Source organism: Thermobia domestica, chromosome 11 (assembly GCF_964235325.1).
Source record: "Thermobia domestica chromosome 11, izTheDome1.hap1.1, whole genome shotgun sequence".
Lineage (NCBI taxonomy): Eukaryota > Metazoa > Arthropoda > Insecta > Zygentoma > Lepismatidae > Thermobia > Thermobia domestica.
In genome coordinates, this window is record NC_137464.1 from 74,101,783 (window position 1) to 74,173,871 (window position 72,089).

Consider the following 72,089-nt stretch of genomic DNA (forward strand, 5'->3'; position numbering starts at 1 on the left):
ACAAATTTTGAAGTCTTTTCTGCAAATGCTCATAGATCCGCTTCGTCTTCTTGGCTGGACGCTCCCCTACAGCAATCTGCAAAAGCAGTGTCGAGACCATGGCTTCATCCTGCTGGATGCATTGGATTAATTCCCAGATTGACGGATGAGAGACTCCAACCAGATGTTTGAACTTGTTATTCCAGGATTCGCACATGTTGTTTGTTCTCGGTTCGCTATTTACTGTGACGTCGTGAACATTCCATACTTCTGGAGGAAAAATAGGGCGCACATTTCTCAGACGGATGTTATCGTCGTTTCTTCCAAAGGCCCGAACACGCCGGTATGTACCGGAAACGTAGGTCTGGTCGAAGTAATCCACAAGCCCTATTGCTTCTTCTGCAGCCTCTTCTCCAAGCAGTTGCATCCCTTGACGTACATCTTGTATTGGAAGAAAAGCAAGGCCGTTCAATTTTCCACAAAATATACAAAATTCCTCATCCTGTTTGTAGAGATTCGTAAGCCCAAGTTATTGAATTTTCCTCCACGTAGACTGAGCTAAGTGGAAGAAACAACCTCGTACACGAATGGAATCACCAAACATTGTCTTGATTGCATTCATTGCTGCTATTTCAAAATCCATAACAACGTTTTCAGGTTCAGGTAAAAAAGACAGTTCGTTGCATCGTTGAATTACGGCTCGAAACAATTCCTCGTACGAAGCTTGAGTCTTTCGTTTCATCAGAGCATACACTGTTGTGATTGACGTTTGTCCTGTCGGCACTCGGTTACATACACTTGGGTGAAGTGTTTAGGAGCCATATAAAAGTTACCGTCCATAAGCCATATTTCACTGCTGGATAATTCTCTTCGACAATTTTCTGTTCCAAAAATGATACGTCTAGATTCAGCTTCCGCTCCATTGTCATTTATGTTTTTGGCTCCGATCCTTTAGTGAGTGTCCATTCCCCTGAAAGAGCAAACAAAGGAAATTAGAATTTTTGGTACACCACCAGGAGATCTAATATAGTTACGTATGAACTTAAAGCAACTTAAAGCAGATATAATTTTCGGTAAATTTCAGAAAACTACTCAAATCAGTCCATTAATTCCAAAGTTATAAGCAAAATAAATTTTACAGAAGAAAAATAAATTTTGTCGCTGACTGTACATTCGTCGCGTTGGAGCAGTTCTAGTTAATAACATGTAAATTTAAATATCTATTACACTATCTATTTAAATATCTATATCTATATATTATTTTCTGTACTTCTATTATAAATGGTGCCAAAATTTCCGTTTGCTTCATTTCTTGGTGCCAAAATTACCGTGTCAAAACTACTGGTGCCAAAATTTCAACCTTTCAGGAACGGGTAGTAGTAGTATAGTAGGAACATGTTAGAAACGTTGCAGGGTTCTGTTCTCTAAATAAAGACTTACCAAAAATTTTCTGTATATTTTATAATCTATGGACCTGTAAAAAAAAAAACTTCCTCTTTCTCTTGTCGATATCTGGAAGTCAGCACTCTTTTTTTGCTGACGATTTCTATGATCATGAGAAATACGTCTTTACCTCGTGTCAGAGCTTCCTATGATAAACATTTCACAAACTAGAAATTCATCTGTAACTTGCTTGTGGAAGATAACGTGCATTTGTGGTTCGACTTTAATTTCTATAGTTCCACACACGAAAATACGCATCTCAGAGGTAAGCGCACACCATGTTTCCATTACTTATACCCTACTCTATTAAAATATTATTAGAAGTTTCTTCTGTAAATTTTATAAATCTATGGATCCTTATAGTAAAACTACACCTCATTTATTACATCTTGACAATTCTTTTATCAGTGCATTTGTTTATATATATATATCAATTAATCTTTGTGTCGGTCTGCCTCCATATTTAATCAATACTTAATAATTGTAATAAACTATTAGGAATCAGGTAATTTCGGTTCGTCCGTGTCTTCTATTTTTCTGACTATCGCGATTTTACACATATTTTTAATCAATTATTGTTTCTCAATCAAGTCTACATAAAACAGTTTCAGTGATTTTATCGACATAGCTCAGAACCTGCGACCGTAATTAGTTTTAGATACATTAAATTAAAAAAGAAAGAAGTCACTTTCGTTGTTTGTCTTCTGCTTATAATAACAATAACCTGTGAAAATTCTGAAAAGGAAGAAGTTCACTTATCAGCTGGATGTTTATCGTCCAGTTGGCTTTGCAAGTCACTGTATTGTAATAAGTATTGTGGTTATCTCCAAGCTCAATTTGGTTGCTTTCTATTATATAATTTTCATAATAATAAGACAGAGGATAAATACTAATCAAAATGGCGTTACGAGTAATGGTTGGCATAAAGAGAGTGATTGATTACGCTGTTAAAGTAGGTATTTATTTAGGAAGTGTGAAGATCAATTATACAAGTGTTGTGTTCTCATCATTTCTTCGTCATTCCTCTAAGTAATATAGTACTGCACTCTATATTCGTTATTTTCTTGGTGCATGGCCAAATAATTGTGATGCAGATTATGAATACCGTAGTCGGTCAAGTTAAAAAACAAATGTGCCTGTTGTACGAAACCACATATTTGAAAAGTTTACATGTTTGGGTCGGGTATGTACTTTTGGGTTTCGGATGGAAGAACGATAAATTTCAAAAAAGTATTTATTGAGGCTTAGCAACAACTCAAAATGTATTACTACAGAAAATTAGGTGGGTAACCCAATAAGGTACGAGGATACTCAATATTTGAATTATATTTTTCTAAAATGCACTTTAGCAGACGGTTCTACTACATAGAAAATGTTTCTGATTTAGTTTTGGCTCACCACACTTCGGAAGATTTACAGGTGAAATTGAATACTTCATATGAAAAGACATGTTTATACGCAACATATTTCTGCAGGCGACATAATTTTATACAAACTACTACAGCTGTACGGTATTTCGGATTTACAAGTGTAGGATTGCTAATGTAAAATCATTACAAGTGCTTTACGATGGATAAAATAAGTAGGTGCATATGAAAGATGACCCTATGAGATGTTATTTTTCACCGGCAGTGTACACAAACTGTATTTTATGTTTACCAATAGAGCGTTACTAGTATGAAACTACGACAAATCCCAGTACATATCACTATACTCGCTTACGCGTATACCCACTATCGCTGACGCACCTGCTCACTTCAGACGCATCACCCTGCGCTGAACCGTGTAGTATTCATGCTTTTTAGTGGCCGCCTAGTACAGGTTGGTTTGCGAAATTTGCACTGTATTTATTCTGCCATACATCCGGATGCCGTGTACTTTTCCAACGATTGCTTCTGTCGATCACCTTGAATTTAATTTATGTTATGTGAGATATTTTCATGTCTCCCAACGTAAATCTTTTAGGAGACTATAAGAAGGAAAAATAAGTGAAAGAAGAATAATTTTTCAATAATTATTTCCAGTCGTGCGCCAGAAGTAAACCTGCAGGTAGAAAATTTATACGTATAGTAAAGTACGATGTAATACACTTTGTCAGGAATTTTGAGTGATAGTGAAGGTATTTTCTTCCCTATCCTGGTTTCTGTGTATACCGTCCGTCGCTAACACGTCTGCTTCCTACCTACGCACTCCCCTGCTGCGCACCTGCTTGGCTCGGTTAGATAGCATTCGTGCTTTATGCCATGGGGTTTTTATGTCATACGACCACACTATTTAGTATATGCTCTGCTAAAAGAAATACAAAGCTCAAACCTAACCTGAATATGTAAGTAGTGTGTCAAAATTTGGTAGAACGTTTGCTCGAGTAATGCCAAATGTTGTAAAGAACGTTACTGGACCCTTACGGCATATAAAAGGACTGTGTTAGACATTTTCGGTAGGCTTGGTATTTCTGTAATTGGCATAAGCTGTATTTTATTTTACAAGTTAACGTTAAGTCTGCAATCATTATAAGTGCCATAAGAAATCTTATCGCTTTAAAACTCGCATGAAGGTACTTGTAACTACAACTCCGAAAACTAATAAACTAATATTACCAATCCTGCTATACTCTAATCTGCAAATACATAATGGAAAGTGTGCCTTTTAACCACACATTACGCCATAGAAGAGTCATGATGATGTATGGTGCTATGTTGAAACACCCATTTTATTCTTTCCACGGAAATATCTCAAAAACGGTTGAGCATAAATGGACTAAACAAAAAATCAAACTGGAAATACCATGGTGCAAATCGAATGGCGATGTTGGGGTGTCCCCCCAGGGCCGGTCTTCATGGGGGCCCGGGGCCCAAATTTAAATTTTGAAATAGAAACACGGGGCAAGTGATACCTCGTTCAATAGATCTTTAAAAACTTCAAAGTGTCGAAGCAAAAGATTTTTCATATTGGTCACCGCATTGAAAATGTCCGCCAAGATATGTTGCCTGTATCACACAAAACGTCCAATACCATTAAGATGAAAACTGTTGAACATAAATGAATCATACAAAATCTCAAACAGGAAATGCCTTGGGGCACATGGAAAGCTATTGTCGCGGTGCCCCTTCGGGCCACCCTTCATAGGGGCTCAGGGCCCAACTTCAAAATTGTAAATGGAAACATAGGGTGAATGATACCTCGTTCGGTATATCTTTAAAAACTAAAGAGCGCTGTTGCAAAAGATGGTTCATATGTGTCACCATTTTCAAAATGACCATCAAGACACGGTACCTATATCAGATAAAACGTTCAGTAGCATTAATATGAAAACGATTCAAGATAAATAATACGAACAAAAATTCGAATAGGAATTCACAGAGGGTATTTATCATTCCACGGCTCGAGAATGTTCCAACAGAGGAAAAGATGATTAGAGTGAAAGCGCCATAATGCAAAGGAGAAAATCTAATTCTTAGAAAATTATCGCTCCGACCTCCGTTTGTGAGTGAGTGAAGCGGGAAGGAACGGTGAAGTTGCAAACGAGCACTTAATTTTTGCAAATTGTATCCACACAACAAATTATCTGAAATGTGTTTTTATAAGAGATAGATATCTCTTGTAATGGGAAAGAGTAGGTAAAATTCTTGTTAAATGGTACTTTCCATTTTGATTGCAGGCACTGATTTGATGTAAAGATGAATTAACTGAAATGCGAAACAAATTTGTCCAACAATGAAATTTTAGAACAATGTATTTGTCTAACAAATTTTAGAACTACTTTGATTTTATTCAACAGTCGTCTGCACGATATTGGTTCCATTCTTCTCCTTCTATATCTTCTTGCATGTGATAGAAATGAGCTTCACTGAGATGTTGTCCATAGTTACATGTCGAATAACTTTCAGCGGTAATTTCAGTTGTGATGCTTAGTAACGAAAAGATACATACTGATGCAGATGCCTCCCAAACATCTTGCACGCATTGCGTTAAAATATCAGGGGCGAAAGTCTTTGCAAGTTCCAAAAATATATATTTTTAAAACCTTTGCTTCGCATTTCAGTTGCTTCTTGCTTCCCATTCAATCACACGTTGCAATACAAATGGGTGTTATCCTTGAAAGCGAATTTCCCCTTATTTTTATTCATTGCAGTGCCAGTCGACTTGTACACAGAAGTGTTTCAGACAAACCATACCTATTGCAAGTGAACGTGGAGCTCTTATTTAAGATTGTACCATTCATTCCCGCTTCACCCACTTCGGGAGGGAGATCGGAAAGATAATTTTCTAAGAATTAGATTTCCTCTTTTGCAATGTCACTTATACTTTAATAATATTTTTCTCCGTTGCATTATTCTCGAACTGTGGAATGATAAATACCCTCTGTGATATCCTATAGAGTGTTATTCTGTTCTTTTATCTCCAACCGTTTTCATATTAGTGGTACTGGACGTTTTATCTGATACAGCCAACATATCTTGGCGGCCATTTTGAATACGGTAACCGATATGAAAAATCTTTTGCCACAGCGCTTTTTAGTTTTTAAAGATATATCGAACGAGGTATTACTCGACCCATGTTTTCATTTGAAATTTTAAAGTTGGGCCCCGGGTCCCCTGAAGAGCGGCACTGAGGGCACCGCGACATCACCATTCGATTTGCCCCATGGCACTTCCTATTTGAGTTTTTGTTTGGTTCATTTACATTCAACCGTTATCGAGATATTACAGTGGAAAGATTAAAATGGGCCACCCTATATATATATATATACAGTACGAAATTGAAAATCCGACCTAATTGGGACCACAGGTAGTTCGGATTTTCGAACATGTCCAAGGATATGTTATTTAGGCTTAAATATATTGTACTTAAGCCTGTTAGTGCTCTTTTATCGATACAGTGGTTATACAGTACATACACTAATTACAATACCGTATGTAAGGCTACTTATATTTAATATTTCTGATGAACCTGCTCGTACACTAAATTACACTTTCTTGTAACTCACACTTAAAATTTAAGTTGTATAGGCCTAAGGGAAAATAAAAATATATGTCAAGCAATTACATATGAATGGACTTCTGTAAAAACACTGACTTCACACAACGTCGACGGACATTCCTATTATTTGTTTATCGCTAGCGCTAAGACAAAATGTAGAAAGCTTCTAAGGACCGCGTTTAGATTATCGACGTCCTACTATGTGTGTATGTTCGCGATAGGATATGTTAGATAATGTTCTTGTAATTACAAGTACCGATACCTTTATGTGATTTTAGTTCGTATGGGGTAGCACTTGTAGTTTCAGACTTAACGTTACACTTGTAAAATAAAATACAACTTTTATCCATTACAGAAATACTAAGTCTATCGAAAATATCTAATACAGTTCTCTTTCATGTACACTCACTTATTTTAACCTTTTTAAAATGTAGAGAAAGAAAATGTAAAATGCTTTTTTTTTTTTCAACATTTTAGTTGCCTGTCATTCACGCGCCTGTAGTCTTCTTCCGATATCGATTCCTTTCAACCTATTTCAAACAATGATGGACACCGAACATGCCCACATACTTCGCTTTGCGCTGATTCGGTTGAAGTTCTGACTATTAGTGGCCATCCAGCACAGGTTGGTGCGTGCTTTTGTTATGCACATACGCACCATCGGTATCCACCTAAACTTCATCTGTACATAATGGGGTACTATTATTTTGCTTACTGAAAATATTTTAGAGAAGCATAATGACAATTCTAGAAATAATTCTAATTTTCCAACAATTATTTCTGGTAGCCTTCTTGAACTTTACATGTGCTAAGTTGGGTATTGTCATGTCGCCCAAATATGTCTTTTGTCATATACACTCGCTTATTTTAACCGTCATACTACACTTGCAAACATAAAATACATGGGAAAGTGAGACGCGGTTGCTTACTGGTAGAAACTTACCTGTGGTGGGTGGGCTCCCTGATTCGATCCGGCCAAGTAATTTATGTTGGACAATATCGCGTCCGTGGGTTTTTCTCGTGTATTCTCGTTTCATCCCACATTCTTATCTCAGGAATTCTTCCATTATCATTCAGTTGCCTTAATTATTAATAAAATTCCTAACTAACCAAAGCAGTATATATATATTTTAAGATAATATATTTGTGTTACAGTTTCGGCTATGTAACATTGCCTTCCTCAGACACATTATCTGAAGAAGTCTAATTAATTATTTATCTCCCTTAGCCTAATGGTTATAATCATGGGACGTTAAACTGAAAGATTTCATTTCATAAAGTACATGATTAATAGGGCAACCATAAAGCATAAAAAGTACTAAAAGCATAATGGAATTTTTCATCTATGGTTGGTGTCATATCTGATTTTGGCCACTTTACATATCTAAATTTCCTAATTTTATAAGTATAATAAAACATAATTTACTGAAATATTTTGCATAAAGCATAATGCTTAATGCTTTTTATTCCAGAACCTGTATATGTTTACATCAAAGAAAATTATGTTAATATATTTTGTGCCAAAGAAAAAATGATCAACAAAGGCCGTTATCAATGCCGCCAACAATGGAAATCAACTACCAATTGCCTTTACGCGTTATAATGGAAAATTCGAATTCCTCTTCTCTTCGCACCTTCTGCTCAGAAGGATTTTTTTTTTTTTTTTTTTTTTTTTGTTTCTTCACTTTGTGTTAAAAAGCAGGCAAGGCTGGTTGTGCTTATTCCAAGATGGCAAAATCAAAAGTTTATGCAATCTCAGAGAGTAAGAGAATTCTCAACTGACCATTTCAAAGCAGGGGCGTCATTTCAGACTTCGCTTGAGGGGAGCAAGAGCACCACCGACATAAGACTTTCACATTTTATACTAGTATAATAGTAAACAATGTATTAAAGTATATGTATTCCTCAAACTCTTGGGAAGGGGTGGCAATTGGCTCCTCCTGTCCCCTTAAATGACGCCTCTGTTTCAAAGTACAAGGCGGTAATCTACTGTGTACTCTATGTTCTGAATTCATTAAATAGAAGAAGTCTACTGTGCAGCTAAAGCTCAGAGATGACGAGAAGAACCCTAAAACAGGGGAAGCGGGGAAAGGTCAGTGACACGGTCAAGTTCATTTTCGGTTTTTGAGGTGTGGTCTATACTTAGATGTCTGCTACTCCGGGTAGTTATCTGTGTGCTATTCCGTGGTGTCATTTGAAACCCCCGTGCGAAAAGTGGGCGAGCCCATACCTACGTCACACTACTTCTGCTAGGGTTCTTTTCGTCATCTGTGAGCTGTACATGTTTCTTCTTGGAAACGTTGCTTAAGGAAAACTAACAAAATGGTGTAGTATTTATTGACGTAATTTTAGTGGGAAAAATTAATAGTTTTATATACATTTTTAATAGAAATGCTTATAACTAAAGCATAATGTAAGGAAAAATAAAGCATAATATACAGCTGTATAAAGCATAAAGTTGGTTGCCTTAATGATTAATATACGAGTTACAGGTTGGTTACCTACATGAATTGTTATTATTAAGTATTCTGCCTGTTGGCAGGTCGTGGGACTAATGAGGTGTTAATTTTAGACTCGAGCCTGGCCTTCCACGTTTCTCGATCTTCAACTTACATCTCCCAATATTTTCTTGTATCTTTCATATTATCGATCAGTTGTGTTCTTCCTGTTCCTCCCATCTTTCCCTCTATGAAGGTATGAAGAAGCCAATCCCTCAGCAAGATGTGTTCCTAAGAAGGTTGCTGGCTAAAGCGTCACATTCTCTCCTACGGTACCCTTTTTAAAACATATTCGTTTGTTACTCACTCCGCCATTTTATATTCTCTAACTTCCGTAATGTCCAAGTTTGAACCATACAATCCTGTACTCCTGTATTGCCTTTGGCCATTTTCTTCCTTAGTCCAGTGTTAAGCCTCCTAGTTAAGAGTGATCTTTGCTTGTTGAATACCATTTTGGCTACTACGGCGATTCTTGACGTGATCCCTTTCATGCAGTAAGTATCTCTCGCCAAAATACTTTCCAGATATTTGAAATGATCGACCTCTTCAAGTTCTCTTTGTTCTACTCTGACTCGCAAGGACGTATTTCTACGGGATTTTCTCAGGACTTTCAATTTTTCGATATTGATTTCTATTTCATATTGTTTCTTAGTGTCAAGTATTTTTTCCATCATCTCCTGTAGTCTTTCGTCGGTTCTAGTTGTAATAACCATATTACAGGCATTCCAATGCTCCTATATTTCCTATATTTTAACGAAACATCCTATATTTTTGTGGCATTGCTACTTCCACTTGAGAAAATAACATAAGGAAATAAGGTATGGGTGGTTGGAGGGCTCTACAGTAGGGTGGTTGAATGGAGAACACAAGATAAAGCATGCCATGAATATAATCGTTACTGAAGGATTAAACAATTTCTGAAAAACAAATTGTTTGATGCCAAACTGCATTTCATCATTTGTACATTAGTTATTTTTGATAATTTTTTGTGTTTCTTTCAACGCAAAGACACGCTAATTCAGTTACTCTACTCCGAGTTATCAGAGCTAGTCAGAATGCTGTTATTGAGGTTTGGGAAGGCAGATGTTTTGGTGGAGAAGGAGGATACTGATTTATCTGCAATTGATGCCAAGAACAGCGAATACCATCTACGGCAACCTGAAGTTGGAGTGAAAGCGCAAACTGTAATAACTAACTGTTCAGAGCTCAAAAGAGGGAATTCAGGGAGGGTGTGAAGCGATTCTACATTTGTATGGTTTCAAAACTGCTTAAGAAATTACCAATATCGGTACCTTGGTGAAGTATCTCCAGTGTCTACATCCACTATTCAGAAAGGAGATTACTTGTTTATTTGTCCCTTGCACGGAATTTGGCAAAAGAAATGAAGCATGTATTTGCAGATTATAAGAACATCGGTGTCTTCATGGACGAGTAGAAACTATTCTGTGGAGCCATTTATCGGAGATTCTTGGTTTATGGTAAAAACTGAGTGTTGTGATACTTGCGCGTGGATCAATATTGAACAAAGGTATGTGATATAAGAAATTTATGTGGAACAATTAAATATCCAATGATGTCTAAAGTGGTCAAAGCTTTCCTGTCAGTATTTCATGGTAGTGCTGATGTGAAAAGTGGTTTCTCAGAGAAAAATATATTTTAGGAAGTGATCGATCCCATCTTGCACACGAGAGTATAAAGGCTCGGAGGACTGTAAAGGACAGCATTAGAATGTTTGAAGAAAAAGTTGAAAACCTACCTGTTACAAAGCAATTAATAGATACTATGCAGAACGCCTGGATAAAGTAAAAAAGATTATTTAAAATATTGAGATCCAAAGAGGCCGTAGTGGCGAAGGGTTCTAAAGAAGAAATTGCGTTAAGAATACGAAGCAAGAAGCTATATCACGGTAAGTTTCAAAGAGTGAATTGTCTCTGAAGAAATTAAATGAAATGGACGAAACAGTACAGAAGAAAATGGAAGTAGCCACTAGATTGATGGAAGACACTGAGGCAAGATTTTTTATTTTTATTTATTTATTTATTTATTTTTTATTTCTAACTATTGGATAATTGAAATGTTCCTTTTTCACACCTTCACGAAACCTCCTATATTTTTTCGCCATGATTTCCTATATTTTTTCATTAGTATTAGAAAGCCTGATATCATCTGCATACCTGGTCTTGTTAATGATCTACCCTCCAATCTTGAAATCTCCAATTCCCATTGATGCTTTCTTCTTTAAATATTCGCTGTAAATGCGGAATAATTGGAGGAATATACTACATCTTTATCTGACTCCTCTTCCGTTGGTTTCTCCTTGATTCAAGCGCAACTTCACTTATTGTTCTATGTACAGGTTCGAATGAGTCGTCGATCTTTCCGTTTGACTCCAGTTCCTTTAAGTATTTTCATAAGTTGGTCCAGTTTACCCGGTCGAAAGCTCTTTGTCAGTGTATGAAGCACAAACACAATCTTCCTTGCCGTCAAGAACTTGTTCTGCTATAATTTTCATCAACCCAATAGCATCTCTGCTGTCTTTTCCTTTCCGGAATCCAAATTTTAACTCCTCCAACATCTCTTCTATCGTACTTTCCAACCATCTGTACAGTATGCGCACAATAATCTTTCCAGTGTGTGAAGTGAGACTAATGGTTGTGTGATCACTGGCACTTTTTTTTGTTTCTTTTTTCTTAAGTAATGCAACCATTGTAACGTCAAGATAATCTCTTGGCCATTCTCCACTCAGGCAGACCTTGTTATCAAATGAAGTCAGTACTTTCATTGTATTGTCTCCTTATCTCTTGAGCAAATCTGCTGGTATGTCGTCGACTCTAGTGGCCTTCTTCTTTCGCATGTCTTATACTGAATCCTTTCACTGCATAATCCACCTCTTCCTCTGCTTCGATTACAATATCGTTGAGGCGGTTCTTCTGGTCATATAGATCCTTTATGTATTCTTCCTAGATTCCAAAGATCTTTGATAGTGACTGCAAGATCTTGTTGCTCTTCGATTCCAAACGTGCATACACTTTTGTTAGTATATACACTTTGTTTGTGGGTATAGGAGTGGGTTCTTGCTTCGAATACAAACGTGAATAGTGGCGTGGATTCTACTTTAAACAGTATGTTCTGTAAATTAAACTCAAGATTGCGTTTAAATGTTTGATAATGCCGAAATTTTCGATGGGAATTTCCACCTTTGTCAGCGGCTTTTTTTTATTTACATAAACTCGCACTGCTGATTCAATCACGTCTCATGGTTTCCTAATTTAATAGTTGTGACCCTGTGTCTGTTTAGTGCTTTTAGTTGTACGTCCTGTATCATATAGCCTCGGTTTTGAAAAGGAACATAACATCAACCAAATTGACAGGCACAGCAACCGTAGAGCTTCTCCTACATCTTAAGAAATGATCGCCTTTGTCGTGAATTATTTAGTAAAGATCTATAGTAGAGTCATTATTGAAGAAACTAAATTGACACATAATTTGTAAAACTCAGGAACATACCTATATTAATGCTCAAATTTTCAGGGGGAACTCCTGCCTTTGTCAGCTGCTTACTGGTGTTTCAATCATATCTAGTGGCTTCCATGAAATTATTTTTTTATTATGTAATATTGAATATATAATTATATAATACGTTAAATAACTGTGTGGTTTATATTTCTACTTGTACTCTTTCTGGGCAAAGCGAGGAAATTTTCAGCACCTCGTGCAAATTGGTGAAGATATAAAGTCACAGATAATTTTCGAAAGAAAGCAAATTCCTTACTAACTTATAAGGATTGCACTACAAATTGTAGTACTACGAAAATAATAATCCTTACTTAACCACTTCCCGGTCCACTTTATCCGAAGTAACCAGGACCTAGCGGAGCAACCCGAGTTATTAAGATTTCCGCATTTGCTTCAATTTGGACCAGGACGAGTAAATTCGCACTTTGTTTCTTCTACCGTTCTTTTTTGATTTATTGCGATATTTCGTGTACAACATAGTCACGTTTGGGAAGAAAATTCGACCAGAACTTACCTACTTAGTAAAACGAAATAACTCGGGTTAATCCGGGAAGCGGTTAATTCGTCATTATCCTTAATCTGTTCCGAAACAGTGTCAACTGTTCCTTCCATCGTTCTCAAGCAGCAAATCTTCGTGTTTATTGAATTTGCATCCCTCTTTTATTATATATTTCTGGTTACTGTTCTGTTCATTGCGTAATATAATTGTACTAGAACTTAAACGTGTATTGTAAGGAACAGTGGCTGAATGGTAGATCGCTCACCCCTAGTTCGATCTGAAGCCCTGTGAGTGTATGGTGGACAGCATCGTGTCAATGAGTTTTCTCGAGATAATCGTGTTTCCTCTCACATTCTCATTCCACATATAAATTTATGATCATTCACTTTCATTAGTTACTCGGTCTCCTCTATCCGAAAGGGCATGTCCATGGGATGTAAAATTAGAATTTTCATTTCACTTATACATTTGTTAGTACGAAGCCCTTCCTGTTGGCCTAGTTGCTAATGCGCGCACCTTTGCTGCACATGGTCCCAGGTTCGATTTTCGGAAGGAAAGCATTGAACGTATTATAGGGGTTCTTATTCCATCTTAAACTGTAGATCCACATTTCATGTAGTCCCAGTGCTGAAAGGGATGCAAAACTTCAACAAACAATTTGTTGCTCCCAATGTAAATTCTGAATACCAGCAGAAAAAGAAAAGTTAAATATAATCTGACAGATATGTACTGAACTATTCGGATATTCTGACCATAATTAGTTAAATAACGTAGTCTCATGAATATGTAAGATGACGGGGAATTATGGCTAGAGCCTATAATTTCTATGTAATTTTTAGCTTAATTCGGTATAATAGGCCTATGTGTTATTTAACATAAGAGCCACACAAGAAAAGCGTAATTGCTTAAATAAAACTAGGTTTAGTAGCTGTTATATAAAAATATTTAAAAAATAAAAAAAACTGCTTCTATCAGCCTCACGGGGATCTCATAACACTTTATCTGACGTTAATTTTTAACCTAACCTTTTTATTTAATAATAAAAAAAAAGTTTTCAATAATGTAGGTGATCTTAACATGTTCCAAACCAATTTAAAAAATAACCACATTAGTTATTACACTAAAGATATGGTTTACTAGGATGCTATAATTGCCCCATTTCATTATACTGTGGGCCAATTATGGCAAATATATATGGGAGCGTTTTAGTAAGGGTATGAAATCTGAAGGAGAAAATGTATCAAAACGTTGCTTATTGGAATTCTGTTTAAAGTCTGCTGAATTTTGATGTCTTTATGAACTTCTGTGGTATAGATATCTACATTACATACAGCCAAAGAGCTTCTTTTTCGATGTTGATATAGTGAAGTGGATTTTTTTCACCCTCTTACCCTAAATGGATATGAACTATTTATAGTAGAAGACAATAAAATAGCAGGGAAACTGTACAGATGGGCATAAAGATGAACTTTTTTCAGTAGGTCCAGACTCAGATTTTGATTGAGTCTTTACGTTGTTACGTACGTTGCGTTGGAAAATGACAATATAAGCTATTTATATTTTTCAGAATGTGAAGGGTACTGTAAATGTACTAAATAACTTGAGGCCTAAAAGTTGTAAAGTGTATTTGTGAGTTCATAGTTAAATTGTTCTTTTTTGTTTCTGAAGAATAAATAAATGAATAAAATAAAACAAATATATAAAGTAAAACAAATAATAAATAAATTATAATCCATTTTTACTGTCTGGAATTTTTATTCGTAACTTCTTTATAAATAGTGATAAAAAGCATTTAAAGACATTTTGAATGGCTAAAACAGGCCTATGATATGGTTGCCCAAAAGTCAATATAATATAATCTCTTGTCCTGTTATAAATGCAGTAGGATTTTGGAGGCTTTGCCATAATTCCTTCAGGCTTGGTGCAATTATGGCGGTTGGGAGTTCAAACACAAATAAAAAATTCTTTATAGAGGTTTGAGATTTTCCTTCTTAATTGATGCAAATAATATTGAAGTAATTTAGAATTATTATGGTATTTGTCAAAATTAAAACAAAAGATATTATTTTGGAATATAAGCAATTAAAGTTAAGGTTAAAGTTTACCTGCCATAATTGCCCCACGTCACCCTCTGGTAAACTAAAAGCCCAGTGTCTCTTTTTAACCTCGTAGAATTCCATGTGCCATTAAGACTTTCACAACAGAGTCAGTATATGTATACTCTACACGTTCGAATGGAACAGTTCTGCGTAGTCAACAGAATTGAGAACTGAAATTTCTAGTTTAACGTTCCATTCGTTAAAAGTGATGATTATGAGAGAATTGGTGGAATTAGAATGTGGGAGGAAACAACCTACGAACATGTTATTTACCACAAACTCACATGGCCAAGGATCGAACGAGGGGCCTTTCGCATTGCAGATGAACACTAGCACTGAGCCACCTGCCTCCCAGAAGTGAGAAGACCAATACGTAACAAGAAGTAAAGAAGATATGTTAATACTATAATCAAGGAAATTTGCCGATTGAGAAAGACGCATGTTTTTTAAGAACAGATAGAGGAGGGATGACACATTAGACAAACATTTATTTTTATAATTTGCAGGATGTGTATGTTGGATACTCTGACTTATTATCAAAATTGCATTATTGTTTGTTTCAGCGTTATAAATCCGAGTGTCTACAAAGACACAAAAAGTAATAGACTTTGCCAGATTTATTTTCAAAAAGCTTTCCAGTGATGTGAAAGAAAATTATAAGTAATCTGTATTAAAAACCCAAAAGAGTTTAGCAATTACGGTGAGACATAACTCATTATTGATGAATCCTAAAGTTAGATCTACCAGGTAACCAAAAAGTTCTTGCCGTTCTAGAGCAGTGATAAACAAAGAGCAGTACCTTTATGTTTCGAAGTAATTTCCATCAGCATCCAACACCTTTTGCAAACGTTCCTGCAGCTGCACAATACTCTCATGTGATAAAACTCGGCGGTCGTCAGGTCGGCAAATGCAAAGAAGTCCGTGAATGCGTTTCGAAGGTCTTCCTCATTTGTAAAGGATCTCCCACGGAGGTGGTTGTCGAGGGAATGAAACAGGTGGTAGGTGCACTCTTTGCAACTGCTGAGAGTAGATGATGGTCTGATCAGGTGGAAGAAGAAGCTCGTAATGCACCATTTGCCAACAATTCCACCTTTCATGGGTGCAGAAGTATTTTGAGGTGTGAGGAACAGGGTCACGTAACGACAATCAATGTCTTGTACGCTTAGAAGTGTCATAGAGGACCCACTTTTTGTGACCAGTGTGCAGGAGCTCGAAGATGGGTATGTTTAGCTGCCAAGTGAACAAGGACAAACAGGTTGTCACTCGCTTGTTTCTTGTTGGCTGCCGACTTGTAGTGTACACACTTGCTTAACTTGTATGGCTTCCCTATTACATGCAGGTGCAGACCGGCTGTTTCAGCGGAAACATGGAACACTTCTACAAGTTCATCACACGTTAGACCACTATTCTTCTCGATGGCTGCTTCTAGGGCCTCGTCATCCAACACATGTGGTCGTCCACTGCGAGGTTCATCCGAAAGGCTCACATCTCCCGAACGAAATTTCTGAAACCAATGCTTGGCGGTGCGTTCGTTCACGACATTTTTCCCAAATGCCTGGCATATGTGGCAGATGACAAGTCATACAACAAACACACGCGAACAAGCTGCATCAATACCTCCATTACTGTTCGACACTAGACAAACTATGACTGCTATATGTGTGCAACGTGCTTGTATTACTGAAGATCGATGTTCAGACTAACTCCTGATTACTTGGCAGCGACGTGCGTCATTTCGTTTCTTCTCTGTGAGCGCATGGTTAATGGGTAGTATGACAATAGATGCATGTTCGAAACTGAATTGTAGGTTTTACAAATGTAACCCACTTTCTTAAAAATATTTTGAATATATATTGGCTTAATATATATGTATTGTTATATTCATCATTCCAATGTTCTTGCAAATTGTTTTCGGTTTCCATTCAACTTCTTTATTCAGGTGATTATTTTTCTATGTGATGATTGTAACTGATATGAAACTGGTTTAAGATTATTGTTTGAAATGTAACTTCTGTATTGTTTTTTCATAATCAGAACCTTTGAACGTTTGTATTTTGATTTTCAGGTAAGAGTGAAGTCAGACAAAACAGGAGTAGTGACTGACGGTGTTAAACATTCCATGAACCCTTTCGATGAAATTGCCGTCGAAGAAGCCGTCAGATTAAAGGAGAAAAAGATTGCAGGAGAAATCGTTGCAGTTTCATGTGGACCACAACAATGTCAGGTAAGCCATGAAATTTGTAATGATGCGTAAAGAACGTTCTCTCTCTTCAGTCTTTTATTTTCGTTGTTTACTTCTTAATATTCGATACCTTATTTCTGGTATCTTCCTTTAAGTTTGTCGCTAGAAAAGGGTTAGTGTTTAGCTGTGTATCAAGTAATGATTACGGATATATGTAAGCAAAAGCAAATACTTTAAGATAGAAATATTGAAAAAGATAAATATTAAGAACTTACCTTAAGTGCTTCTGGGAGAATTAGTATCTGAATTAACAACTTAAGGCACTAACGTGACGCATAATTACAAATATTAACTTGAATTAAATTTGACGTACGTTTATCATTTAATATTGCTGGCATTTTCAATGCAAACTCTCATTGAGATAAATCCATATCAAGTGATCCAGTGCATGTTACTCGACTTTTTTTTTTTTTAATTAATTTTTGATGTGCAGTTACCTTACCATGTCGTTAGTTCAAAACAACCATTAAGTGTAGTGACTTTAGGTCTCGAGTGGCAGCTATATTTGTTTTCGGAGATGCGCCATTTGGTGGTGGTGTAAGGGGTTACCGAATCTGAAGTATTTCAGCCCCTCGTTGTTCTATCGATGTGGAGCAAAAACCAAAATGGTCAGCTAATTGTAAGCTACAAGACTATGTATTAGCCATTATCGTCCCCATGAAGTATAGCAGGATGAAAAGTAAGTCTGAAAAAGTAGGCCATTGACGTTATAAGTTCTGAGTTGATCAGACGATTTTCGCAAGAAGGCAGATGATGAGGAAGGTGAGCTTTTTTGGATAAAGAGGTCTGATATAGAAGTGCTCATTCACCAAGTCCTTAGACTGTAACGGTTATTCTGGCTATCTACAAGTCAGGAGCCGTACGCTGTCATGGCTTAGCGTGGCCTGAGAGTTACCTTACTTTTATGAACGATGACTTACACGGAATGACTTTACCTTTAGTTCCAGTGCCACTAAATCTTGGCCTCGGATCACCAAGGGTGAGCTTGATGACCCGATCTAATTACCTAATAAACACAAAAGGAAAGGAAGAAAGAAAAACATTCTTTAATAATGAGAAGGGGCTTCCCTCCCATTAATATTTGATTAATTGATTAAGTGGCCTGAACAATAATTCTAGTTAAAAAGAAAAAAAAATCACAACGATATACACTTCCAAGTCCTTGGCAACAACCTTATCAAACAACTAGTAAAATTGACTAAAATAATCCACTGGTTATATTAAGAACATCTTATCTAATTCTATAATGTAGAAATAATATCACCCTGAAATAAAATAGTTATTGATTAAAAGGATTTATTAATGCAACTTTAAGAAGGAAAAGAAAAACAAATATTTTATAATCACCTTAAGCAAAAATGTCATTTTTGTAAACAGTTGACTAGAACAACTTATCCATAAACTACAAATATTGACGTTGATTTACGAGGTCCCAGTTCAAGAAAAGTTGAAAGGCTATCACAGTTGTCGTATATAGACAATAGGAAATAATTCCAAAACTGATATTGACGTACACGTTAGAATTCGCAAGAGTAGTTATATTCTGTCTAAATTTCTTTCACATAGCCACATACATCGTAACACTTCCAAATATGAACAGTTAGATTGTAGGCACACATTATGTTAGGGTAAACAAGTTGAGTGAACACTATAAATGGTAGTAATTATACTAATTCTGAAACACTTACTGATATTCCACTAGAAATCGCCTATCCACTATCTTCGCCTTCCTCCCATGATTCGTAACTTACACATTTCAGGCCTTATTAGTCAATGAGAATAAACTATACTAGTTGGGTCTTGATCACAATGCGTCGATGGTGGCATATACGACAAGTGAGGGGTCAGTTTACCATTTAGGATTACTCAAGTGCTGGCCGAATTATAACAAAAAGCGATTTCTTTACACCTTCATTTTCAGTATTTATATACTTGTTTCCACTACTACATATACTTCGATTCATATATTTACTTATATTACAGCACTTCGGAAAAATATAACTATAATAATTTCACATTGTAGGCATTCAAGTTAGACCAGCATATCTAAACAACCTATGATAGGTAGTCCCACATTAAACTCCTTTTGTATTAACCTTTACCCTCGTAACATTTTAAAATGCCACAACAAGACGAGCATTACAGGCTACTTCAAATATTAAGACTGCTAACACTGACCTGGCTACGGAGGAAGCGGTACATAAATACCTTATGTAAGGAACCAACGAAACTCCTTTCCAAACTAGTGCCTAAAGAAACCCATAAATATAGGAATAAATGGGCCTAGTTAAGTTATCAATTGACAATTTAAGTTATTGAGGTTTAATACGTATGTATATGCGGACAACTTGAGAAAAGGGACATCGAAAACATATGTACTTATGTCTTCCATATGTATAGCTATGTACGTATCCATCAGACCAAACCTTTACAGGGATCTCGGACATACCGACCTTCGAAACCCCGGTTCAGAATTACACTGGAGAGGGACAGAACAAACATAAATAATCATAATATAATATAGATGTCATCTTAAGTATGTAAATATGAGATATGTTAATAATGATAATCGTGGAGACCATAACCCTGAGACAGAACTTATGTAAAAAAGAACACGAGGAAATAAACGTCATACGTCAACCCTTTAATTGTCACACAAGACAAGACGTAGGACACAAGAAAATGATTATAATACGTCAATCAAGTAGTTACCATACTAGATAAGACGTAGGACACAAGGAAATTATTATATTAGCATTGGAACGACGTGGAGCGAGAGAGAAAAGGAGAACAAGCTATCGCCGTGTATGTGTGGAAACGTGAAGCTTTACTAATTACACATTCTTAAGTTTTCAGACTGCCCCTGTACAGAGCAAACACAAAAGTAGGAAAGACACATGTTACTATTATTCTTACTGATCAGGCGTGAATATCGTTACGTCGACGAAAATTTCATATTTTATCTGGATTGTGCTATCTTACGCCAAACAATTCTTTATCTGCACCACAATTCTCTGTCTGCACCACAAAAAGGTCGTGGCTAATTTATCACTAAATCAGAAATCCAGTACGTATCGTACAACTCATGATCAAATTACTATTTCTTCATGTTATAGCTTAACTGCACATCCATGGCGTGAATCGTTAATTGTGGATCCTACCTGACAGTGACTGTTGTATTCCGGCTTTTACATATTTTCCCAAGTTAGGCCACTTCACACTGACTTCAACACTTACATAATGCGAGTTCTTACGTAAGTTCACCATTATATTTCTTTGAGACCGTCGATTGATATAAAAGCAATAATTGAAATTATTCAGGTCGTGTCTTTGTGTTTCAACTTTGCTTCATCTTCTTCTTCTTCTTCTTTTTCTTCTACCTACTCTCTTTGCGCGCTGTCCTTCGTCCTTCCCGAACGACAACTAAATTCTTTTTTCGCTCAATAACTGAAACATTCAGATTGTTTCAACTAAATATTGATATATGTTAATTGAATAATTACTCTGTATTATAGCAACAATTTCAATAACAATTTCAAGGAAAATCTTAATGGGAAAAGAACATAAACGATTAAGAAATATTAAGTCTATAATGTTCTAGAACTTTCTCTACCGGAAATACGGTACTCCTTGTACCCCGTTCGTTTCTACACCTATACAGACTATTTCAAATAGCCCGTACAACCTTTAGATTAAAGAAAGAGGAATAATTGTTTTGCGATAACAAAACGTAAAGGCATAATTATACAAAATCGCATAAACTACTAAAATTATAAACAAGATAACAATTATACAAGAAAATTGGTAAAGAGAAACAACTAAATAGCTCAAAATTTATTGAGAAGAGCTGAACCACTTTGAGGAGCAACTACGCTCGTCTCAAGACTGATAATTCCCCTTTTTTTGGTAGAAATTATTAAAAAGTCTGAAAAGTGAAAAAGTGCGTACTTCACAGGTAGATATATCTCTGGTGGGGGACCTGATAAAAATATTCAATTCTTCCCCATAAAAGGTTTGTATGATATTATTGTATACCAAAAATTAGTAGTTTCAGATTTTACTATAAGTACCTTTATTATTAACACGAGTTATACCTACAAATAAACATAGGCAAAAGTACGAATAACCGATAGTTTACTGTATGGACATAATAAACCAATAGGCAGTGGATGAATAACTCACGGAGGAGTTAAGCCAAATATACAAGAAGTGTTATCCTGTTAAGAAGCAAACAGAACAAATGTACATGAACACACAGTCAGCAGGCTGCGTGATCCAACATGCAGAATCGTGTTCAGACATGCAGCAGATGGGAATTCACCATCGGTGCCTCAGTCAGATGTGTATGGCGCAAGGGACGGTTGTGTTCGTGCAGATCTGTGTGTCATTACTAGACTTCGGAATTTTAGGCACCAAAAAGTTTAATTTTAGGCGCCTAAAATAGGTACTAAAAATAGGAAAATAGGCGCTAAAAATTAAAAATAGGCTCTAAAAATAATAGTATAAATTATTACATACCCCTTTTTATTAACATCTTTTGTTTTCAGTGAATCAGGTGATTCATTCAGTACACAACTTGCTCATTCGTAATTTTGGAAACAGTAAATTACCAACAGTTTCTCAAAGTTTTCGACTGTCAATCTCTCTCTTTTGTCTGTAAGGATCATCTTTGCTGCCGAAAACGATCTTTCCACTGAGACAGATGTTACAGGAGCATACTTAAATTTCGATACATTTTTCATTTCCACTTCGTCGGGGATGGTTTCATCCTCTCCCATCAAAACTTTCCCTATACGAGCCAACACAAGAAATCCCTCATTCTTCTTCACTACACTTTCCCACTTACACTGCACTTTTTCCCCAACTTTCCCCGTAGCACTTTGGATTTTCTTTTCGGCTTCGTTAACTACTGACACCTGTTCACTAAGTGGCTTTCCCGTAGCTTCCAACTTAGTGATCGTCGTAGGTAAGAATGAAAAATTTGACTTGATATATACAAGATCTCTTTTGAGAATGGGATCTTTGAAAAGTTCCTTCAAAACTGAAACACTTGCAATGTTTTCCACACCAGGAAGTTCGCCAACAACACCAGCAATAGCGTCCAAGTTCTCTGCGTAATACAAAGCTGCTTCAAGCCATGTTCCCCAGCGCGTTAGGACAGGTTGTGGAGGAAGAGAAATGCCAGGCAGTTTTTCTTTAAAGACAGCGATTCTCGATGGGGCTTTGCAAAAAGTTTTTTTCATGTTAGAAATGAGGGCATTGACTTGAGGAAATTCGTTCCTGATTGTTTCAGAAATTCTATGAAAAGCATGTGCTACACAGGTAACATGGATGAGGTTGGGGTAGAAAGGTTTTAGGTTCTTAAACGCAGCAATCATGTAAGAAGCTGCATCTGTGCAAAGAAGAAGAATTTTAGAATCATCCACACCACTAGGATACAGAAGTTGCAAACTTTTGTTCACGGTATAAGCAATTGTCTGGGCACTCACTTTCTTAATTTCCTTGCTACTTAACAAGTGAGGAGTTGAAGGTCCATCTTCATCAGGTTTTCCTACAACAACATTCACTATGTATCTATTGCATGCATCAGTAGTCTCATCGACGCCTACCCAAATGCTGGAATCGCCAATATCCTTTCTGATTGTATCAAGTGTATTGTTGTATTCAGAATCCAAACACGTTTTCCTGAGTGTTGACTCACACGGTATCGATTGCTGGCACCACTTCTGTAAAAACTGTCGGAATGTTTCATTTTGAAGTGTGTTCCATGGGATGTTGGCAGCGACAAGGGCTCTAGCAAGATCCGCATTAAATGTGTTCGCAGTTCCAGATTCAGATCCAGATCCAGAAGGCTGAGTTAACTGTGTCTGTTTCTGTTGTTTCTTCGCTTTAGATTTGGCAAGATGTCCAGCACCATCAATGTGTTGCTTTAAGTGGCACTTCTTTTCCTGAGAAACCTTAAAAAAAAAAAAAAAAAAAAAAAAAAAAAAACGCTTAGAAATATATTTTCAACTGCTTCTTACAAAACTAGTGAAGATGGTGGCGTTTTAACTTTAATTTCGGTTTCAAATTCTCTAATTTTCTTCGTGTACATTGCGACTAGTATTTTCAAACGGGTCAGTTCGGGTCAGCTTATTGTTGGACACCCTCAGTAACGGGTCGGGTCAGGTCAGCCTAACTCGGGTCACGAGTCTGGTATCGTTAGACCAACTCAGTTCACCAGTCGGGTCGGGTCAAACTATCTCGGGTGACCCGACTCGACCGGTGAACTGAGTTGGTCTAACGCTACCCGACCCGTGACCCGAGTTAGGCTGACCTGACCCGACCCGTTACTCGAGGGTGTCCAACCAAAAGTCGACCCGAACTGACCCGATTGAGAGCACTAATTGCGACAACTACCATCACTGTTTGCTTGCCTTTCTGGTCGTAATGTGCTTTTTTTTTTTTTTTTTTAATCGGTGAACGTTACATTATTGATTTAAAGTTGACAAAAAGGCAAACTTGTTGGTCTACCTCGTTAAAGACCAATATACCCCAGTCCCATTTCGAATCAGAACAGATCAAATAAAAGACTAATCGATGAGCATTTTACTTCAGAATAATCCCCAATTTACAGACAGAAGCAATAAAATTGTATATCAATATCTGAGAAATAATATTTAATTTTAAGCACTGTAACTAATTTAATTTTAAGCACTATATTTTATTTAATTTCGAATGCTGACACACTCCAACTTGGCAAAAATTAAAACATAATTTGGCAATATTTTGTTTGAGATTTGGATGCCAAAATAATTGCATGAAAAATTTCAAAATATCGTCCCTTTAAAATTTTCTTTAAAACTGTAATTTACAAAATTTTTAACTGATTTGAACCAAATTTTCCCCAAAATATGATTAAAATGTTTCAGTGTGAAAATCAGTGACCTGTCAAAAATTTAAAATAAGGGCCGTTTTAAAATTTCAAAAATTCAAAATTTTTGCAACTATCAACTGACAGAAACCAAAGTTAGAACGAAAATAAAGTATTAGCAATGCCTTAGTTGAGCGTGAACATCAGCATGATACAATAAATAAAATTGGCGTTTTTTAATTTTTTTTTTTTTTTGGAAATTAGTTGTCTCTTGCGGCCCTGCGACAAAAGGTGTATGGATATTCTTCATCAGGAGAGAGAGAGAGAGAGAGCAATCGATTAGAATTCCTTTTTTTTTTTTTTTTTTTTTGGCTTTGGGGAGAGAACATCAGAGACAAATTCTTCCTTTCTTAAGATCTGTCCTAAAATAAAATTATCCGCAATTGTAATTCTTGTTAGACGAGTGTCAGACTGTTCTTTTCTTGCCCCTGTGTGGAATTTATTTGTCTGTAACTATGGATGGAAATCAATAGCATCTTAAGACAATAGACAGTAGCACCTCGAGCAAAATTGATAAATAAAAAAACAAAGAGACAAACAAGTTTCTGCTTCGTAAAACAAGTTCTGAGACAATCTATGAACCTCAAACGCCGTTATTTAACTATTAACAGATCTTTTCTTTCTTTTTCGAGAAAAATAACAAAAAAAAAAAAAAAAAAAAAAAATGGCCTTTAAACATTTTTCCTATCTTTTATGCTTTTCAAGATATTGACATTTCTAGTTTTTCTTTCAAACTGAAATCCTCGTTTTTAGATATTTTCGGGATGAAAGGATATATCCAGTTTCCTTAACTTTTTAAAGATAATCAATATTGGCATTGCACATTTCTTCTTTCAAACTTTTGGAACTGTTGGCATTTAAAAAAAATTGAATCCCGCCTTTCTTAACTTCTTTCGTATTTTTTTTTTTTTCTTTTGAAAAACGAGATAGCAAAAATATGTTTTCTTAAGCTCCTGAAACTGTCGAGTAATTGCTGGCATTAAACATTTTTCTCCGAAAAGAGGACCCCTTTTGGAGTTACTGACACAATATGTCAACTTTAACTTACATTGTTTTTAACCTTTACCGCTTTTTTTCGGGGGGGGGGGGGGAGTCCTTCGGAAAGAACCGAGAATGCCATGTCCGCTTTTCTCAAGATCCCCGAGAATCCCTAAAACTGTTGAATGTGTAAGTCTAGACACTTTCTTCCATTAGCACTTTCAAAACCATCGTTCATATATTTCATTTAAGCAGGCTGCTAGAAGTCTTTACATTTTAAAGATTTTCCTGTGTTACAGGATTATTTTTATGTTTTTTCTTAACTGATCTAAATTCCATGTAAATTAGATTTTCACGAGTTCAGCAGCTCAGTAACGTTGTCTCTTAAAATAGTTAACCTCCCATTGATAAAGGTTTTACTTTAGCTAGCTATACAGAAACAAGGAGGGGGGGGGGGTGTACAATTGATTTAATTAAATTTATAAATTCTGTAAATAAAAATAGCTTTTCTTACCTGCTTGCTGCACAATGGACAAAAGATTATTCTTCCATCGTATGTTAGATCTGGAAATTCTTGCAACCACTGGCGAATCAAGGTACTTTTTGAAGACTTCTCCTTTGGCATTGTTGCGTATGATACAAAACTTCTTTTTAAGAATCCTCAAGATCTGTGACTGGGCTGTAAGCCGTTGAGTCCAATTGTTCATGCGTTGTAGAGACGATGTATCGTTCTTGAACTACGTGTTTAAGATAAATCACTGCACTGACCCGAAAATGATACATGGATGGATACTCCAGTCAACTGAACCGCGTCACTTCATGAATCGTTTCTGTTCGTGGACTTTGGTTTTTCCCAAATATTGAAAGCGAAGACCCGAAGAGATTCTTGCTTCAATAGAGCTGTGTGTTGATTTGTGAATGTGTGTGTGTAAACTATTGTCCAAATTCCAGAGAGCTGAACGGATCACAGAAGAGCTGAAGTGAGCCGCTACAGAAGAGAAAAGGTGGAATAGTTCCAAGAATGCAGAACGGCAGGGAGGGGAATATTGGTTACTGCGATATGCACTTAGCAATAGCTTTGGTTTTGCCCCTGGGGAAAGAGAGACAGACAGAAAGAGATAGAGATCTTTCAGTACAGTGTCTGCAGGATGCAAAGGGATGGTTTGTCTTTGTCTTTCACAAATGGGCTTGACCTTGAGCAGAAATAGCTCAACTTTTAGAAACAATTTTTTACATACAACCACCCTCTGCGTTTCACTTCTTCATACGAGTTAGACTAAAATTAGCCTCGACAAACACACTCACTCTGCCTTCAGATTTGTCAATTAAATTTCACTCAACACTAAAAAAAAAGTTTATTTAAAAAATACAGGAATTTTGTATTTTTTGCAGTTTTAGGCATTTTTAGGCCAAAACGGCCAAAATAGGCGCTAAACTCCATTTTAGGCATTTTTAGGGCACTTATAAAGTGTTTTAATAGGCTTAATTCCTCATGATTCGTAAAGATCCGAAGTATTTTTTACTTCCTATAAAGGGAACAAAATAGGCATTTGCCTTAAAATCCGAAGTCTAGTCATTACTGCAGTTCGTTAGTGACAAAATGGAATGTAATGCAGGTAAATTAATTGATGAAGAATGTCATAAGTGTGTATATGTGCCAGTATAAAAATACATGATGGCACTTAATGAGTTCAGAGAAGAGAAGAGGAATCTTCTGATGATGCAAATAAGCAGTGGCATCATAAACATATCGTAAAAATAGGAAATGGTTGATTTTTACCACTGTCGGTTTCCGACAGGAGCTCATATGGTTTGGATCACACGTTAAGCTGTAGGTCCTCGTCTTACATAGTCTCGCTGCTAAAAGGGACGCTAAACTCAAAAATCCAAGCGAATCTACCACTTGCGGTTTGAGTATCACCTCGGTCAACGAACTTGATTCTTAACATTTTATGCCTTATTGGCCAAAATTATTGATAATCCACTAAGTAGGTCTTAAGATTTTTTGGCAGCCGGACGGACACACGGGAAAGTAAATATACGAGGAGTTTTGAGGAACGAGACTTCCTTATAATATAGAATAGGAATAAAATTTCTAATTACACTTAGGATTTGAATGCTGCCATCCTGACTGAAGATTGCTTTAGCTTTCCTCGGAAAACGCCAGGCAAATACTGGAATAGTACTTCAAGATCAACATTATCGAAGTGTAGTGTTGAGAAAATACAGATATATCTTTAGTAATTTCCGTTTTTAAGTAAAACTTTTTCGATTTGTGTTGAACTAACATATGGAGAAAGACATTTTATTATTTTTTTGTACTAATACGCGAGTATGTACTTCAAAAACAAATGTAATATAGTCGCATTGCTTTTTGTTCGAGATTACAGTTGAACACCATTGCACCAAACTTGATAGAGCGCGAACAAAATTCATTGTATATGATTCCTAGACATTCTGAAGATCTCTTGATAAATTCAAATTTTGTCAATTCTGAAACTATATTCGTGTACACAGAAACATTAATTATAGTCACATTAAGGATATCATTTCAATCCAAGTTTTGAAGTATACTTTAGGAGATTTTTCGGGAGGGAGAGGGAAGACACTGGGTAATTTTGGACCTGAAAAAATTCCAACAACCCTGATTTATAATGGACAGCTGCGTTGTTCTAGTTATTCAAGAAGTTAAAAATGGAAAATATCTCGTTCAGTTTTATTCGCGGGCCGGATAATAGATACTTTGCGAGCCATATTTGGCCTTTACTTCTTTTAGGTAAATAAATACATATTGAGAATGAGTTAGTCACTGTTGTTACCATATTGTATTTAATATTGTCATTCCTTATAATATTTAATATTGTCATGCAGGAAACCCTAAGGACAGCGTTAGCAATGGGAGTTGATCGAGCAATCCATGTGGATGTTTCTGGAAAAGATTATGAAACTCTGCAGCCTCTCCATGTATCGAAGATATTGGCTAAACTTGCACAAGATGAAAAGGTTGATTTAGTTATAGTTGGGAAACAAGTAAGTAATCTGAAGCCCTCGCCTGGGATGATCTTTAGTAAGATCCTGGTGATTATTAGCCTAGAGTACAAGTATTAAAGTTCTAGCATTAATGTATCGGAGCACATTTATCACGTATGCCTTCAGTTCGGATAGCTGCGTGATAAATTTCCGATAGGAATATAAAATTCTAGATTAACTTAATGTCTTGAGTTACTGTTGTGTAGAATTAAACTTTTTCGTATTTATTCTCTCTTTCAGATATTTCAAAAGAGAACAATTAAAAATTAGATTGCGATAGATTACGTCAAAACCAAATTCTTCGTGAAACCAAACGGAACAAATTATCAATCTGACAGTTGTCAGGAAACTTTTGTAGCTGTAACGACTAATCCAAAATGATAAAAATTAAATTGTTCATGTTTTTGAAATATCTGGTTGTGGGAGAGAGATTTTTTTTTTTTTTTCTTGAAGTACAAAATAGTAACAAGTTGGTTCATTAATTATATTTACAACTTCTCATTACAAAGCAAGTACTTGAGTGTTTAAACGTTTCAAGTTTGTTATCAATACCATCATTTATCGAGTGGTTCTCAGTTCAAGATCGTTGATTAAGTATCAGTTAAGATCGTCTATTGAATATTTTGCTATTTGTGATCTTCATAGAAATACATACCAAGGATTTTTCATGGCAAAAAATGGAAACAAAAGATGAACTTACTATCCAATTGTAAACTCAACCCATTACTTGTAATATAAAGATAGACAAACAGAGAATTGTATACATCATGTTTTCTATGTAGGAGCAAAATTTCTTTACATGCGCCGAGGAATAGGGGAGAAGTGTATCGAAACTGTTTCCAAATTCATGTTTTGAATGTCATTTAAGATACAGGCATTTTATTTTACAGTCAGTAAATATGCATTATCAACTTACAAAACGCTAGTATGATAGCTCGTCATGATTCTCAGCCTGCTCTAACGCCATCTGTTAGCGAGCAGCAAAACTACGTTTAACAGGCGCTATCAGGAGCTTTCTAGACCTAGAGTAAGGCCGCGCTAAGAAGAGCTCTGACAACTCTCACGTGCGATCAAGCGCGGTTGCCACATTTATCTTCTGTAACAATATAAATATAACAAGGGGCACATTTTGTGGAAATGAATCATATATGTATTACAACAAAAATATTAACATTATGCCTGACGAAAGTATTAGACAAAAGAAACAAACAAATTAGTATTGCGTTAAGATAGTTTACAAAATCCTAAAGAAAACAACCGTTACTTCTAAACACATAGGGCCTTATGCAGAGTCGTTTTGACATATGATTAGCGTCATACTAAATGCCTGACTACTGCATGGAAACATATGTTAGTCGAACTCTTTAGTATGAGATCGGGTTTCTTCGTAGCTAAGCGGTTAGCGTACGCCTTTGGCATGGGAGACCCCGGTTCTATTCCCGGCGGAATCTCATGTGGTTCGGATTCCACGTTAATCAGTAGGCCCACGTCTCATATAGCCTCGCTGTTGAAAGAGACATTAAACTCAAAATCAGTTCAACTCTTTAGTATGACACTAAACACGCGTCAGAACGACTCTGCTAAGACCCATAATGTTATTTTATTTTATTTTTTTAATGAAAACTACTTACGTTAGAGAATGGCTTTCAATTGTAGATAATTTAATTCCATTTACTGTAGAAATCTTACGCTTTTTTCCTAGGGTGGATAAAATTTCCGTCGGTTCAGCGAGGTCTTTCAGGCACTTCTCTTTTGTGATTCTTTTCACAGTTGTAGGGCTAATGTATAAAGCTGAATCTACTCTTTCAATCACTTTATTCAATGGCAATAAAGGACCGTCGTTTCGTTCTTTCTCCAAATATTCCCTAAGATTAAACACAAATTACCGTTCTCCTTTAGCCTAACCGGCATAACCGTGGGACGTAAAACTCAAACAAATTCCCGTGCCTGACTTGTCAAGGGCACCCCCTTTCCGCACTTCAGGCATTGTGTTCATAAACACAAACACACACACATACACACACTAAATTTATATTTTAGGTCTATGTGAATAATACGAATACAAACTATGTTCCACTGAAGAATGAAAATAACAACACAATATTCACACCAATGCACTGAGATGATAGCACAAAAAATCAAAACAACCTGACAACACAAAAACTTTCACAGTAATGAGTAGGTATAAATGCGACAACACTGTTCGGTTACCATGGAAACAACCTAGTGTTTCCAAATGTATTTTTGTGGGTCTAAACCTATCCTCCCCTTCACATATTGGTGAAAAAATGTCTTGTACGAAAAGACAAACCTAGCTGGATCACGTTCGTTACTTTCCAACCACTCAATTTCTAAATCAGTCCTTATGAAAAGCTCATTATAACAATCTCTGTAATATATAGAGTATGTAGGTACATTTTTTCCTTATGTCAACAAATTTCCTACAAAGATCATTAGAAATTATACTCATTTCAGCCTGACATTCCAAATAATAGTTCATTGCCCTTGAACTTTAGAAGAGCCGTACAGACTCACTACCCTCTTCGCTTTCAATTCCACGAAAACCTACTCCCTGCGGCGATAGGGAGGTGGACCGGTTGTTGTTCCATGTAACCCCACTTCTATTTACGTAGCAAATTTGTCAAAAGGACAGAGTTGTGGCAATAACTTTAGGCCTAGTGGAACTACGTTGTGCTGGAATGTTGAGGAGTAAAGTGAAGTACGATTATTTTTTTAAATATCTAGTTTGTAAATATTTCAACTTACAATCTGATTCAATCAGTGATAAAGTAATTCGATTCCTTTATCGTTCTGTCATGTGGTTGCTTTGATTCTTCTTGCTATGACGGTTCGCAACACTGTCGTCAACTTACACGATGTTAGATCTGTCAGAGCTCAGGTTACGATGGCCCTAGTCTAGTTGCCGTCACGTCTTTATTCACGTGACCTTCCATTGTGCCGCATGACACTGGATGGACGCCGAAAATTATAGAGCACTGGCAGGGAATCGAGCCTGGGAACACACAGATATGAGTCCAAAGCTCCAGCCACTAGACTACGGAGCCGCTCCATCGTATCAGTTAGTGATTATACGAAAATGTTGTCCCAAGGAATGCAGTGTCTTTGTTGAAACTACCGCCCTAACATTTTCATGACATGATTAAGGGAATTTGTACGGTGGAAGGTTAAAGCAAATAATAAGCAACACTCATTAATGAAATGTGTGTTTAGATACTCATGTTTGAGGGCTTTACTGCTTTTGTATGTTGAACCACTTTCATGAACTGTATAAGGTAATAATTTATCTTTCTCTTTTGTATAGGCTATTGATGATGATAGCAATCAAACTGCTCAGATGACTGCAGCACTTCTGGATTGGCCTCAAGCAGTGTTTGCATCAAAGGTTAGTTAATTTAATATTCTATCGACATACAAATTTGGTATATAGTGTAATACTATATCTCTAACGACATTTAGAAAAGTAATCAAATTGTTGTTTAGAAATTAAGCTTAACATTGTGTGTCTGGATTTAATATGAAATTCAGGGTGTGATTATGTGAGAAAGTCCATAGGCAGATTTTCATATATATAGGATTCCACCACACAGACAAAATGTACAATTTCCACGTGCTGTAGAATTAAAAATAATTGAGGTATTGACATTGTGATTAAATTGAATTGATAATTGATGTGTAGATTTCATCAGTATTTTTAGACAGAATTTTAGAGTTTTTTTTTTTTTTTTTTTCGAAGAATAAGGAAAGATATATACAGATTTTAGCATTCTTTCTTTTAAATATCAACATCCAGGTCATGTCAGGAATATAGTGTGTAAAAGCCTTAATCATTATCTTTAGCAAGTTTTGCAACAGCATTTTCCTTCATTGGATGATCTGTTTCTGTGAACAGAAGGAACTTTCTTGAGAACTCGTCGAAATTTATCGGTGATGGATTGTACGCCATGTGTTACGTCAATGTTTTCTTAAGGATTTCCATCATATTACTTAGACGGAGGCGTTGGACAATGACATTTGGAAGTGTTGAAACCCCTTCAGTATTTGCTAGCTACGAGTTCAGTTTGTTTCCGAAGCTTAGAGAACCCTGGCTATGTTTATTAATAAATAGAAGTTTCGTCTAATAAAGAAATGCTCCGTTTTAGTTGTCAAGAACCATTCTGTTCAATAGTTTCTACATATTTAACAATAAGTGATTAACGTAACGGACAAACAAATATATAAATAGGTCATAATCGTGAGTGAGCTTATTTCCAGTTTGCCTTTATAGGCATATAGAAAATTAGACAAGCTTGATAAGTATGCATCATATCAAATGGAAGAAAAGAGATGTAATAAAATTAAAGGAAAAGGGGTTTTGTCTGTGTGACAAAAATATGTGAAAATAACATCCTGATTGTATGGCATCTGCAAAATGTGGTTTTAAAAATTACAAATTGACATTCAGTACAATTAAATGTCTACGCCTCAGTTTGCACAAGGAATTTCATGAGAGAAGGTGGGCAACGGGCACCCTTTCTTTTAAAACTCGGTGTGCAGTACTGCACCTTTCTCACACACAGCTGTTTGGTTTGTACTCAATTTTTCAATCCGTTTCTATAGTTTCATCAATTGTTTTGCAAGGTTACATCAGGACTATATTTTGTTACATGTCTACTGCTTATAACTGCCAAACGGTGGATATGTCGATCCATATTGATTACTTCATTTGTAAGGGGTCATTTGTAGTCGATTATCACAAATTACCCCGAAATTTGTTCCAATTTGGAACTTTCCTGTATACGTTTTATTACTTTCCGTGTGTAGCGTTTTTAAAATTATATTTATTTATATCAGATTATCTAAAAAGTGTAAACCTTTTGGTAGCCAAAATTGAAAATACATTTATTGTGATTGAAAATAACATTATGCACTATTTTGTTTGATGATCATCTGCCATTTTTTTCTAGCAACACCCTGGCAACATCCCGTCGCTATGAAACTTATGTGGTTTCTGGTCAAAATATTGTGACATGTGATTTTCACAGGTCTCTTTTGAAACCAACTTAACACCATTCAGGAATTCTGCAGAGACCGAAATAAACGACAACCTGACGGTGCTAGGTGCGGGCTATACGGTGGAAGCATTAAAACCTCCCAGACAGGTTCTCTTAATTTCTGACGGTTGTTAAAATGTATTTGGTCTGGGGTTGTCAACATGGTATACGACACCTTTTCTGTTGACCAGTTCCAGCTGTTTTTTTTCTTTTTTTAATTGCTAGGTGCACTCGCGCTAGTTGTCGACGGCACAGCTCGGTGTCTATTGCCCTGGACGGCAGCAGTAGTTTGTAATGCACGATGCTCTTCTAATCCCACCAAACGCATAGCATAACCTCCATGGGTGTCAATGTGGGCTTTGCCACACAGACTGTTGAACTTCTTCTCGCTTCAACCACGATCTTTTTCGCACGTTGCGGTTGTAGATAATCCACTTTTCGTTACTCGTGATCAACCGCTTCAGAAATAGCTCTAGTTCGTTATATTACAATAGAGATTCGCAGCTAGAAGTTCGATCGACTAAATGTTTTTGAGTCAGATCATGTGACACCCAAAGATCGAGATTCTTTCTGTAGCCAGCTTTTTCGAAATATTTAACACTGTTTGGTGATGGTATTAGGTCGTTGGCAATGCCTTGACTGCTTACACACCGGTCTTGTTCGACTTTTGCCAGAATATCATCTACTTTTCCTTTGTTTGTTCGCCTACTGTGAGGAACATTTTGGACATCGAAATTTCCAGAACGAAAGCGGACTGAATCATCTTCTGGTTGTGGCTTTTGATAATCTCTCTTGCCTATAAACAACACAAATTTTTTCACGGACGTCCGGAGCATTTGCGCTGTTCTTGAAATAAAATGGAAAAATGTAGCCCAGTTTTGCAGAAAGTAGACTCATCATCACGGCTCAATACAGCACGTCTGATGAGAAGAATTACGACACTTTTTGCACAACTACTAGCTTCAGCTATCAAATGACATTAGACCTGACCCACTGCGAGTCATACTGTGAGCTGTGGGACACTAACGCCATCTCGTGTGCAAAAGTTTCAACGCTTTTTAGACTACTTGATAATTGGTAAACATTTATTTTACATCATGAAAAGGTCTATATAAGTGCGCGACAAAAAGTGTGCCTATTGATTTTTCACTACTGGAAGCGAGTGCATGCACACAACAGAGAAAAGTGATGAGGGTCGCCGTTTGTCTTTGTTATTTTATCGTGAAAACTAAAAAGGACTTCATACTTTTAGTCAATCCAAAACTCGTTACTGCTAGTTGAGATCGTTATTGAAAGAAGACAAATCATTGTTATGTTTGTTCAAAATCCAAATCCGTTTCTGAGCGATCAGAAACGGGCCAAAATAGATATTTAGTGTCAGATTAAGAAACAGATATCCAGAATCTTGGATAATTGGTCACTTAAGTCTAGAGACAATATATGCCTGAAAATTGATCACATGTTATGAAATTTTGACTGTGAAATAAAAATTGATTTGAACCTGAAATACAACGATCCTGCATTATTTAATAGGTAAACAGACAGTTCTGTTCGGTGAAGCTAGAAGAAAATCTGAGTTTAAATTGGACAATAACGATGTCAAGATAGCATTCGTGCTCGAACGTTAGAAGTTTGTGTTAGTTTATTAAGTTGATTTCAGTATTGGTATGGTTTGAAGGAAGAATTCTAATTATTTTTGAAAAAGGAATATAAAGTAGCCTAAGTGATAAATTGGGTTGGAAATCGAGAATCGTTTCATAGAAAGCAAAATAAACGAAAGAAGTACATACAGATAGTGGACAAGTGTCTGGAATATATGCTGGCCGTTAAAAATTTTCAGTCCAGACTATCAATTCTAGCAAGATTTTAACAAGAATGTCATTGAATGTTAAAATTCTAAACATACGATCCAAGCGATTGAAACCAAAGCAAGAAATATGGTAGAACATCATACAGGATCTCTGTGGGTAATTGGTACAACTTGCCTACGACAGTGGCCGCAGCAATTCAAAACAGCATGAATTTTAAAGTCTGCAAAAGAAACAGTGTCCCAAAGGCCGATCTCTCTTCTTTTTATTTGTGGTAAGTGTGATTTACCTTCTGTTTGTACCAAACGTAAATTTCAGATATACATAAATTCAGTCGCAGAAAAAGAAAATCAAGTGGCTTCCAAGTTTCTATCGTATAAATTATCCTAACCTGAAAAACGCGCAGATCACTTGTGTGTTGCCATAGAGTCTATTTTACCTAGGTATATGTACAGAACAACGAATAGATGTAAGACGATGCGCGCCATGATTAGAAGTTGGCTCTAATTCATAAAAAATAATTCTCCGATAAAACCTTTAACTTTTACATTTTGGTTGATAGTAAAATTGTTGGACAGACAAGTTTCATTGAATGCTTACTTGTCAGAAGCTCTACACCTTTGTCTTCAGGCAGAATTGTAGCAAACATATTCCAGGCAGGATTGTAGACGTGTATTCCTCGCTCATTTCAAGTTTTCATTGTGTGTTTACGTATCCAAGCATCATCTTGTTGACGTGAGTATTGAGTTTTTTATTTTATTTTTTATTTTATTTATTTATTTATTTATTTATTTGTTTTTTAACAGATTGAAAAGACAAATGGAGAACTTGCAGTTACACGTGAGATTGATGGTGGATTGGAAAATATTAAAGTGAAATTACCAGCTGTTGTCAGTGCGGACCTTCGATTAAACGAACCTAGATATGCTACTTTGCCTAATATTATGGTGAGTGAAGTTGTGCTATAAATTTAGTGAATTAAGTGAAGCTCTTGTATGTTCATTTCGCGTTTGTTCAGAAGCAGTTTTCTCCAAGACTGAATTAGAATGACTAAACTGAAACGAGATGGTTATGATCTGTCGTGTTTTTAAGGATGTGGCCAGAATTCTGCTCCACATATTTAGCATTGACAGTTTAAGCTATCTTATAGAAACTTTGCATGACGACAATGCTCATGATGTAGATGGATTCGAAGCAGGATGGTTGTGTTCGGTTATATTCTTAAAGAGTGGTGCCATAAAACGTCTCATACTCTTAGCATTACTAGTCCATTCCGTCCTGTTCGAATTAGTTCGTTACAGGTTCTGGTTGCGGCATGCATGTTACATGAAAAAAAAAAAAAAAAAAAAAAAAAAAATCTAGCATGACAGTCATTGTATTTGTACAAATCCAATATACACTTAAGAGCTGGATTTTCTTTACCTTTGGTGGAGTTTGCCATCGCATTGAGCATATTCCAGTAACGAGTCTTTTGCCATTCTCTCGAAAGCCTCGCCTCTCTCTGTCAGAATACCTCCACCCTTCCGTATCTTGTTTCTTCCTACTCTCTCATATCTAGTAGTAAATGTCAGATAGAAATCATCTTATTCCCATTCTTTAGTAGATATTCTTTCTAGCTGTACACTGAGAGACCTATAGAGTATAGTTGAGTTCTTGCCTATGGTATATACATTCGTTGGGGCGCTCTTATCTTTACGTATTTCCAAAGTAGCCCGAGACGGTTTGATTAAACTTCGCACTATGATGTGGTGATAGTATAGCTAGTTTTGAAGTGAGATGGTTATGTTGAATCATGTCCTTTAAGAATCGTGGTCGAAAATCTTTTCCATACATATAGCATTACCAATTGATCACGTTTCAATTCTACTGAATAAGATGCGATTTGGATCGGTGTGGGGGAATACAAAAAGAGAACCTTCACCGAACGAGATTTCTTAACTGAAATTCCCACCGTTGTTGGATTACGTCCATAAATTGACAATAGAAGGTGGTACATTCACTCTCAATTTTCCTTTCAAATGTTGTCATTTACATGGCCAATATGTCTGTGTTGGCCACCATCGGTTCCATTGAAAAGTGGACAACTTACAGAAAATAAGTGTGGTGTATTTTTAGGATAGGATTTCTATATAGTATTACTTGATTGTAAAATTCTAATAAGCAATAGCACAACAGCTACTTTTAAATAATGTATATAGAGTAATCATAACAACACAGAACTAGAAAAAATACTACAGTATGTTTAATATATGTACTGTATCAAGATCAAATTTATTGGCGGTGGTTTATTCTAGACGTATTTCTTTTATTCTTTTTGGTCCAGATGCATATTCTAATTTTGTAGTTAACTACCTCTTCTTAATGAGCTACAAGTGTTTCCCTCGGTCAAAAGATGTTTTGAGACAATCTTAAGGGAATTAGTATCTCAAAACTTCCGCTACCTTTCGACAAGCCCAATAGTTGACAATTGAAATGGTTAGCTTTCGGAATTACTGAAGCTCCCACTGATGAAAGGAGCCGATATAGCTAAAGATTTTACTAAAACAGACAGGGTAAACAAATACGTACAACCATTTCCTGAATTCCTGAACATGTTTTTTCTTATTCACAAGCCCTTTATCAGGGTAGTGTACTGACCATTGACTTCCAAGAACAAATCATGGGAATCCATGCTTCTTCACAAATACAGAACATCTGCCTATCATATTGGAATATGAAAGAGTTAAGAAAAATAACAAAACGGTATTTTGCGTGACCAAAATACACAGGTAAATTTATTATTATCATGATAGGGTAAAATTGCTTCAATGTGGCTAACTTCCAAGATAAACAGGTGGCCAAGTTACAGAGTAATAAGTAACGAATGTCTTGTGGAAAAATGAAGGTTCAAGACGAACCAGACCAAGATAAGCAGGTAGTCAACTTGGAGAGGTGGCCAAGTTGACAGGTTTTACTATATTTGCTTTAATTGTGTCATAAACCTTGACTATGGAGATCAATTGTTATACTTGTTTCTGAATTTGATACTTGATTTTTATTACTTGATAAATTTTCAGCTGTTTCCTGCAACGTAACAAAACTCAGCTGTGTCTTCAGTTTTATTAAAGACGTCAGTCCTTTTATAAAGTGTACGTTAATTTAGCATTCTTGCTCTTTATCCCGTTTTATAATACTATAGAGAAAAATCCTTGGTAGTTTGTTTTCTGTATTCTGGGACGTTCTACAGTTATATCTGTGCTATAATCTTTATTATTTTCATCGCATTTACATCCTTAGAAAAAACAAACTGCAGTAGCGTAATGATCTGAAATATCATGATCAGTGTCGTACGAAAAATGGGATAGCGAGTAGATGTCCTTATTTATAATTATTATCAAGTTTTCTTAAAGTCAACATATTCGGTATATCAATGCATGGTTTTTAATGCACTAATTTATATAAAAGCGTGAATATTGCTATATGTGTTGTGTGTCAAGGGTTATTTTCTTATGTATCGAATTTCGACCTTACATGCTAAACACAAAAAGAAGAAAGAAAAATGAGTTAAGTTGTTCAAGAAGTAATCTGGAAAACTACATGATTAAGCAAACAGTGGAGTTTGCGAAATATCCTATAGTAGGAAAACAATGACCCTGGACGCACCACACAGGTAACAATATTCGCTCTTTTATACATTTTGTATATTTTGGCTTAACGAAGTATTTTGGTTCATATATTAAAATGAATACATAAATAAAAATACCATACAGCTTCATAGTCATTTACAAGCTGTGAAACATCATTTTGCTTAAGTGCCCAACTGCCAGAATAAATATTTTGATGAACATTTAATTTACAAGATTTCAAAGCAAGTGTATTTTTAGATATCCAGCTTGTAAAATAAATTTGGAACTAGGTAAGAAACATTAGAGTTCTTATTTTTCTCGTTTCTTCTTTAAGAGTCATTAAGTTAAAATTATGTAGCCCGTAGCCCATTATTCTAAAGAAATAGTGTTAACAATATAAATTGTTTTCTTACATTTACTGAAAGTTTTTAATATACTCATTCGTTGCAGAAAGCCAAAAAGAAGCCTTTAAAAACTGTGAATCCAAAAGACCTGGGAGTGGACACAGCACCCAGAATAGATATTATAAGCGTTGAAGATCCACCACAAAGACAAGCCGGCGCCATAGTAGCAGATGTGGATGAGTTGATTAGTAAACTCAAAGATGCTGGACGCATATAAAAGACTTACACTTCTTTTAAAGTAAGCGAATTTATACTTTTTTTGGGGAGGGGGGTGTAGAAAACGTTTTATTTTAGCTTACTTGTACAAGGGGGTGCTGATAAATTCTTAATCCGACCAAGGCGGAAATGGCCAACAGCACTGCAATATTTACAAGTTATTCCACATATTTCCACGAAGGTCAGTTCACTTCTGACAACGTTTCTGTAACTTCATTAACAGTTACAAATAAAACTATGGATATTGGTCATAAGAAAACTGTTCTGTGACCATTATAACCTCTTCATCTGAAAAGGACCTCCCTTTATGTTAAAAAAAAGTCCATAGTCACTTGGGGCTAAATCTAGTGAATAGGCTGCATGTTTAATTCGTTAAAAGTGTAAGTTCTTCAGAACATCAAGGGTTTTGTGAGCTTTGTGTGCAGGAACATTGTGCTGAAGAAACAGAATATCTTTTCGAAGCTTTATGCGTCTTTTCGCCTTCAGAACGTTATTCAGTTTATACAAAAGGCTGCAGTAGTAATCTGCAGTAATTATTTGGCCCTTGTGCGGGTAGTCAATTAACATCTTTGAGCGAAAACACTGTTGCAAATACCTTTCGTGGAAACTTCTTTGTTTTGAACTCTTTGAGCCTTGGTGAACCTAAATGACGCCACTGCATTGGTTGTTTTGTTTCCAGGTCATAGTGGTGAAGGCAGGTTTTATCCAGTTACAAGTCTGTCAAAAAAGAAACGCCGATCGGTGAATGACGAAATATCATTCTTGAGCTCTCCACACAAGCCGTTTCTGGTCTGCATTCAAACATTTGGACACCCATTTGTTGATGGTTGTCCACATTTGTTGTTGTTGGTTTTTGTATACCCAAATGTTGATGAACAATGACTCCAGCACGTTCTCTGAATGTTTACATTGTCATATCATTAGATGAAATATACCGATCGGCTAAAATCATGTCACGAACCAGGTCGATTTTTTCTGGCCGTGTTTCTTCACACGATGTTCCACTCCTAAAAAGTACCAAAATCTCCTAAACGCATATATATTTGTACAACGTGATACCTATTGAACATTGGAAAATTCTACATCAGTCAATGACATTGCTTTTTTCTTAGGCTTGGAAAAAAAAAGGGGAAAAGAAAATTGTTAGATCTTCATAAAAAATGTGGATTGTAACTGAAAAAGAATGCTCTTTGAGATTATTAAAATTAACCTTTACTGTACGGGAAGTGGTGGAAACTAAGAACTTATCAGGTCTCCCTCGTGCACTAAAGATTTTTCCTGTTACAGCCTTTGCATATTTTATTTAAAAGTACAATAACAGTTGTCTACTTGGACTAGTTCTTTTTAGTGACTGGATAACAGTACGAAAAAGAAGGAATATAAAAGCATTAAAATCAGATAGTACTACATGTAGTCAGAAGACTGCAATGGTAAAATTCACTATACCGTAACATGTGGCATAAAGTTTTTTTTTTCTTGGCTTTTAATTATGAAATGGAATGTCCTCTTTCAGATGCCGAGTGATGTCATCCTGGCATCCGTGAACATTTTCCAGTATGACGTAACTGTTTCACCTACTTAATTACGTATTAAATGGTGATGGATAAGTTAAAATCTCTGTAACTAGCAACCATACACAATAGAAAGAATTTTTCTCAGCCTATATGTAATTGAATCTTTCCACAATTTGGTGGCCATTTCTGGAAGTGACGATACAGTAACATCACAATTTAAAAAATGCACTTTAATAATTCGCTGTGAACAAAATATTTAATCAAATTGGACTAAACTGAAAGAAGTGACAAAGATATATATACAGAGATACAGTACATGGTCCCTTGCAGGAGGAGTTAAGGGGAATTTGCCTTTTCCTTGATTTTCGAAGGGTGTTCAGTTTTTGGAAGTATATATAAAGACATACTAATTTGCTTACTACATACTATAGTACTTAATATATGTATATTAAATAATATAGTTTATTTATTGTAGCATATATACCAATATGTAAATAACATTTGTTTTATGATATATTATGTAGACGCGTGCGTCAAAGGGTGTGTGCATTCACAACTGCTCTTATGTTTTGGCCTTTTACTCCTTTCCCTCCGGAATATATATATATATATATATATATATATATATATATATATAATATTAGCCGTCCCTTAGAAAATGTTCTGCGGACGGCCCTGTATATATAGGAAAGTAGATCAAAAAGTGATAACTCCTGCGGCATAAAAATTGTATTAATGAACATATAACGGCAAAAGGTATTGGAAATTATAGCCTGAACTGTCCTCTATAGAAAAGCACCATTCAACATAGTTTCCATTTGAACCCATTTGCTCCATCAGAACTATTTTGAAAAAAAAAAAAAAAAAAAAATGAATTTGCTTCTTGAACCATGATTTTAAAGCTGTTTTAACTTCATCAAAGTTATTGAATCTGAAACCACGTAGGTTTTCTTTCATAGGGCCAAAGATGTAAAAGTCAGAAGGGGCCAAATCAGGGCTGGGCTGTAGGTGAATGAGGTACTACTGACCAACCCATTTTTTACATACAATAGTCTGAGTTGTGAAAAATGACGTGTGTGGGCATGCAGCTCCACACGCATAGTGGTATAAGTTATGCATTTCCTCGTTATGAAGTTCTTCATTCTCTGCTCCGACGATTATTGCTGTTCTCGTTGTCTTCATTGATAGTTTGACTCTTTACCTTTTGGAATTCTTTGTTTCCTTTATTGACTGATTTTCCTTTGGGTTTTGTTTCGTCTCTAGTACTTTAATTCTTCTTGTTATCTTTGGAATTCCTTCAGCTGCTTGAGCTGCTATATTTACACACGTTGGTCTCACTATCATCTGTATTTTATTTTCTTTTTCCATTTTGGATGTCTATTAGCTTTTACATCAATGAATTCTTCCTTCAGTTTTGTATTTAATTGGTTAAATTGTATGATCTTTCCTTCAAGTCTGGATTGTCTGTGCAGCCAGCGGAGCATTATACTTCTGATGTTGCATCGTAGCTTGCCTAATCCTTTGGGATTTGAGCTTCTTTTCTATTGTGTTAATGTCCTTTTAGTATTGCCCTAAAATGTCTTCTTCGTTCTTCTTCTTCTTCGTCTTCCCCGGATAATTCACCTTGATTCCGTATGGCTGGTTAGACATTGACACTTTCTACGTTCTTGTGTTCCTTGTAGATCTTCCTTATCTTTATCCATGGTTAACTCATAGTTGTAGTTCTGATTGCTTCTCGAAGCTTAAGTTTGAAGGGAGAGATGGTCTTCGGTCCGTTGGGCCTTCCATGAAGGTGCACTACGATTAAGGGCTGGCAATAATACTACCCCAAAGTTCACGCTTTGTTGTTTCTTGAAAGTAATTTTCCAAGATTTGGGCTTAATTTCGAAAGGAATGGGGGTGAAATAGGGGATTGGAGGGGTAACTTGCAGCCAACAGTCTGGGTATTTAGTTTATGAAGTTTGGTGTTTTTATAACGTAAATTGTGGAAATTATTTTTCCTTTGTGTTTACCTGAATAGAGAAATTTTCTCAGTCCGAAGGTTATACTTTTTTTTTTTTTTTTTTTTTTTTTGCGAGAAATTATTTAAGGAACTTTAATTTGAATTTAGTGGACTGTAGGTCCTGCGCTATGGTCGTCTTTATCGATTGGTCATAGGAGATTCTGTGATGATGATGAAGCTTTTGGCGAAATTGGAGACAGGGCCAATTTGAGAGAGGGGGAAGGCAAATCCAAATTTTATACTATTCCTATTGTAACCAGTTGTTCTGTCCTAATTTTCGTGTGAGGAAGTCGAAATGAAATGAAATAAAGTTTAACGGTCCGACGATTATATCTGTTAAGCTAAGGAAGACAATGATTGAGGTAAGTGAATGATGAAAGAATTGGTGGAATGAGATAGTGAGAAGAAACGGGAGTACCCCGATGGACATGGTGTTGTCCACCACAAACTGGGTCAGGGATCTCACACACTACAGGTAAGCGCTATACCACTGAGCCACCGTTTCCCCTTTGAGGAAGTCGAATCTGGTATCAGTCTCTCTATTAGATTTGGGCCTGGATGTATTTTGGACTTGTTTTTAATGTGTCATTTAGGAAATTCTTGTACTGTCTATGTTACTGATTTATACTTCATAGTATGTTCCGTGGAATAAGCACCTAGGTGCCAGTTCAACGAACGGCAGTGTAGCTGTACTGGATCTCCTTTGTGGAAAAAACATATATGTCATCTTTGGTCAGTAACGACCACCAGATGTTCTAGCAGTCACTGTCGTGGAAGCCTCTCAATGTTAATCTTTCGCTTCTAAAACTCTCTTGTCCTTCGAGGTACCATCACCAGATTTTCCCTGTGGGTTGATTTATTCTTTATGAGAGATTTGCCACTGTCCAGATTATGTTCCTTTATGTTTGCCCGCTTTTATAATACGTGACATTAAGAGCACTGCATTCACATATCAGTCAGTGCCAACTCACATGTTCACCAACTTCAATATGCCTATGTTTACACAAAACTTCGGCATACATGCACAACTTCGATGATTCTCTCTGTTTGAAAGAGTAAACATGGTCAGTGACCCCATACAACTTCAGTAGGATCTAATGAGAATCTGTGGAGCTAGATCATGAAACATCTTAAGAGGTGCAGTGTGTATAATTTCCCATTTGATTTGTACATGTTCACGCATAACTTTAAATGCGTCGAATTTTATTATTCTGTTTTCAGTTTCAAAGAGCATACTTTCTCGCAAGATCCATATATTTCAGGGTATTATGAGAATCTTTGGAACTAAGCCTCAACAGCTGATAGTGTTAATACAATGTGTATGTTCATGTATAATTTCGTAACGCGGATACCATCGTAGTGGCCACCAAAATGTTCCCAATTGCGGAAAGGTTCGACTACATGTAGCAAGGCAAAAATAAAAGTAGTCTTCCATGGTTGATGAGTTATAGATTTCCATTACTTTTTAATAACGTAGGTTATATATGACCCAGTTATTATATGAAATTTCAGAAAAAAAAAATATACAAACAAGGGAGTTAGGAACATTCTGTATAGCTTTCTGATTCAAATTAAATAAATTCTGCAAAAATAAAAATTCTGATCAAGCCATCATCTTGAAAAATGGCTGAATTCCAAGTGTTTTTGAAGGAAGTTGCTGGTTTGGATTTAAACGGATATAACCGACACACTAACTGTTTAATTGATACAAACTATACCTCCTTGGAATCAAAGTAAAATAGGATTTTATAGCACTTATCTGTAGTAGTTAAAAAAAGAATAGTAATGGCGGGAAATTTTTAAGATTATTGTTGAAATAATCTCTCATCTCTTCAGATACAAGAAGACATGCTAGTATGTCGGAGTCAAATCTGGCGTCTATGGGGGTGATCGAATTGCTGCCATTCAAAGGATCTGATAAGAGTTTTGAGCAGCAGTATGAGGGTTTATTATCGTAAAACAATATTAATGTCAGACAGTACGGTGCGGAATTTATTCTGGATTGCATGAACAAGTTTCTATAAGGGCTTACAGTCTTGGGTGTTGAAGTGTTATTGAATTTCACTTTCGTTAAAGATTGCAAATGTTGCCACTTTATTGATTGCTTCTTGGATTCAGCCGTCATGTGTGACACCCGTGTTAGTGTAGCTCATTAGTTTATCATCTTCCTTATGGTACTAGATCAAGAAATGTCCAAGCACTGATACTTCTCTTCCTTTTGAGTTCTTCGTCAGGCGTCTTGGGAAAAAGTGAGAGCGCAACTTTCTGATACAGTTGTTTAGACAATTGAACGTTACATTTGTGGAAATTGCTTTGCTAGCGTAGTTCGTCTGTTTCCGCGACTTACGGTGTGTACAGTTCGCGGCATAGAAATTGTTACAAAAATTATAAGTCCAGATTAATAACAAACTTGCCCTGTTTTCTTATGCATCCAGAAATACATGTCTCAATCGATTAGTTGCTTCTAGTATTCAATACAACTCATCCCCCTCCTCCACCTCTCCTTGTCTAAAGCAGTGAGTGTGACGTAGTACACTCTTTCCATTCAGCTGAAAAAGAAACAGGAATCAAGTATACAACGTTATAGCTTTAAAACAGTCTTTTTCATTCGTTTGTTCTGAAATATTTTTGAGAGCCTAAATTAAAAAAGGAGTCACACAATGTTCTCAGAGCTTCATGAAGACCTTTAGATTCATTCTTTCCCTCCTTTAAAGACTGCAAGCTATTAAGATGCTCCCTAAGAAATCTATGGAATTTGCCAATAACGACAGTAGGTTTTGTGCTTCGTAAAGTCTGTAATGCACGCACAGAGCTCTAAAATAGCTACTGATAGAAATGAGTGTTATTAAATGATTCATTTCTTTTCAGTAATTGCAAGCAAATGTTCCAGGGGGTCATTTGGGCAGGACAGGAGCGTGTAATTCCCCACCCCTTGATTTTCATAAATACGTATTGTTTGATCAAATGTATAGTAATACACTAATAAAAAAGTGAAAATCTTATGTCGGCGCATAATCTCCCCCTTCCCCCCCGAATAAAATCTAAGAGACTGCTTTTAGCAAAAAAAAAAAAAAAAAAAAATTCAAGTATGGAGACAGAGAGGGATGATTTATATACACAGATTTAGAATTGGGGAAACATGATCGGACAGTATTCGTATTATGACAAAAATTGTGATTTTGTGAAACAGAAGAAGGGAAGGTTTCGAACTGCGAGGATCACATTAGGCAGTTGTCGAATTAAGGTGGAGAACTCTTTTTGTAGCATCAGATGATTACAAAAGCAGAGAAAGATCTTGAGAACTGAGAAATTAAGAATTTAAAAAATCTGAAACTTCCGAGACGGGTTTCGAACCACGAATCTTGTAGTTATCGAACCATGACTATCCATTCTGCTGCGGAGAACTCTATGTACTCGTTACATATGTTTCCTTTAGCTACGTTGAAAGGTAACTTAATGGGATATTCCAAAAGTTGACTCGGTGGATGCGCCGTTCAGATAGGACGTAAACCTCTTGTAACTTAGTTACAATGTATCGTGGCGGATGTAAATCATTGATCAGGACCATAACTCAATGAGCTTTGAAATACAAAATAACAAAAAGCCTATAAGATTCAGTCTACAGAGCAATTGTTACTTAAAGAATGGACATAAACTATTTCGAGAATCGAGAGCTCCTCCGTGGCTAAGCGGTTTGCGTACGCGCCTTTGGCGTGGGAGACCCGGGTTCGATTCCCGGCGGGAGCTCATGTGGTTCGGATTCCACGTTAATCAGTAGGTCCACGTCTCATATAACCTCGCTGCTGAAAGGGACGCTAAACTAAAATCAACTCAACTATTTCGAGAATCAAAACAAGACGAGAAATGTTTACGATATTTTTCGTCTTGTCTCGATTCTCATCTCCAAAGTGAAACGATAACTTGAGTTAGCCTTGTCCCGTTTCGAATGTAAAATGTTAATTCTCATTTTTTGTTTGTTTTAGAAACGAAATGAAAAATTCCTCTTCTCGGGGCAACATTAAACAAAACCAAAATATTCTTGCCAAATGTCACGTTTCTGCTTGTAATGGTATGACCTGAGCGATAATTAGCTCGTAGCTTTTAATCATCTACGAGATAATAATTATTATTATTAGTCTAGTTTAGTTTATTATTATCACTATAATTATTCATGAAGATTTGATAGTTCAAGTATTGAAACATAGTAGTATTCAAATATCTGAATATAATAAAACGTGTGTTATTGTCGATCAATCGATATCAAAAATTCTAAAGTAAAAAAAATGCCCAACGTGGACTCGAACCTCCAGATTACTGATTCAGAGCCTTGACCACAGAACCACGATCACTACGCGGTAAATGATTCGTCTTTAGTCTCGTTAGTTTAGGTTTCTTTGCCTCCGCTGGCAAAGTTGTATTTCTTCGTTTCAGAACATCTTTCGTATTCCTTTTATGATATAAGAATAATCTTCGGCAAAGTTTATATTAATAATTTGAGTTGTTGTTAAATCTTTGGTTCACGAGTTTGTTTCTTCACACGAAACCACAGATATGACTGATTTAATTCTCATACTCTGCATTTGCTTCAGAGCAGTCGCCATTACCTGATCAATGATTTATATCCGCCACGATACATTGTAACTAAGTTACAAGAGGTTTACGTCCTATCTGAACGGCGCATCCACCGAGTCAACTTTTGGAATATCCCATTAAGTTACCTTTCAACGTAGCTAAAGGAAACGTATGTAACGAGTACATAGAGTTCTCCGTAGCAGAATGGATAAAGTCATGATTCGATAACTACAAGACTCGTGGTTCGAAACTCGTCTCGGAAGTTTCAGATTTTTTAAATTCTTAATTTCTCAGTTCTCAAGATCTTTCTCTGCCTTCGTGATTATCTGATGCTCTAAAAAGAGTTCTCCACCTTAATTCGACAACTGCCTAATGTGATCCTCGCAGTTCGAAACCTTCCCTTCTTCTGTTTCACAAAATCACAATTTTCGTCATAATACGAATACTGTCCGATTATGTTTCCCCAATTCTAAATCTGTGTATATAAATCACCCCTCTCTGTCTCCATACTTGAATCTCTCTCTCTCTCTCTTAATGTCGACCAGGAACTCATATGGCTTGAGATCAAACCTTCGACTCTTGAAACCAAATGTAAGCTCTCTAGCAATGTGCTATCGTAATTCTATAGGTTTTTTTTTTTTTTTTTGCTAAAAGCAGTCTCTTTTAGATTTTATTCGGGGGGGGGGGGAGATTATGCGCCGACATAAGATTTTCACTTCTTTATTAGTGTATTACTATACATTTGATCAAACAATACGTATTTATGAAGCTCAAGGAAGGGGGAATTACACCCTCCTGTCCTGCCCAAATGACCCCCTGGAACATTTGCTTGCAATTACTGAAAAGAAATGAATCATTTAATAACACTCATTTCTATCAGTAGTTATTTTAGAACTCTGTGCGTGCATTACAGACTTTACGAAGCACAAAACCTACTGCCGTTATTGGCAATTTCCATAGATTTCTTAGGGAGCATCTTAATAGCTTGCAGTCTTTAAAGAAGGGAAAGAATGAAACTAAAGGTCTTTATGAAGCTCTGGAAACATTGAGACTTCTTTTTTAATTTAGGCTCTTAAAAATATTTCAGAACAAACAAATGGAAAAGACGGGTCTAGGATGTTTCGGTGTAGGGCGTTTTGGTGTAGGATGTTTCGGTGTATGATTGCATTAACCATATGCTAGTAATGAACAGTCATGAAATGTCATAGTGTAGCCACTCTGCAATAGTGTAAACTGATTAACATTGTTATTGAGGCTCATTGTTATTGCTCAATCTCTTCGTAACATCGGCGTATTTTTTTCGTTTTTCTGACTTCATGTCCGCCAATTAACTTATTTGTTCCATTTGAACAGCACTAACAAGGAGACTTACGGAAGTGTAATTTACTGATTTGAATGAAACTTTGCATACTTGTAGAATATCAAAAAATAACCGTCACTTTTTTTTCTTACTTTGGCAATGGTGCGGGATTAAGGGTAGAAACCACACTTTGAACGTTAGAGGTGGCCTCCAAGCATAAACAGAAAATAATTATTAAAATAGAAGATTAAATGATACGGCCAGCTTACTGCCAAGGGGTTTTAGGACAGGTGATTCAGAATCTGACGTTAAAATTACAAAATTCAAATTGGCGGATCCAATATGATGATTACAATTACAAATAGTCTTCTGGTTTGAAATGTTCTGCAGTTAGCCAAGAACAATTATAATTGGCAGGGACTACTGAGAGAAGGTGCAGACTGATTTGAAACCCCTTTCTGTACTTATTGTTTGATTAAACCTATAGCCCAAAAAGTTAGAAGCCAGTGCCAATGCATTTGTCGCGAATGTGAAGCAACATGTGCTATTGGAAAAGAAAATTATAATTCTGACCAATACGGTTTAAGTTGGAAATGCAGACGGGACGTACTCTAGTGTTTACAGGGATACAAACAGTAGAAAGTGTGGCACAGTCAGTAAATTCTATGACTTGTAGCTACATCATACAGCCTTTAATTTCTGCAAATAGTGTTTTGTTATCACCACTGTTAATTGTTTTGTAGGAAAACAATGGAACATTTGGTCTTATAGTTCAACACAACCTCTTTAAATTTGAAAATATCCTTGTGAAAGCATCAAATCCGGGACAATTAACATCAAGTGTTATGAGATCATGGTTCCAAGAGATTTTTCTTCAAGCGTCTAATGCAAAGTCCATTTTGTTATTAGCTTCGTGGTCACAATTCATCAGTTTTGAACCTATTTTAAGAACAAAAGAGTAACTCATAATAGAAACCATTTCTGCAGGAACAACTGGTAGGATTCAGCCTCTTCTTGTGTTCTTTAGGCCGTTAAAAAAAAAAAAATTCTTGAGGCTTTTTCTAACACTGTCCTCTATAACTATAACATGAATTTATGTCTCCGTAATAATATAATTAAGATCCCAACACTGATTCATAATCAGTTTTTTTTTCTCGTAGATTTGCTAATCTTATTGGGTATGCGTGATATAAAAGCGGTTATTTGGAAGAAAAACCACCCGTGTTTGAAAATTTCCTTTCAAAGATTGTGCAGCATTTTGCGATTTGTGCACAGTTATTGCCGTAATAAGGTGTGTGTGGTGTACACAATGTTTATGCATCACACACTATTTACTATATATCATTACCATAAAACGTTTTCCCAATCAATTAATAATTATAACATTTGAGGATATAAGAAGTTCTGACATAGAGTGAAGCAAGGGGACTTACTATAAATAAGTAACCCCTGTCAATTACAGCAGCATTTAATTTTTATTTTATTTATTAATTTATATTTTGTACTTCATGAATTTATTTTTTCTTAACGAATAATTTTCAATTTGAAGAGTGGACGTTTCGGTGTAAACATTGGAACTTTTACACCGAACCAGCCTCACACCGAGACATCCGTACACCGAAACAGCCGTATCCCGAAAAGACTGTTTTAAAGCTATAACGTTGTAAACTTGATTTCTGTTTCTTTTTCAGCTGAATGGAAAGTGTGTACTACGTCACACTCACTGCTTTAGACAAGGAGAGGTGGAGGAGGGGGATGAGTTGTATTGAATACTAGAAGCAACTAATCGTTTGAGACATGTATTTCTGGATGCATAAGAAAACGGGGCAAGAGTTTGTTATTAATTTGGACTTATAATTTTTGTAACAATTTCTATGCCGCGAACTGTACCATACACACAAGGTTCTTGTCAATTACAGACGGCCAACCCACACGTAATTCATCGTGTACGTTCTACCTGCCTCCAATGAACAGTCTCATTTACGTATGAACGTTTTCATTGCTCGTAGCGTTGGAATCACGCACTTGGCAAATTTATTGATTAATTTCAGCTGATTTCATGCTTTATTGATTAATTTAATTTCAGCATTTCTTGGGCTTAAGAAACGGATAACTGTCCCTTCACAGGCGGCGGTTCTCTCAATCTTACGGTGCCGAAGTGGCTACTGTTGGCGCCCATGGATGTCATGTGTGGTCTGCGCATGCGCAAATACGTGTCCTGTTTAAAGATATTACAAAACACTCCTCGTATAATAATAACGTATTTAATTGATTTATTAATGTAAGTTGATATTTTGATTGATTTCCAAAAGTACCAAAATATTCATGGATACAATAATTATGTTCTTTTTCAGAACACTGTATGAAGTGCATAATGGAAGCTGGTAATAGCATGGGAGATGATCAAATAAAACAAGTTTATACAGCAGGATTTATTAAATTGTTAATATAAATACTTTTGTAAAATATGTACGGATGTTTTTGTATTAAAGAAATTGATTGTCTATAATTTGGATAGTTTTTATTATTGCACAATGCGTTTCATGGTAAAGAAGTTAGCAAGAGTTCATCTGGACTTGTTTTTTCACAAGGTTTGCCTTTTGATTACTAACACAGGATGCGGCTAAATGTTACTTATGTTGAAAATAGGATAACACATTTATTGTACACACCAATAAATACAACAAAATGCGGTTCAGTTAGTCTAGTGCCTTAGGTTCGTGAAACCGGTCCTAACGTTTTGGAGATTTCCTCCGTGAAAGATATCATTGTCATCTCCCGGGTAGTACACTTGCCGTGACGTGGAGTATAATGCGTAATTTCGCAGTCTCATGACGAATTAAATTTTTAATGCTGTTAATATATGGGATGGCATGAATGACACTTGAGATTTAAAATCAATCTCTCTCACACACACACACACACGAGTAAGGTCTGGTGAATTGTAGGACCATTAGGTATCTTCAACGCTATTTTCAGGTTACCGGATAATGTTTCGGAAAGTATGAGCTTATCCTGTACGGATACAGTCTCACGTCAGGGACAGAACCACTGATTTATGATTACTAAAGAGGCTATTGGATACATAGTATTAAAATTAAGAACTTAAATTGTACCACAATAGAGCCCTTTATTACTATTGATATTAGCTAGTGTTTTGGCAATACGCTTGAGCCTTTGTCTTTAAAATTTATTTACAGGACTAGGAATTTAACACGATAAATTAATAGTGATACCTATGCTTACTTACAAGATGGCTCAAGTGCATGGCTACAGCGCTAGCGCGAAATATTGAGCAAATAAATTCTGAAGATACAGGACTCCTTAGTTTCACTGATATTTCTTTTCCTGAAGTTGCAGCTTCAGGTTATCACCCCACGAATACAAAGGATTTGCTTAATACGAACTGCTCCACACAAAATATGCGCTGTTGCACGCACCAACATTCCATTTCTCACTAAGTCCAAGGTCACATAGAATCCATCAATCACTATCAGCGACCCCTCACACAAACAGTATTACAAACATAAATGCCATGTCTTGTATCTTTTAGTATACAGTTACATTTAAACTGGTGTATAATATGCATATGTACTTTCATTATTGTACTTCTAGTACAGTTGCTTTTTGCGTGCTGATGGAGGATTTCTGAACACTCTAGGATCTCTGCAACCCTTGGACTTCAAATTAGATAACATTAGAGCTCATACATACATATCCCCAGATGATTGGTGTGTAATCTATCTTTGCTCAAAAAGCGGTAACTCGTTTAGCATACAGATTGAAACCTTCGGTAACGCACTACAGAAAATTTTACTTATTCTTTGCGAAGCCATAGCTCAGCTTTGTAAAGGATGGTCTATCGAACTTTCGTACGAGTGCACAAAATTGCTATTGGTCAAGATTAACGCCATCAAGCTTGGAAAGATAAAGTCTCCCTAATAGATGTAGAGTTACTGTATCTTGGGCTAAGACAAAGAAAGTAGTATTTTGGGGCTTTCCGACTTGACAAGATAAACATATAGAACTATAGTTCAAGAATGGAAAGTTACGATGCCCAAAATAACTTCCAAGCTTGGAACACTTCAATTACAAAACGAATTTCATGTTTTATTATTATTATTGTGTTGGACATAACTCAGTTTATACGATATTAAATAATAAAAACGAACCTTTTGTTCTAACTACAAACAGGTACTTCATGGAAAATTGACACTCGGCTTAAATACGAAATGTTTAATCTCTCATTATCAATGGCAACATATTTTTACAACAAAGAACATCTATCAACATTCAATGAATAATTAACATTAAATATCTTTCGGATGAAAACCCAGACTCCGAGTCAAGAAACATCTTTCTGAAACGGTATTCCCATTTCATTACATATAATATCAAATATAAATTACAATGGTTAGATAACCAGCGAGATCTTGAAACATTTAATTATAAATTACTTCTCCAATAATAAATTACTTCTTGAGAACTCCTGTAACTTAGATATGAATTACTTAATTTGTAAAATGCATATTTTAGGTTAAGACGAAGCCAAACTACTCTGTCACTCACTAAATGAAAGCTGGTGTTGGAATATTCACGCTACAGAAATTATGTAAACATAATTTCTATGATTGGACCTGCAGGATCCAGGTTATTTTGTACCCCATTATCATAATTATTCAAGTTCCCATACTAAGATGACACAAACATTCATGCTTGAATCTAAATATTTTCCTCTTTTTTCTGTTCTGTTTTATGCCAATTATATGTAAAATGATAGTAATAATTAAAAAAATAAATAAAAATGGAAGTTATGCCTTTATCCCGTACGATTTACATTTGTATTTTTACAGTACTCCTATTTATTTTCGCAGGACGGATAATAACATGCTTAGCACTACTAACTCTATTCCATAATACTACCCCTCTTAAGTACTAGTGAGTATTATTTATGACTAATTTTGTACTTGCAGTAAAATCACAAAATAAAACAAGTTCTAATGAATTATTTTGTAACAGTTTCGCCAACTAACTACACCTCTTAGTTTCATGAGACACAGTACAATAGAGTCACTTTTAGATAATACAAAATTCTTGAGACTGGTTCTTAACGCTGATTGGCTGATCAGAATGTTCTCAGCCCATCAGAATTACAGATCACAAATGAGAAACTACCAAACCTAAATCCATTTCCTCCTCTGGTATAATGGACGCTATTTAACATATACGTACAAGCTACAAACTAAGTTGTTTCAAAAACTTGCCCTACTTCTCATCGAACTCAAGACCTCTATTCCAATTCATGACACAGCCTTGTTCTTTCTCAATAAATCTGCCTCCTTCCACTTTATCAACAGCCTTTGTTCTTGTTGTAACACCTCAACTTCGCACCAATTAATGTCATGTCCCGTGTCTCTTATATGTTTACAAATTGTATTCCTTTCTTTTTGTAACCTTACATCATTTTTGTGCTGTTTTACACATTCTTTTAATTTTTCTGTTTTACCATGTTTTCCTCTTTCTTTTGTGAAGTTACTAAAGCAAAGCTAAAGCTAACATGAACCAGATAGTTAAAGCAGTAAAAGTAGTTACCGTATATACTTGAATCTAAGACGCACTTTTTCTGCCAAAATTTCAGGTATAAATGGGGTATGTGTCTAGGAATCGCGTACAAAACCGCTACATCAATGGTGTTGACGAAAGTGTGTGCCGCCGCTCATTTCCCGAAACGCACACATGTTTGTGTGATCATGTCTGGGACGTCAGTGACTGACGTACACTTGTAAGATAGTACTTTTGTTCTTTTTTTAATCTTGACATTTAAATATTTAGTTTGAACAAATAAACTCGTATGATATAATTTGTACAGTCAAATTCTGAGTTGCTTTATTGAATATCCAGGATGCGTCTTACAACTGAATACAAGAAATTGGCACCAAACTTTTGAAGTTTAGAAATGGGGGTGCGTCTCAGATTCGAGTATATATGGTAACAAACTCTTTAACACATTAATATAACAGAACAACCCTTAAACTTTTGACTACATAAGTACTTAAAAAAGTTTAAAAGGAGTTTGGGACTTTCCAACCCAAACTTATTCTACACAAGCACATGCACACAATATTTCATTTCTCAGTAGTGAATTTTATCAATCAATTTTCCCAAACTGAAGTAAAATGAAATTTCTAGTTTTAAGTCCCATGGTTATGCCCTTAAGCTCAAGGAGAATGAATGATTATGAAAGAATTTGTGAAATAATATGAGAGGAAACGGGACCTCCTCTAGAAAACCCACGGACACCACGAAGTCGCTTGGCCGGGGATCGAACTAGGGGCCCCTCGCGCCAGAGGTAAGTGCTTTATCACTGACCCACCATACCCTACAAATTTTCCACATATGGTAACATATCTTCATGTACGATGTGATATGGCTATTCAGTGAGGAGTATAACTCAACTAAAGATTTATATTTCTACAATAAACGTGAGTATTAGTTACAGGTACTAATCAATAACATACGAAGAAATTTTAAAAAAAAAAATGTTTGTTACAAGTAGAAACATTGCTTCTTCATATTGGTCTGCTTTAGATAAAATTCGAAAATACATTATTTTATCTAAATTCAAATCTTAAGAGGGCAATTCACTTCATAATTCTTTACGCATGAACTGTTTATTTGATCGGAGTCTGTGAAGTCATCAACATTCTTCAAAAATAATCACAACGTCCTAAACACAGAACACAATTAGGTGATAACAGACATATATAATATATATATAAGTATACAAATACCTTCTTATTTTATCTCTGTTCCCAAAAATAGTTCACATCTTAAACTAATAATTTGAAAATATCCATTTACAGAAAATGAGTACAATAGCAACTCACAGTCGTTATATTTACATAACTATACATATCACAATTATCGCACAAAATATTTTATCAGGTATATATTTTCACCACAAATGCATCTATTGTCAGCACACTATAGTACAATAGTCGGTAAAAATAGAAGTTTGCTATTAATATCATACAATAAATTAAACGTCTTTATATATATATATACAAAATTACGTAACACAATAAGCACAATTATGGCGCTTAGTTATCGTGTCATGAATAACAGAGCTTTGTTTTTTTGATCAAGTCTGCATAGGACCTACCTATAGCGAGAGAGCACAAAATAGGGATAATGAAATTCTACAAGAGTTTACAAATTTAGGATGAAAATTTCGGCGAAACAGGCTATCATTTTACCGGGTTTACAAAATGTTTTGAAATATTTCTATGACTTGTTAGAATGAGCATTAGTTACACAATGTGGTTTCTAGTTTGAAGTCAAAATAATCTTCCTAATTTTGTGTGAACAAAATTCGCCGCCCTACAGTTATACAGATTCCGGATCGAAAATGGGAAAGTGGAAGTAATACTGGACTCTGTACAATTTTGAGATATATTCCAACCAAGGCTTATAAAATGAAAGGAGTAAGAGTGTACCTTATATAATTAGGAAGAAGTTTCTTCTAAAAAAAATTCTAGACACTGACACATGAACTCAGTTGCTGACAGTATTTGGTTGTTCCAATCAGTAATGTGCCCTAAAATTATACTCTGGTGCAACAACCCTCATGGAGGAGGGGGAGTGGGGGTTGCACCCATGTCTTTGTGGTGATGTGTGATCAGCACATTGGCTCCCTTCACCGTTAATATTGGCTTTCTAGACCGGTTGTCGGTACTTTTTTCTTTCCAGTAGCTTCCTAAATTGTCCTCACGACGTTGGGTAGACACCGAAATACCAACAACATGGTGACTACAAACGGTCACTCATCGCTCCTGACTGTCCCTTTTTTCTTTCTTTCTTTCTTTTTCAGATGTAAAGGTGAAGTGACGCGATGAGCTGCCTAGGGTTTATGTTGACGAGTGAAAGAAGTTAAGGCGGCGCGACAGGTCGTTTCAATAGCATGCAGTTATTGAATTCCTAGTAAAAGAGGAAGTTTCTACGGAAAACATTCACGTGCATTTGCATATAATGTATGGCAAACAATGCAGGCAGCTATAAGCTTTACGAAATGGATTAAGGATTTTACAAATAAAAACAGATATCAACGATCGTCCGCTCGAGAGCAGCCTCAAGTAATACGAATGTGGCGTGTGCAGGAATTCATCCAAGCAAATAAGTGTATTTTTGTTAGGGAATTTGCAAATACCATTGGAATAGGACACAGATCTATTCTACGTATCAACATACTAGATTACTGAAAAGTTTTTTTCAGCAAAAATTAATATACAAAATTGTTCCCATGCAACTTCTGGCTCGGTACCACGCACACCCTAGTGCCTTGTTGGAGTGTGTAGTTATTGCCGACGAAAGCGTTTTTCACTACTACAGGTCTGAAAGTAAATACCAATTCATGAAGTGGCGACATTCGACATCACTAAAGAAACCACGGACTATTTCATTGGCATGGTGACAGGAGCCATTTTCTAGGTCGCGGTGCTTTTTTTGTGTGTAATTTCTTGCTTCGTTTAATGGTGCATATTGCAGAAAATGCAGCGTTTTCATATTTGAGAAACGTCCTAATATGAATGAGATTATCCATCTACGCTAGGCAACGCACAACAGAACAACGAGGGATTAAAAATGAAATGAAATGAAATCTTGAGTTTTACGTCCCACGGTTATGCCGGTTAGGCTAAAGGAGACGGTGATGATGAGTAATGAATGAAATGGTGGAATGAAAAAGTGGGAGGAAAGGGAAGAACCCCGAGAAAACTCACGCACACGGTGTTTGTCCACCACAAAGTTCACTTGGCGGGGGCTGGGATCGAACCCGGGACCCCAAGCACCAGAGGTGAACGCTCTACCACTGAGCCACCGCGGCCCCTAACGACGGATTAAAGTTAGCAAGATTTGGGTGGGAAATTCTTCCACTCGCCCTACTCCAAATCTGGCTCCACCAAGTTTAACTGTCTGTTTTCGTGAAAGAACAGATGCAACGAAACAGATACGCCAGCAAAAAGCAAGTGGAATTTGAGGTTTGAAACATCCTGCCAAATGCTGCAAGGGATATTTACTGGAGTGGATTTTAAACTACGAAAACCGGCAAAAATGTGTCGTGTCCAGGTCAATGTCAATGAAACATGTCCAAGACCAATAAAGCCTTTTAACATAAAGCCCTTGTACATTTTTCAAGGAAAAGAGCAAATGGATTTATTATTATTATTATTATTATTATTGTACTTCTTTCCTTTTAACAATAGAGGATTTGTCACATCAGTACAACTGTGAAACTCCTTGTAAATATCTTCTCATTTGAAGTTATATTGACGAACACTTGAAATATCAACTTCTTTTTTAAGATCTTAACTCGCATAGTATATGAATATTAAGAGAAATATATACGTATATATATATATATATATATATATATATATATATATATATATATGAATTTTATTTTTTGCCGTGAGCGTATCCACAGATATGAGGAAAGAACTTCTGGAAGATAGAAGATCCATGTTTTAAGTATCACTGTAGTCATAATAAATAAATAAATAATAATAGTAATAAAAAACTCTTATTCCTACGTAGGACTGCAACACACACGCGTATTATACTCTTTCTCTCTTTCAGACCTATTCTGTAAGCCTACGTATCAGAATACGCTACCTAAGTATACAGGTTTCAAAAGATGGATGTTTCTATACATACGTAAATATGGACAGTTACTAGAAAATAGAGGAAACTTAAAATAGCATAGTGATGGCCAAAAACGAGAACTCAGTTATAAAAGCCTTCACGTGGATGACACTGTAATGAACTACTTACCAGAAAATCATAAAAACATTTTTAAAAAATGCACTAAACGTGTGTACTAAATCCATCAAATTGGAATAGGGAAATCTGGAGAGAGAGAGAGAGAGAACAGAAAAATAGCTGTGAAACGTCCAATAGACATTATATTGCAATGCAAAGTCACGTGATGGTATTACCAGGCTGAAAGTAGGTGGACTTTTTTTTCATCTACGTTACACCTTCAAAATTTATTCTCAATATAATTTCAGGAATCCACGGCTCCTTTTGTCAGTCAAACGTAAAAGCAATAGAAGTATCGATGAATTCACATAAGACAACAAGACATGTCTTCCTCTAATAAAAAGTAATGCCTTTTAAGGTTGTCTATAGTAAAGCTGGCCACAAAAGTAAACACAGAACTGATTATTAAAAATCTTAAAAAACTTGATAAAAAGTCAAAATAATTTTTGTATGTATATATAAACCGAAAAGATCACACTATATAAACCAAACATACTTGAAATTGTGTCGTACGAATTGTTACCAAATTCGAACTATACTCAACTGTTGCTTTAGTATGACTTCTCTGACCGAACGGAAAAACAGTCTGTAATCTACAATTAAATAAAATTAATTTCTGTGAATTGATATTTTTGAATAGTTATTAATGACAAAATCACGATCTTGTTCTAAGCCAGACTGAATGTTGGACTTTTAGTCCGATAAGAAAAACTTAAAAAAAACGTTTATTTCAATACATAAAGGTGCAGCATTCGTGTATACTCTTATATACTATAAGATTTGCAAGACGCACTCCTTATTACATTTTAGAAGGAATTTATTGAAGGAAGGTAAAACTAATAAAACAGGTGGATCAGTAAGAGAGCGAAGGAATATATATATATATTTTTTTTAATATATGGAAAACGGTTTGAAAATAAATTTACTGTGTGTGTATATATAAATGAGTGAATGGGCATCTCGAGACTAATGTATGCATCAAACCTACCAACTGCACACACAAGTCTTTCTCCTCCCACCATCACATTACACTTTTCCTACCCTATGCCTTGCCATTTGGGAAATTTTTATCTGTTCCATTATTCAACAACTACCAAGATATTACCGTCATTCTCCTAAACGATTTCCGAGCACATTCGTCAGAGAGAACCTGGAACACGATTCAGTCCTTGGAACATCGTGGAAAGGAATTAGTTTGATGGTGATGTGTTACTGATGTAGAACGGACATCATATTTAAAGCACAGTCAAGAGCTATCGCTGGACGTTTTGTTACTGCGCAAAAGTACAGGGATGAATACCCCACAACACGTGCCACTTTTTCAGAGTGCAGACTTCACCTTCATGAACAATAATGTATATGTGACACGCCAATCTAAAGATTAATTTGTTGTATACGAAGATATCAACCCTATTGACTGGCCAGCAAGGTCTTCAAATCAATTCCCAGAATACTTTGAAACTGCCAGCTTCCACCAAGAATAATTCCAGATCAGCTTCCAGAAGAGTCCGTGAACTACCTCATAGAGAACAAGTCACGTTACTGCGAGGCATGAGTGATCGTTAGGTCTCTAGATCAATTTTTATTTTGTTTTGTGTAATTTCGACACTTCACCAATAAAATATTTTCTTAACTGTTAGACACGTAGTACATATACTGTATATATTTGGAACAAAGAAATCCCATTTTTGTTGTTTTTTCATTAATTTTTATTGTTCGATGCTTTTTCCCTGTATTATACAAACTGTCCTTTATTATTCCTTTGCTCTCTCGCACTCTGCCAAGCTACTTGTCCTAGTAGTTTTATTCCCCCCCCCCCACCACTAAACTCAATCTATTTCCAGACAGGATCACGTGACCATGCGTTCTAACATGGCACCCTCCTGGATAATTCAGAGCTTCTGTATTCCTTTCCTTTTATTTTCTCCATATTTTTTCGTTCCTTATATGAAGCTTTCAAGTGAAAGTGCTTATAGGGTATATTTTTTAGACTAACCTAATCTTCTTCTTATTTTTTGTAGCTTAACGTTTTGCGATTGCGCTCCGAAGTTAAGAGAGACGATGATGAAGCTCATGATAAAATGACGGACTGGAAACATGGAAGAAAGATGGGAGTATGTTGAGAAAATGCGTGCACACGATATTTGTTCACCACAAAGCCCACTCAGCGCGATCTGGGATGGAACCATGGACTTCGCGTACCGTAGGTGGGCGCTATACCACTCAACCGCCACGGCTCTATGTTTGCACTACTTTTAGCTCATATATATATATATATATATATATATATATATATATATATATATATATATATAACATTTTACGAGGAAAGCCCCATAGCATGAATACTGGATACTTTACTGTGTGCCAAATCAGTCAGTAATTCAGCAAACAGAAGTAGTAAGAACCAAACGGTAATCATTTTTCTGAAACATCTGTGAAATAAAAATACATCTATAAAATAAAAATTATGATGGGAATACTGGAAAAAGAGAGCTGATCCAAAGCTTAGATTAAATTGCACTGTCGCTAATAGATGGATAACAATAACTACGTTTTCAAAATTCAATTCTTCGTTACTCGTGAACGGATAATTAAGCTCAAACTTAAGAACATTAGCAAACTGACAATATATCTCTACTTCAGACCACTCAAACTGTACTTTCATCATTGCCAGTTTTTTATAAATAAAATCACAAAATTTCCTTTTTGTACCTTGTCTTCACCACAAATCCTAGTGTTGATAAGCATTACGTTAGCAACACCTTCCAGTCGAATTTCATGTTATTGGAGTGAGTCATTGGCGGAAACGGCATATCCCGCAACTGCCATTTGTCACCAGTCTTCTCAACAAGAACTACACTGCAATAGGGAACTTTCTGCATAATTCTGGTCAGTTCTTGACTTGTACGGGGTGCTCCGCCTACCAATTGACGAGTGCATACATCTACAGTTGCGGCATGACCTACTAGTAAGATATTACCACCTGGAATGTTTGAAAAAAATAACTGTGATTAATGAACCTACTGAAATATGTACACAGAAAGTTCTTTTCTTCCACTCCCACCTGCAATGGGAAGTTGGATCCCAATCGTAAGGATGACCTGCAAGTCACATTTTAATTCAAAATCTTCTCCTCCATTACTGAAATTTAGAACGGTCACAAAACTTCAGAATCTTACTGACAAATCAATTACATTCATTGTACTCATACCATAGTCTTAAATTTATCAAAATAACGACTTTAAAATTTAACAAAACTTTTTGTTACTAGAACGACATAACACATTATGAACTCAAATGCTAAAATATTTTTATTGTTGAGCAGTATATTTCCGACGTCTGTGATGCCATTTTCAAACACATTCATATCAACACTTTTTTCTTAACTTATCTTCTTAGTTAAAGCACCTTAACATTAAAAAGAAACTCATTAAATTTTGAATTAGAACTTTTACCAAATTCTACCTCTTATCGCTTTCGATTGCGACAAACTGACAGTCATACGTGTGTCAAACATATGTGTGTGGCGAGAAATCAAATGAAAAGAAGTGCATACGCGCGTCGAACATGGAATACCTGGATTCGATTTCAGATGGGAACTCATGCGGTTCGAACTCACGTTAAGCTGTAGATCCACGTCTCATATAGTCTCAGATCTTAAAAACCAACCAACAATCGAGTCCCGTTAAATTTTGTGGCAATGAGGATCTCAAGAAGTGAGGGTTCGGTGTGGAATGCGAGAGGTTCGTTCCTACCAAATTTCAGGTTTGGATAGGAACTAGGTAGAAGACTTGCTACCTTACATATTAAAGTTGGAACAGAATGGAATTATTCGCTCCTTGACAGCTTAACTAATTTGTTTGGGAAATCCATTGGTACATGAACACACGATACGCAAGTGTAATGATCTTACGTATGCTTAATTATATTTCTACTTCCCTTCTGTGTTTTATTTTATTTATTTTTTTCTTTTTGTGTTTTCTTGAGGGACAAAGTCCAAATGTTCATCTTTACGATATAGCTATATTTAATATTTATTCTTGGGTAGATAAGATAGGCATATTTCATGTCAATTTTAATCCCTAAAGTGCACTTTCATACCTAGATTTCTTTTGAAATTCTATCATTATTGAACAATTTAAAAGATTCTTTTTCATTTATGATCTTTGAATAGTGCTAAATATGGAGTGCTAAGTATTTTATTCCATTCTTGGAAATTAGATGTTTATATATTGTAATATCCCACGTGGTATTGTATACAAACAATACTTTACGCTTACAAACATCACCACATGGTTTTATGTCAAGATACTGCGCACCACGTGGATCTATTACAACCAGCAGAGGACGAACCTCGGCTCCTCCTACGAAGCAAATGATGACATCCGAGCAGCAGCGCCACCGCCGCAAGGACGCCTTTATAATGGGACGCAGCCGGCAGTTCTTCGCCAGTTCTCTGGTACTGTTTGCCACGGAACATTAGGAGTAATCTAACCCCAAGCCTCTAGTCTGCCATGGGACTCTTGGCTATTCCTTCCCTCCTGGCTTAGCCTGCCACGGGGCTTCGTTGGGAACCCTACCTCAGTTGCTTAGCCTACCAGGAGATCTGTGACTACTAACCTTCTCACTGCTTGCCATGGATCACTGGGGACTCCTTTGCTATTCTGCTTACCCTGCCAAGGGGGTCTGTAGAGATCCTCTCCTCGGCGTCACGGTCAAGGACTTACTCATTTCTTACCCAGTAATTTAGAGGAGAATAACTTTGTAGTATTTCTGTAAATACTGTTATGTAGTAAGTTTTATAATAAAAGCCGGTAGTGGGAACAGACTCCGGACACTCATTTTTTTACCTTGCTCTACCTACAACATATATGGGACAGAGTTTTACAATATACATATACACAGTACTTTTATATGATCAGAATTCTGATTTAATTACACTTTTTGTTTTTTAAATTGCGTTTTGAAATCGAAAACAGGAAAATGAATACGTATATGTTAATGAATGAAAATGAATACATAGACAACTTTTCTTTAGTTTAACGTCTCACGATATGCTCCGAGGCTAAAGGAGATGGTGATGATAAGTTGGAATGAAAAAAAGTGGGTGGAAATGGGAAAACCTGAGAAAACCATGCACACAGTGTTTATCTATCAAAACCCACTTGACTTGAGCCGAGGTCGAACCAAGGACACCACGCACCATAGGTTTTTTATTACCGTTGTTCCAACCATGACTTTCTTGTATTAAAGCATTGATTAATGAAAGAATACCGGGGTACATAATTTTCTACGAAAAGGTGAAATTAAACTAAATATTATACTTTGCGTAAACAAGATCTGGGAACAAGTTAGGATAAATAAAACTGAAAAAGTGATGGGAAGGAAAAACAGTATTAGACGAAAATGTTTTGGTGATGATTGCAGATAAATAATCTTGAAAAGAACAAAATAATTGTGAAAATTATCAACACCAAAGAAAATGTGTAGAAATAAAAAGAGGACAGCATTTAAATTGTAACCTGAAAAACACAGGAACTGAAAAAAATAGTAATAAGGTAACACGGAGTATATTAGAGAAAGACGCATCCATGAACCAAATTGTAGATCCTTGGTTCATCACTATCATCGTGTGGATAAGGCTTTTCTGGTTGCCCCTCGTATACGTTGATTTTCTTCCAGGTTCACAAGTTTTTTCTTCTTCCGCAAGATACATTTTTCTTCTTCTTTCACAAGTTTGACAGAAGATACATTTCCTACCAAGCAAATACTTTTTAACGAACACAAAATGTAAGGGAAAAAAATATACAAAATTCGCAATCATTTGCTGCTTAAAAAAAGTCCATTAGGGTTTGAAATATTACAGATGATTATTCATAATACTGTTTGCTGCGAACATGAGTGTTATAAATGTTTTAATATTTTCTATATTTTATAGTAATTTTCACACTATAATTAAGCTGGTTTTATTTATTTGCACAGTAAGAACTAGAATTTAAAATTACAATAAGGCTTACACTATGTTCTGTATTGAATGCAGGCAGCACATATAAACTAACTGATAAGGACAAACGAACTTACCCTTTTCCGCTGTGCTTTTTATGACACTTTGCGAAAGATAAAAACTACGCATATAAAATTGTTCTATGCTTTCTCGTCTATCATGCAGTTCATCCACTCGAACAAAAGGTTGATAATTAGGATTAATATTGTGACCAGCGGCTGTTAAGTCTTCAACAGACATCCAGTCTGGTAGAGAGTCTGGATACCAAGCTAGCCATTCAAATAGCCCTGGCTCAATCATTATTGGAAGGTCTTGCTGTCCCAAACCTGAAATTCAATTGAGAAGGGTGTAAAATTAAGTAATCCCATTCTTCACTATTTTAACAAAGGTTAGAAATATATGAACAAGTATACAACTGATTTTCGGTGGAAGTTCAGTAGCTGTTAAAAGTTTGGAAGTAAATATGATTTTCGACGGAAAAAGAGTAGTCACACTGTTTAAAGATTGCTATAATTTCACCGTCACTGTAGAGTATTTACCTGAAAATTATTTTGTTACAACTATATTTCGTAGAATTTTGTGAGTAGTTTGAATTTCGTCGTTGGAACAGTCGCTGCTAATATTTTATTATTATTGGCCAAAACAAAAAGGTAACGAGCGAACCTTGCAAAAGGTTATCTACTCAGATGTGTATTTGTTCTGACAGGAACTCTGGAGCGGTCGAGCATGTATTGCGGGAGTTATTATGGGAAAAAGACAGTAGTCAACCTGTTTTGACAGTTCACAAAATGTAACTGTGAAATATCACGTGTGTCCATTACGACTGAAGTGATAGTGTGATGCAGATGACTATTTTGTATAAAGCTTGGTATATCACCTAAAACTGTAATATGTTAATGGCAAAGCGTACAACAGGCAGTAACAAGGACTAACGCATAATTGGATCACTTCGAGGAAACTGGATTTTTTTACATTAAAACTCGTTAATCCCAAGAAAATAGTTGGTGATTTTTTTAAAACAAAACTTTTAATGAATTTTGTAATGAGTTTCTTATCCCTAACAGTTTTTCTCATACAATCCTACCAGCTTAAGGGATAGTACATTAAAGTGATTAAACGATCCAAATTTACATTGAATAGGTAATTAGTACGACTCAGATTTTTATGATCTAAAAACTCTGAAAATATGCATGCATTTATTACATAAAAATGACAAAATATGACTAAAAAGCCATACAATTTAACATACGAGAGCATTTGACATTAGAAATCTTGAAACCGTACTCAGTGATGCCTAGTTCTATCACATAAAAGTCCCTACAATGAATGCAAATATCTCTCACACTCGAAAAATATATCTACGCTCAGTCAAAAAGGAAAAGTCTTGTATTGATCTGAAGGGGTGGTCCGAGACAATGTTGATCATCAGTATTTTTGCAGGACTACTAAATATGTATTGAAAATCTCCCTCGCATGTGGATGAAAAAAAAAAAATCCAATGCAACAAACAAATTGTACTTCAGGTATCACTGCAGGGGAAAAGAAAAAAGAAAACACACACACACACACACACACACACAGAGGGAGAGAGAGAGAGACTGACTCTGACTCATTCACTCTTAGGTGGTTAGGTGGCTGATTTCTCAGCCTCTCTCTCTCAAATAACAAAATGGTAGAAGCTACGCCAGGTCAAAAACCGTTAACTCGTACATTCTACAATATTCCTTCAAATTTTGTTACACAAGGCCAAATATTTCTAAAAGAGAAATTTCTAAATAACCTCGTTGTCAGTACTGGCAAATATATTTTTGAGCAATAAGTGAAATTCGCTTAAAATTTGATCAAAAATATGCTTTTATGTCACTTCGAACCCCAATATAACCTAAAGCTAAGATATGGTTCAAATATGTATTTATATGACCAATAAAAACAGTGTCTTCAGGTTTACGGAAGTCAGAAATGTGTTTACATTTAATTAGACACGTGAAAAAATAATGTCAGGATAAAAACATGTATGTCATAGAAATACGAGCCTTAATTATTAGAATTTTTCTCCGAGAATTAGCTTCACTATTTATGAAATTTGGGTTTGAGTCACGGTAAAAGGAAAAGATTTTTCGGTGGAAATGTATAATTGAATAAAGAAGCTGCTAGCGGACCGTGGGAAATTATAACGTGGGTGTTGATAATGTAACACACCTGTGAGTTCAAAGTGAGCCATTTGGCAGGCCAGATTCCTTTAGAAGTTGTACGGCAGCAACTTTTTATTGTTTATCTGATATTTGCGAATTCACTGGATACCATATCATTTCACCAATTTATTTCAAGCATACACTAGAAGGCAATTTCCAAAATACTGGTTATGCTTCCCACGATTATTTCTACCTTTGAGGACTCCGGTACAGGTCTGCACACATCGCAGAGAAGGTGAACAGAAGCAGTGATGAAGAGTGACCCCGGCTGCACGCATGGCTTCTCCTGTCAATGTTGCTTGCAGCACTCCAACGTTTGTTAATGGGCAGTCTTTCAGGAAGCCTTCTGGGCCACTTTTTCTAGTAGGAACTGTTTTTGGCATATTTAAGTCTTTTCTTATATATTTACCTGAAAAACAAGAAAGAAAAACTACTTAATTAAAAATTGATAAGTGAGTACAACAGAACATGTGATTTATACCCTTCTTCGGAGCCGAAGGATGATCTCTGACGAAAGGAACAGAAGGATGATCTCAGATTAACAAAACACAAGACATTCATTGGCTTCTGTAGGTCAGGAATGGAATGTCGCGCGCCGGTGATTAACCATAGCAGAACTAGTACAGCATGTACAGAAGCAGATAATCCAACATCCACTGGAAATAAACATATATATACACACAATGTATTAACGAACTATACCGTCAAACTGTACGAGGCGTAACGAAATAAGACAAGAAGTTCATATGAGGAAAAGTGCATTAGTTTCAGGCTTAGAATTATGAAAAACCATAAAAAAAGCTGTTTTAACACGCGCTGTTTCGAATTCAAAAAACCGTGGACTGGCGGTCCATATCAACGCAAAGGAAGTCATACATACGCAATACAAAAATGTATATTTCAGCGATGTGTAATGGTTATGCAAGGGATTTCCTACAGAGTATAATTTCCAGACATCCTTTCAACAGAATTTTCAGATATAGTCTGATTTCAATGTGGGCTCTATGTCCATATGGACTTTGATGTGAGAAATCATCTCGTACAGTCTGTCGATATATTTCATTAACACTCCGTGTAAGGAAAGATAACACTTTATCTACATAGATCTTGTCAATACAGTACAACCTGACGAATGTAAAGCAATACATCTTGAGTACAACATGAGACAGAGTTTGACATTATTTTTTGTAAAAATTTCTGTAGCTTCTGACAATAGGTCATCAAATCATTGCATACGAACAATTTCTGTACTGTGACATTTACAACAGACAACTAATCCTGTCTGCAGAATCGTATTTAAAATAGCATTAACATTAGGCCAATTACTCTTAGATACAAATAACAATCGATATAAGTTGGTCTCACTAATGTTAATACGTTATCTTGCATTCGCTAATTTATTAATTACATCCACAGTTATGCTTTATTAAATCTTTTCAGGTGTAGGATTTCATCCCAGAAGATAAGGAACATCTGTACTGAAAATAAATAAATAAATAAATAAAACCTCTGTCGTTTACCTCGTTGTAGTCACATAATGACGGTATATCCTAATGTTTATAGTTTGTGATTCCTGGAAGTTAATATTATGAGTCCTGTAAGCAACCCATGTTTCACCTGTGATGATCTGGTCCAGAAACTTCTCTCTCATCGTTGTATCGTTGCAAAAATGTCAATGCTGATCCCATGTGCCTTGCTTTGTGTTCTGGAGTTAGTTGCTTCGGCACCCACCTGGCACACAACTTCTTGAACAATGGGCGCTCCGTGACAATGATGTGCAATAACGAACGGGACATCTGCGGGAACAGACCGCTGAGTTTCGTTATTGTGAAGCGACGATTCTGCATGATGCATTCCCGAACAAGGTCCACAAGGTCATCTGTGATGACGGTTGGCCTCCCACTGCGCTCTTCATCATGCACATTTTGGCGTGCAAATTGTCTACACCAGCAACGCACCATCTGCTTGCTCATGACGTTAGGCCTATAGACCTGGCACAATTGACGGTGGATTTCAATCGGTGCTATGCCCTTTGCATTCAAAAACTTTGTCACTGCTCCCACTTCACACACGGCGGGAGTTGGAATAGGAACGTCCATCTTCAACCACTGCCAAGACACTACTGAGAGCATTAGGGAAGTTCCGCTGGCGCGTGCGCCATGCTAGGACCTTACTCTCTCACGTGCACGCAGGTCGCGCAACATACGATTTACTAGCCATGGGACACGTAGGAAAGTTACTTTTTGGATGCTCCTCGTACAATCGCAGGTATTTGAACAGTCACTGCATTTGCAGAGAGAGAGATGTGCAAGATAGGGAATTCGTAAGGCACTTGCAATTTCCTTTGGTGCATGAAACATTGCATCCACATTTGGTAAGTTTAATGACACTTAATAGTGCTGGCAGTTTAAGTGACTTTACAGGTACGAAAGAACAGTCTTTGGTAGTTTCCCATCCATTTCCAGATAGAGGTGGTAAATGTGGTTTCGAACATTTATAGCCTTTGGGAATCAAAGATCTTAGTACATATGGCTTCAGAGCTCCCATTGTTGGTGGTAATTTCTCTCCTTCCTGGTTTTTAGTTGAGAATAAGTGCCATTTTAACACTGGGACAGTGTAAATTTGACTGCTTTTCGTGTGTGTCATACAGATGAATTTTTCAAATGCTTGCAAGCCACTTAATGGGCCAAAGCTTTCTTCACTAAGGCATTAAAAAGCTGTTATAATATCACTATCACTAGGAAGACTTAGATAAACTTCAATCCACTTCTCTCTCTAGATGCCAAAAAATTTTCCTCCCCGGTCTCCTCCTGTAAATGCATGTAAGCCAACAAGTCGTTTGGCTTTAGCATCACCAATAGAAATACACTTTTCACGAACATTTATTTTTCTATTCCTTTCTCTTTTTCCAGTCAGAAAACAGATATCACCTTTGACTGAATAGTTGGAGACTAAGTCCATGAACAAAATAAAAGCATCTGTGTCAGGTCAAAACACATCACCTTCTTTCTCAATATCATATCCTAAGAAATAATGTCCAGTATGTGGAGTGGTATCAAAGTATCGGCTTCTTCATATGTGTACTCAAAATTAGGGCTGAAGAGATCTGGCCTATTGCTGTATGTATGAGCCAACCACAATATTAAAATGACTAGATCCAAAAGAATTTAGTACTGCTTTCCCAAGGTATTCTGTTAATTGAGCTTTCGTCTCATGTGTGACAGAAAGGTTTTCATGGGAACTGTTTGTTTGACGTGTCTTTGATGAAAAATTTTATGGGAACTGTTTGGCTTAGCCTTTTCTTGCGAGTTTGTTCTTTCAGTGAATTTTCAATGTATCTGTCAAAAATTAGCCTGACTTCATCGTAACCAACTATCATATTTTGAATGACTCGAACAAAAGCCTTTGTAAGATCTGCACAAGTATTCATTCATGTCGTTTTTCTTATAGACTGCACTATAGCCATACCATCACTCACGCTTACTCTTTTATTCTGTGTGGTAGCTGAAGAGCATTCTTGATAATGAGATGGTGATGCTTCACGATAACTTAACATGAGGTGCATTTTCTTATGGCAGAAACGAAAGAGCTCTTGCTAGACGGAATACAAACAATCATCGGAAGAGAATACGGACCATGGTATAACTGAAAACTCTTAATTTCCTAATTACATCTTTTACGTTTGATTACACTTCATGATAATAAGGAAACGAGTAAGCAATTGTCTGTCTTTTCTTATCTCCAAAATTTATTGTAGGCTTTTCATTACAGCTTCTGAATAACTTTAATTTCAATTTTTTATTGGATCCCACATAGAAATATTAGCGGTATCACTGTTTAGTCTAGTTTCAACGAACTGCCATGTTGGAGGCCATCTTGAAAAAAAAATACAAAGTCATTAAAGAAAAAATGGCACTCGTAATTTTTATAATCTACATGCTATATAAAATATGCTGAAAAAATAAAACTTAGAACGTAAATCAGCGAAAATACTTACGAAACATAAAACGCGACGGCCATGTTGGACGCTATCTTGGAAAAAATACGAAATCATTCAAGAAAAAAATGGCACTCGTAGTTTTTAAAATCTACATACTAAATACTATATGCTGAAAATATAAAATCGAACTTAGCACGTAAATCGAGCGGGAGAACATATGATACCATACTATTATTTTAATAGTAGTAAATGTTTAACTTACCATTGTCATCAAAACAATATGGGACCCACGATCCAAATGTGAAATCTACTCTTTCTCCGTGACGTATTATAAATATTTGACGTGGGCCTGGTATTGGTTCAGAAATAGGTTTAATTATTTCTGCTTTCACCTAAAATAATTTGAAACAAAAACATAATTTTGTTAAATGATAATTCTAACAAACCTAACATTTATATAAATGAAAGAAAGAATAACTAATCTGTATAAAAATTACAAACCCTAAAAAAATTGTCAATTTAAAAACTCATTCAATATGCCTTTCCAGAATTATTGTACAATAGGTAATTCGATTTATATCGGTTAGATTTTGAAGAGTACTCAACTTTCGAGAATCCTTACCACAATCACGAGAAACCTTGTAGTGTTTCATTGGACCCCAGCCGAATGTGGACTAACGCTCAACATCGAAATTTTCATTGCAGCAAACCTTAGCGAAACGCATGCAAAGGTTTTCAGTCCCAGTTTTTTCTGTACGCTTTCTAGAGGCCAGCGACGGTAAGCGAACGATTGGAGAAATGTTTTGAACAGACCAACGCTGCAGAAATTCAGCAGTGGCGAACACAGTGGCAGCGACCTTTGGCATCACTGTCACAGAATGAGATACTAACAATGATAGGTGTAAGGTTCATCCATTGTGGAGTCTGACTGCCATTTAGACCCCACCAGGTGTTTTTCATACAGTTTTCTACAGTTTTTTGCTTTCGTTTTTAGTGTGGCGCGGGAGCAAGTGGTGTACGTGGATGCGGACACACCTCATCTTGAGTACCTTACGAATGCTGTGATCACAGTTGAAGGTGACAAATTGAATGACTTGTCCACCACATGCTGGGTAAATGGAGTTTCCTGGCACGCCAATGGGTGGTTCCCCTGCAGCACTGCGGGTGTCACTTTCCTTGGAGCCCTCTTCCTGGTGCTTCTCCATGGCATGGCTTTTTTTGCCATGAGTTTCTGATCTGTATGACGGATCTGTATGGTGGATCTGTATAGCTTTCGCAGTAGTCACCTAAAGAATGAACCTATTCCCCGACATACTTTCACAATGCGTATGTAGGAGAAACAAGCATGGAAAAATGCGGCTATGACATACCCTTTCCAGTGACGGTTTAACTTAGACGCCATTTGACGGAACTCACGCATGACACTGACTCACCTACAACTTCAGAAACACTACTGCTAAACACAGAAGACGCATCGTTCTAACG

General features: G+C 36.1%; 2 protein-coding genes across 4 annotated transcripts in view; one reads left to right on the forward strand and one right to left on the reverse strand.

Annotated features, from left to right (window-relative positions):
* Positions 1 to 2,149: 2,149 nt before the first annotated feature.
* Etfb (Electron transfer flavoprotein beta subunit) lies at positions 2,150 to 51,158 on the forward strand. Its single transcript, XM_081730607.1, has 7 exons — positions 2,150 to 2,374; positions 17,080 to 17,238; positions 28,019 to 28,177; positions 31,500 to 31,580; positions 35,843 to 35,983; positions 39,092 to 39,283; positions 51,004 to 51,158. Exons 1-6 carry the CDS (start codon positions 2,321 to 2,323, stop codon positions 39,260 to 39,262), a joined length of 765 nt encoding a protein of 254 aa, XP_081586733.1. The 5' UTR covers positions 2,150 to 2,320; the 3' UTR covers positions 39,263 to 39,283; positions 51,004 to 51,158.
* A 9,585-nt stretch (positions 51,159 to 60,743) lies between these two features.
* Positions 60,744 to 72,089, reverse strand: part of Epp (Ecdysteroid phosphate phosphatase) — a 58,208-nt gene continuing 46,862 nt past the window's right edge. For 2 of the 3 annotated variants that reach the window (XM_081730604.1, XM_081730606.1), the window contains exons 9-12: positions 70,867 to 70,996; positions 66,858 to 67,073; positions 64,550 to 64,798; positions 60,744 to 61,451 (exon numbers count right to left, since the gene is read on the reverse strand). In XM_081730604.1, coding sequence (XP_081586730.1) covers positions 61,216 to 61,451; positions 64,550 to 64,798; positions 66,858 to 67,073; positions 70,867 to 70,996 — 831 coding nt within the window. In that variant the 3' untranslated portion in view covers positions 60,744 to 61,215. The remainder of the gene's footprint in view (positions 61,452 to 64,549; positions 64,799 to 66,857; positions 67,074 to 70,866; positions 70,997 to 72,089) is intronic. The other variant, XM_081730605.1, reaches the window with a different exon arrangement.

Bases quoted from the DNA above. Each gene is read 5' to 3' on its own strand.
- Etfb (XM_081730607.1), top strand. From the start codon at position 2,321: ATGGCGTTACGAGTAATGGTTGGCATAAAGAGAGTGATTGATTACGCT. The intron at 2,375-17,079 runs GTAGGTATTTAT...TTTGATTTTCAG, and splicing joins TGATTGATTACGCTGTTAAA to GTAAGAGTGAAGTCAGACAA. The intron at 31,581-35,842 runs GTTAGTTAATTT...GTTTTTTAACAG, and splicing joins AAGCAGTGTTTGCATCAAAG to ATTGAAAAGACAAATGGAGA.